The following is a 72,089-nucleotide window of genomic DNA, read 5'->3' as shown; positions in this document are numbered from 1 at the left end:
AGTGGCTGAATATGTGACATATATTATTATAACTCAGTCATATATGGTCAATTTCTGGACTTATTTGCCTATATTGGCACTTGGGATCATAGTCGTTCAAATTCAATTGAGCCACACATTCAATTCTGACACGCCCGCACTAATCACGTGACTGAGATCAAAATAGTATTAACATCTCTTTGTACGCCTGATGAAACTAATAACATGAGTCATTATAAAAGTAATGAGAACACGAGATGACCAATAGATCTTTTTAAGATAATGATAGCAGGATTACGTGATACACAAATAGTGAATTAGCATATGGCAGACTAGTTACAAGCTCAGGCTGAGTAGTCATGAATTCAGGACGAGACCCTCAATAGATGGATAGCTAGCTATGTCGAAAGCCTGAATATGATGTTTTCTGAAAGAACACCTAATGTGCCGCAGCAAAATGTGATTCAGCCAATTGTTGATATTAGCTCCGTCGAAAATTTGGCGTCAGTATCGCCACCACTGTAGTTACCTCTTCCATAACACAATATTCATCCTGCTTTAATCTAAGAGATACGAAAGACTCTGTTGTCCACTGAGTTTGGGCGATCAGAGTGGGAGGTCAGGAATGTTGTTCTTGAAGAAGGAAACCATGATATATTTGGAGGGCAACCCTTCCATGGAAATACAAAGTACCCTACAATTACTAAGGAGAATTAATAAACATTGCACCTTGATGGGCCCTCTTAGGGTTGGGTGTATTCAAGGCTTACATGCGTTGAGTTCCCTATCCTCGTATTTGAGGTCACGAGGCCTGAGAAACATTCAAAGAAACCTGAATTGGTGGTTGAGGTTGTTATATTGGATGGAAGATCCTCTCATCTCGTTATTTCTTAAAACACTACTTTAATATATAACCCGACCTTCCACAATAGCTGCAAAGCTTATCCTGACCTGAAGAATGAGTTGGGTGAGACATAAATTTCACCCTCTTCTCAGTCATATGAGATGCAAATGGTGTCGTCCTACCTTTACCTGCCGAACCTTGAATAGGAATGCACTTTTGGCAATACGCTTGAAATCTTTTTCTATTGGCATGGCTTTGTCTACGACACCACCGAAGTCAGCAAAATCGAAGGTGCACAATATTGACTAAATTTTAAGTCGAAGACCTTCCATGAACTTTTGTATTTTTTATTCCTCATCTTCAACGACCTTTGGCGCATATCATGACAACTCATCAAGGCGCGCTTCATATTGAGATACTGACAGGTTTCCCTGCTCCAACCTAAGGCACTCAACTACTTTCTCGTAACAATAGCATTAGGGAAAGTATTTTTCATTAAACTTTTTCTGAAACTCCATCCAGGTCCATTCATGATAAGTTGAAACTCTTCTTAACACGCTCTCCCACCAAATATTTGCCTCGCCTTCTAAGGCATAAGTGGCGAGAGTAACCTTGTAGGCGTCCGAATAACCCAGTGGTCTCATTATCTTGGCCATTCAATTCAGCTAGTGTTTTGCCAAGACTAGATCTGGCGCTCTTGGGAAGGTCGGTGGCCTCATCCTCTGAAATCTTTCAAACATATCAACCCCGCTAATCTCTTTAGACTTTGAGGCTGACACATGAACATTGCGTTGAAGAGCCTCTAACAGTGTAGTAATTGAAACTTGTTGTTATATAATGGTTGTCATCTGACTAATAACATCGTCAAGTGGGGCTTTATGCTATGCATTTAATGGAGGTGTGCCAACAAGACCCGCAGGCAGTTGAGATGGGGTAGTTCTTGATGCTGACTCTCTTTCAGGGTTACTTGGCTTAACTGTAGGTAGAAGAGTGTGCCCAGGACTTCTTTCCCTGACAACCTTGTCTGTTGGCGAAGTTAACAAATATGAAGTCTGCGATCTTGGGCAATAGGATCTTAGGGCCATAATACTGTGAAGAGAAAGGATTTCTCATGGTCCTATCCACATAGGTTTAAACAAGTCTTAACCTAATATCACGAAGCAGTTTATACAAATCGCATGATTGGAGTATCGTTAAAATTAATAGAAACTTGACAACTGCCTATCCTTTATGATTAGGTGCAACAAGGCTCCAAAGGTCCTAAGATGGCCAACTAAGTATCATTTTAACTGTTATGCGAACTATAACCCACATCTTCTAGTTTTCGACCTACTGTTAAGGTTCTACGAATATTCTAAGGTCATATTTGTGACCTGAGATAAATTTCAAGAGGTCTAAACCGGTGAGTCCTTGAATTTAACCAGACTTTCCACAACACCTACATTTTGTTTTTAAGTCCAATGACTATCCTAGAAATTTTCAAAGGATCCTAAAATTTTCGATTTCTAGATTCATGAAACACGCTAACGCTAAAGGAATTAGACCTAGATTCAAGTCTCTAATTTCATCAATGAAACTTTGGAGTATATGAATTCATATAAGTCATGTTTTTACCAAGGCTTAGTTTATCTAGACTCTGCTCTGATACCAACTTGTAATGCTCCGATTTTCGAAACTCGAGAATACTACTTCTTTTCCAAAAACTCGAGTGCTAGCCTTCAAAATTTTAGTCTAAATTCAAACCATCTTATCATCAATCAGAGTTAGCAGCAATTATACGTAGAGTAAACAATGCATTAAATAAAAACTTTCCATTCATAACCAAAGATCTAAATGTAGTGCCCATACAGGACTTATATAACCTAAATGCCAAAAGTTCATTAAACAAAAACCGAATCTATCATCTAATGACGGAGCTCAATATGGGCCACAAGAACCCCTTATAACCCCTCAGCTACCCGATCTGCTCCATCAACTAAATAAACAACATCGGCTCGCTCTGTATTTACATCAACCGATATGTTTTGATAATGTCAATGGCTATCACGGTGAGGAATACCCTCTAAAATTACACACTCATAATTCATAATCCAGTAAATATCACAGGTCATGAGAAGATATATATTAAACAGCGAAATTCAAAATCATAATCATATACTCAAAAATGAAGTCAATCAACATAATTTCATTATTACCAAAAATCGTATCGTACATGATACCTCAAGATGGCTAGAAAATCAATAAAGAAACTTCAACTCCACCCGAAAATCACCATATAATTGAAAACCGCAAGATGAAGAGAAAATCAATATTCAAATCTGTGGACCACCTGAAAATCATATCGTATGTGAACACCGCAAGATGGCTAGAAAATTGATAAACGAACTTTAGCTTCACCCGAAAATCACAATACGACTGAACACAGCAAGATGGCTAGAAAATCAACATGCAAACCTTTATTTCACTCGAAAATCATATCGTATGTGAATACCTTAAAATGACTAGAAAATCGATAAGCGAACTTCAGCTCCACCTGAAAATCATAATACAACTGAACTACACAAGATGAAGAAAAATCAACATTCGAACCTCTACTTCACCCAGAAATTACATCGTATGTGAACATCGTAAGATAGCTAGAAAATCAACATTCAAACCTCTATTTCACCCGAAAATCATATCATATGTGAATATTGTAAAATGGCTAGAAGATTGATAAGCGAACTTCAGCTCTACTTGAAATTCACAATACGACTGAACATCGTAAGATGAAGAGAAAATCAATAAGCGAACTTCACCTCCACCCGAAAATCACAATATGACTGAACACCGAAAGATAAAGAGAAAATCAATATTCAAACCTCTACTTCATCCAGAAATTATATTGTATGTGAACACCGCAAAATAATTAAAAAATTGATAAGTAAACTTCAGCTCCACCAAGAAATCACAATATGACTGAATACCGCAAGATAAAGAGAAAATCAACATTCAAACATTTACTTTACCCAGAAATTATATCGTATGTGAATACTGCAAGATGGTTAGAAAATCGATAAGCGAACTTCAGTTCTACCCAAAAATAATAATACGACTAAACACTGCAAGATGAAAAGAGAATCAACATTCAAGCCTCTACTTCATCCAAAAATTATATTGTATGTGAACACCGCAAGATGGCTAGAAAATCGATAAGCGAACTTCAACTCCATCCGAAAATCCTAATACGACTAAACACCACAAGATGAAGAGAGAATCAACATAAAAACTTCAATGTCATTAGGAAATCGTATGAACTCCTCATATGACCTGAAAATCTACGAGTTATGCGAATACAACCAACAAAGCCACGGAGGGCACCAATATTCTATTAAAGCTACGAAGGGCAAATATGCAATACAAGTCGCGTAAAGTAAATATACGGTCTAAGCCATATAAGGCAAATATGCGATCAAAGCCGCGTCGGTCAAATATGGACAACAAGATGCTAAGTCCACAACAAGTTCCATTCAATTTATCAAATAATCGCATGTAGCAAACATCTAATTAATTAACAAGTTATATAACTAGAAATAGCATGTGAACATCAAATCATTTATGCTTGCTAAAATTAAAGACATGTATATTATCTATTACAGGAATCGAGTACGCAACAGATTAGCATATTCGCTTAGTAAGATAAGTAACTCAATCAGGTAACTTATGAGATACTAAATGAGAGAAATCAAAGCATCATCTATGCCCAGATTGACGAATTTAAGTGGGAAGCTCAAAGGGTGAGTCCTCACCTTTGAGTAGAGGTTTTAAGATTCCAAGTGTTCAGAGAAAAATTCCAATCTCTCAAACGTGTTAATTCCCAATACAACTCGGCCCGATTATAAGATTCTAGAGTAGTGCTTGGAATCTACAATTCCTACATCCCACTTGAAGATTCAAGAATAGATTATTTTAATTCAAAATAATATGAGAACCCTAAAATGAATGAATTAAACATACCTTGCTAAACTGAGTTAAGTCAACTCGGTTTGCCTGTCTTGACTTGAACTAACTCAACCCGAACTAGGTCAATTTAGCTCCACACACATAGATCTGCCGAATTGGCCCGATAGCTCAACCTAGTTGACTTGGTAGGTGTAGCAACCACTCAAACCTCTCTTTCTATCTTCCCTCTTTTTTCCTTCTTCTTTCTCTCTTACTCTTTCTTTCTCCCTACTGGAATTCCAGCTAGGCCTAAACCAGGCCCAGACCCAACTCAACCCAACCGGACTCAGTTTCGACTGAGTCGACTCAGCTTCCTCTCTCTCTCCCTCTCTCTCTTCTCTCTTCTTCCTTTCTCCTTTCCTTCTTCTTCTTCAGCTACTCTTTTCCTTTCTCCTAATGATGGAACATCCAGCAACTCTCTAGACCTACCCCAAATCCAATAGCATGTCCGAATTGGCTAGTGGACCTGATTCGAACATGACTGTAGGTGCAGTGCTGCCAACACCCTTCTCTCTCTACCTCATCTCTACTTTCTCCCTGCTTCTTCCCTTTCTCTCCTCATCAACTGACCAGGACACAGCTGGACTCAACTCAAACTCGAGCCCAACTCAGACAGACCAAGATCGCCCCGTAGTGTAGCAGCGTGGCTCTGGTTGCAGCCTCTCCTCACTTCTCTCTCCTTCTTCTTCTTCTTCTTCTCTCTCTCTCTCTCTCTCTCTCTCTCTCTCTCTTTTTCTCTCATTTTATCTTCCTCTCTCTCCCTACCTATCTCTTCTTCTTCTTGCCCTTCTTTATGACCATAATGGGTCAGCAACCAAACTCAGACCAAGCTCGGTCCGAGTCTAGCTAATGCGACAGCGTCGTCTCTCACCTTCTCTCGTTTCTTTTTTTTTTTCCTTTTTTGGTTGGCTGCCTAAAATGGCTCTTTATAGGCCTTAATTGTCTTGTATTAATAGAGAAATCAGTTGTAATGCCCCAAAATTTTTAATACCCGAGTATTAAAAGTTCTCGAGCGTTACTTTAGGATTTAACTTATTATGTACATGGGTACAGTACCAATCTATCTAACCTAGCCTTACATCCTTGCCCTGACACTAACCTAACCATTGGAGATGATCCTCATTCATAGATCAAGCCATCTGACCATTGATTTTGTGACAAGACCATCCGTCGTGTAATTTGACATACGTACCTTCTTTTAAATGAATAGACGAATAACTCCTTTTCCATGAGGATTCAGATATAAGTTCTTTTATAAGAATTACTTAAAAACATGCCAGCAACCATATAAAACCCTTGGATTTTCCAAAACTCTCATATTAGTACTAATTATGAAGATGCCATTACACTAAACCCCTATATTCAAGATCACACGATTACCACTATCCTTTTTATGTGAAACCTTGTATGAAGCTCAAACGTCACAAATTAACCGTATGCAATGAAGTTCCCCTTAGATCATGGCAGAAGTGATTCAATGGACAGATTAGCCATGGATTGTCGGTTTTAGGAACCACCTGACCCTTAGATATGTCCAAACTTGGGTACAAGCCCTTAAATTAGATGGAAAAATGAATGTACGGTGTGGATTTCTCAGAATCGACACCATGGGCCCCACTTTCCACTCCGAGTGCACACAGGATAAGTGCACTGGCGGTAAACTGGATGAGGAGTTTGACCCGTAAAAATCTCGCCGAAGAAGGGATTCTTCCCTACTCGGTTCAGCGAATGGACGACGTTCGTCCGAGACTTGCGTTGGTGGGCCTCCATCACCATTCCTATGACCGATCTGAACCGTTCATCTGATACGGACGAGAATTTTGACTGTAAGACTTCGGATCTCACCGTCTATCAAAACGAAGGGCAACTCCGAGATGGGCACAAGACTCTGGGCAGGAAACAGACCACCGTCCGTTGGGGAGAATGGGGGGCCACCACGACCGTCCCTAGAGGTGATCCGAACCGTCCATCAGGAATACCGGACAAAACCGTCTGCCCAAGAAGTCTCATGTGAGACTGATCGCAGTTGTGCTCGCGAGCCCCGACCGAAAAAGGACCCCTGCACTGCGAAATTAACGGACAGAGCCCGTTTGAAGGCACTCGTGGACCACCATCGCGACGATAATCGATGATCTGAACTGTCCATCTTGTCAAAAGGGAGGATTCGACCATTGGCACGTTGAATTCAAAACAGAATCAACGCCGATCTGCAAGATAGCAGAGAGTTGGGTGCTCTGTTTTTCTCGGCTGTGAAAACAAACAGCGTAAGTCTTACGCTATTTTTATCACTGCATAAACCCACTTACGCAGAGAAACTTCTGGGCCTCGGTCAGGCTATAAATAGGCCTGCTGCCGTCCCATGAGAAAGGGAAAAAAAAACGAGAGAAAGAAACGTGGGCGAGAGAAAAATGGGAAAAGAGAGGACGTGCAGCCGAGCAATGGTTTTCCTCAATCAGGCCTGCTGCCGTCCAGCAGGGGAGGAAGAAAAGAAGGAAAAGGAGAAGGAAAGCAAAGAAAGAAACAAAGAAAGAGAAAGAAAGAAAAGAAGGAAAGAAAGAGAGGAAGAAAGAAAAGAAAAGAAAGAAAAAGAAAAGAGAAGAAAAGAAAGGAAGAAAGAAAAGAAAGGAAAAGAAAGAAAAGAAAAGAAAAGAGAGAGAGAGAGAGAGAGAGAGAGAGAGAGAGAGAGAGAGAGAGAGGAGGCCTTGTGTTGTGACTCATCGAGTCACAATTGAGTCCAACTGAGTCGACTCAGCAAAAAGATTGCTAAAGCCCCAGAAGATCTAAGCCGAAACAAAGTAAGCCGAAACAAAGTAAGGGGATATTTAGATATAAATACCTAGTATAGATTCATATTTTTGAATTAGGGAATCAATTCCTTAAAAACCTAACATTTAATCATAGTCGTACAATGTTGAAATCTAACCGCAGGAATTATTTTAAATAGGATAGAATTTGATCCTATGCCTTATATATACATCAAGTTCTTACAAATCTTAGAAAGCAATACAACTTTAAAGGTGAGGGTTTTATCCTTTAAGATTATAATGATTTGAGTTGATGGAAGTCATTTATTTATTTCTTTTTAAAGGAGCTTTCTCTCTATTTTACTTTAACTTAAGGCTTTAAGATTTATTCGTCTTCTACCTGGATTCTTATTATTTATTGGGCCTTTTTCATGCCTTTGACGTTATGGATTATCCTGTCGTTCATGATTACGTGTTTTCTGAGAATTATCCTATCAATTGATGTGGTTAATATCCTTACAACTATTGGCCCTTTGGGTTTATGACATGACGTCAAATACAAGAGATTTCTCTAAATTTATGTGAGGCCATGGATACAAGCCTTGCCTTTCAAATTGACTGAGTTGGCCCTACCACTCGTTTTGTTATTGAGTTGGCCCTTGCCACTATTCTATCTATTGAGTTAGCCAGTGCTACTATTCTTTTATTGAGTTGATCATTGTCACTCTTCTCTTATTATGTTGGCTATTGCTACTTTTATTGAGTTGACCATTGTCACTCTTTTTCTTATTATGTTGGCCTCATGCCGTCTATTTTTAAGGGCATGGGCATGTGTCTTGCTATTCCAGAACCTCCATGATTCAGTTTATATTCTTCATGATTCAGATTATACTCTTTATGATTCAGTTATATTCTTTATAAGTGCAAGTGATGTGTTAAGAGGTATCATAACTAGTGAATCGATTATCTTATCATGGACGTAATGTATTATGGGTAGTGGCCCTCTTTGTCGGCATGTAATTTCCTGAGTTAGTTGGCATTGCGCACAATCGATGTATATAAATCGACATACATGTTACATCAACTTTTTGTGATTGGATGTCGCAAATAGTCGCTTCATGAACACATCATGTTACGTAAATCCCCTAACCGCGTGTTGTGTTGCCTTGAGATGTTTTTCATAAATTCATGTTAGCATTAGCCATGCCGGTGAATATCCGTAGTTATAGGATGCGGGTCAAGCTGGATTTCCTATGAATTATATTCCATCTTGTGATGATTACTACGTATGATGAGCCGCACACACTATGCTAGGTATGCATCTCATGTAGGTTGTTTGTGCATACTGATATCTCATGTATTAGTGGAGTACGAGATGTATCAGAACCCTTACTTTACTTTATGAATCTCTTGAATTATTGTTAATCTTAAAGAATAACCATCACTATGAGTAGGACATTGACCATTTTCCAAATGTACAAATTATGCAGGTGACGTACATATTGAAGACTTAGATAACCACTTCCCTATAGAAGGTTATCTTGAAAGACTAAGAAGACAGTTCTAGTATTTAGTTCTTCCACTGTGAACTCTGATGTTGTAATAAACCTCCTATTATGAGGGCATTTGATTATTCTATTTACTCTGATGAAATATAATCAATATAGTTGATTTTATTCTTGTAAATATTATCTTCATGAATGTATTTGGATGTGACCCAAACGGAAAAAAATAGGGGTGCGATTTTCTAAAGCATCCAGTTGTACATCATTAACACTTGGTTTCCTTGGGCACGAGTATAAACTCTGGCCGTGAAAATTCGGGATGTTACAGTTAGTATCAGAGCGCGAGAATGAGATTAACTGGACCTGAGGGGAGTAGACCATCATAAGATTTACGTTACTAGGATTCGAATCGTGAATTAGACGCCTGTGGTTATGGTTAGTTCCCCATAGAAATTACGAAGTCAAGAAATTAGAAACTCATATTCAGGTTCCTCGTTGAGAATGTTGAGTTGGATGTGAAAATTTAAAGACTATGAATCTAGCTACCTCTAGGAAACAAATTTCTCAAATTTCCCAAATAAATTAGTTTTGAACTAAAATCATTCTTAAATAGGGCCTCAATCAAGAAGAAATAGATTTCCCTTATGGGAATAGAGATTTCCAAATTTTTCTAGGAATTTTGACTATATCGAAGAAATTTTGACATGTTGCGGAATCCCCACTAGATACAACAATTGGACATACCGAAAAAATTTAAAACTTTTCTAGTAGATCACTTAGATCTCCATCAACCTTCCTTTGAAATTTCATTTGGATTGGATTTGTACAAAATTCCCTTTAAAAAAAAAAAAATCTAAGAGTAGCGCAAATTAGTAAAAATTGTTGTTGGATAGCAAGCGGTTATACACCTCACAAGGGTGAAGCACCTCCCAAAACATTAGATCTCACCTCGTGCACTTTTCTGGAGCCTCAAGAACAAGTTAGGAGCTTAGGCTCCAAATTTCAAAGGAATTGGACGTATAGATCGGAAGTTAAAATTCTTGGAATGACAAATTGTCGGTATAAGATATTTTTTTTTTGGTATTCACGATGACGACACTGAAACCTTGTTCCAAGTAGTGAATGGATGATTTGGCCTACCCTTTATGTAAACTGATCTATTCATTTTCATCTAGTCCCATTAGGATATCTAGCTTTCACCCAGATGACCCAGGTTCAAGTCCAAACGACGGAACCATAATCAGGAAAGGCGTAAGGGGACTAATCCAAATTATGAAATCTGGGGGTCGATAGGCCTTAGGACCATTGTGGGACACTACAAACAAGTGGTGATTAGTATCTTACCTTAATGGGTTCATTTTTATCTCACGGCGATGGTGGGTGAGAAACTTAAGTCGTAGCTAGGGAAAGCCCTAGTTTAGAGGGCTCGATTTCACCAAATGGAGGGTTGAGATGCTGCAAGAGCCATATCGCACGTGGGTTGCCAGCTCGGGGCTTACAAAGTTTCCATTTTTGGTAAGGAGCCGAGCACACATCTCATCTTTCGCAAGCGCTCATGTGCACACGCGTGCGAGCCATGGGGTGAAATCACCGTGCTTTTGGTCAGTCGCCTGCTACTCACAAGATGGATGTTTGGATCATCCAGTTAGACAATCAAGGTGGGCCAGGATTCGACGTAAACAAACTATGTCTATTCGCTGTCTCCAGGGTGGGAGAAAATTTTCGAAAGGGGTCTGCTCAAACCTAATTGACTAGATTTTCCAAACCAGTGCACAGTGAGTGCACGCACTCCACATGCACATGGACTCCAACGTGAGGCCCACGATGATGTTTGGGTAGGTATACTCTATCCACCTTATTTTAGCAGTCCCTTTTTGGTTGTTGGACTAGAGATGAGGCAGATTCAAAGCTTAGGTGGGCTATACCAAGTGGATATCTGTTTTGACCATTGATCTCCACCGATCCGATGATTAGATTGATTCTAATTGTTCATTAAGAGTTTTGTGAGTCCAATGGCCCTCCATGTGGGCACTAATAGTAGGGTCTATAGCCTTTTTGACAATTCAATTCTAGATCTGATCCTGAGCGGTCCCTAGGGCCCGATTAACTATTCAGTTTATCTAATTAAGATGATCGAAATGGGTTTTCAAGATAATTTGATGATCCATTTTGGAAATCAGCGAATGGATGTCTTGTTTTTTTTTTTTATTATCAAGGAGATTAAAACCCTAAAAGTAGGTCCATCAGGTGGTGTGATGGTCCATCTCAAAAATTGACTAATGGATGCATTAATTGTGGTCCTAAATCACTCCCAATGGTCAAATTTAAGCTACAGTGTGTGAATGCTCTTGTGTTTATATTAAGTTAGACCTTATGGCAACACCCGAGTACTAAAAAGTATGGGGTGTTACACCTATATACTATAATTATATGGCCATTCTACAAGAAAGGTACACACAAATCGCACCCTAAAAATTCTACGTTCTACTAGATCCAGATTGCTTTGTTCTAACTTATGCATCGGAGGGTCCCCTTGCTAGAGCCAGGGTCTCCTTTGTCTTCTCCTTTGTGTACAGGTCTAAGGCAATCCAGTGGTCTAGCGAGGGTTAACCAAATTTCCACATCAACATATGCACTTATGAGGATGCCAAGGTAATGGGAGAGTGGGTTAATGGAATCTCCTACAACTAATGAGATAATTGGTTCCAATTGTAGATTAACCTAGATGGACATTCAAGAGGATGATAGACATCAGGATTTACTTATAACATTAGTGTCTAATCTCTCAAGAATGCAAGAGAACATGTGGTTTATTTTTTTTAATCTTTATGAATATGTTTTGTTAGCTCTATTGTGTTTTAACACGTGGTTTTGATATTTTCCTATGTAAATGGATATGGTGAATATTCTTTTGAAAAAATGAAAATGGTGAATTTTTTCCCTAGGTATTGTTGTTAGCAATTAAATTTGCATGATATATCCCAATTTTAAGACAACTTTGGATGTTCTTTATGTTATGAAGTAAAAATATTGCGATTCTCTTGGTAGTGATTCTATAAGTGATTTCTTAAAACCATTAGGTGGGAATATGTGATTTTCAGTACGATTAGTGAGAAAATAGTCAATTGCTCTTATTATTTTTCTATTTGCTGCAAAATCCTAGTTATCTCTTCTCTTCTTTTTTTTCACAATCCTAAATTCTTTCTTAAATAGAGTGGTCTCGCAAATTCTGAATTTGGAAGTGAGGTTTGAGGTCCTGAACGTCACCACAGATGTTTAGATTGGGAAGAGAGCTTTGCGTAATCTATTGAAGTATGTTTGCAACTCCATTGAGGTTGATATTCTCTTCACAATACAATCTATTCTCCTAAATTTATTTCATAGAGATTTTTATCATGCAACAATTAACTTAATTAAAGTACAATATACATTAAGTAAATAACATACTCAGCCAGCCATTCATTTATCTTGTTTGACTTACTTCTTAACATGTTTGTTCTCTTAAACTTGCAAATGGAGACTTTGACAGTGACCGTTATATATGGGTACCAATGCTGCTAGGTTGCGATGATGTATGGACAAAAAAGGCTAGATATAGTTAGTTGTATTGGCCAAGCTAGGAGTCGACCACATGGAGAATTTTTTTAAAATGTATTTGGGCATTTTTCAACTTATTTTTGTAAATATTATATATTTTTTATTATAAAGTCGTACAATATTTGTTTAATATTCATTTTTAATTGTACTGCAACATTCTTTGGGTTTCAAATATTTAAAAAATATATATACAGGTTCCAATCGGAATAAAAAAAAATTTACTGGCTTTTGCCCATGGTTGCACCGCTTTTACTAACCCTTGCTAAATTAGGGTTCAAAATTGTTCGTAAATCACTACTTTCTCCCAAATTTACGACGGTTTTCAACCGTCCCTAATTTTTATGGTTTTCTAAAATTGTTGACGGTTTTAAACCGTTCCTAATTTTTTGCGATGCCCCACTTATAAACGATTGAAAACCGTTCCTAAATAGGGATTTTGGTGGTAGTGCTAGTATATTAGTGTGTAAAGTAATCTTTTAATTTAGACCATTCATCAGGTATTTTAAATGCTTTCGATCAACTTTTGAGTTTTCAATTTGGATAATTGAATGTTTATAGCCGTTAACTTTTAGTTTATTTATTTATTTATTTTAAACCGTGGTTAACAGATATCTAATAATTAAGATTTATTAATCCAGTCTCTAGGCCAGTATATAATTTCTCAAGAGGATGTGGTATCGGGACGAACTTCCAGGCCGAAGCCAAAGCAGTAGTGGACAGGCTAAACCTTTGCCTAGACCAAGGATTCACCAAGGTGGAAGTGGAAAGCAGCTCATCAGCGGTAGTAGCCTTATTATCATCGGACGAGCGAATCCCATGGAATATCTACTACAAAAAAAAAGGTTCGACTATATTCGGGGCTTCGTCAACATCTCGATCGAGCACTTTCCGAAGGAGGCCAATAGAGTGGCGGACGGCCTGGCCCGCATGGGCAGCACCAATCAAATAGATAAGCTCTTCACAGAAATCTCTGACCTTCCACTCCTTTCCTAAGGGGAGCTCGTCCTAGACCGGACAGGGATAAGAACGGTTCGGGAGACTTAATCCAGTCTTTGTTTATTTAGAGAGAGGTCTTATGATCGGCAGGCACCGTTCCCCTTTTTGTAGTAATGGGCCTGCCTGAAATGTGTCTTGCCTGTATAGTCTCCTCTCGGATGATATAAAATATCGTTAAAAAAAAAAAAAGTATACAACTTCTCAATGATCATGAATAATGGAGGGATATGGATGATTAGGATACATGGACTAGAATATTAAACAACTTCGTTCACTTTAAATTATATTAAAGTTTCTGGCAAAAAACGAAGGAAAAAAAAATAATTAAAGTTTCTAGAATAATAGAGCACCATATTAAATGTACCTCCTCAAGACCTTTATGTTATTTTTATATACAACTATATTTCGTGAGGAAAAAGAAATCCTATTTTAAGGAGAGAGCGCTTTCACCAAAAGCAGAAAAAGCTCTCAATTGTATAAACCTCCCTTCCGACTGCACTGAGACAGAGAGATACAGCTTGCAGATGCTAAGGCGACACCTCGTGGACAACTCGGGTCAGTCGACGACGACGACGCCTGTTATGGTACAAGGTTGTCAGCTCTCTGTCACGTGAAAGAGAAATCTTATATTTCATTGGACTAAGGCTACCTTCGTTCAACGACATGTTTGGACAGGTGTCCAATCTGCCGCTAACCAGGTGCCGTTGACGTGTTATACACGTGGGGGCCGAAGAGAATTTTTACTAAGAAATCGGCAAACAAGAGCCATTCATCAGGTGGGGACCACAGTTAAGATGCCTTTGCCAGCATATCAAGTCGGTCCACTAATCATGTACGCCAACCAATAAATGGATGGCTAAAAAGTAATTGACACAGAAGTTTTTGTTCATCTTGCAAGTGTGGCCCACCAAATGATTCAACATGTCCGTTTTGAAATTTTGAGAGTATTATTTCAAACTTTTTGTGTCAACAATTTTACCCTTCTGATCTATGCATTTATTTATTTTTACCAACTCATTTTAAGGCATTAACTCAAAATTGAGGCAAAATATAAGTTCAAGTGGACCACATCACAGAAAATAGGAAAGATAATTATGTTCACCACGCTGTTGAAATTTAAAATAAGCCTGGCCCATAGGGATTCATAATGTCAAATATCAGCTTGATCCAAAAACTTCTTTGACTCCAATGGCAGATGTTAAATTCTCTGTTTTTTTTTTTTTTTTTTTCTTTTTCTTTTATTTTTTCAATAGTGTAGTTAACTTGAGGTTTGAATTCATCTTATTTTTGGGCTCATGCCTTAAAATAAGTAGGTAAAATGAATGGACGACATGGATTAAACATTTACATAAGGGTGAGCCCCATACATAGTCTATTATAGTCTAAAAATGAGTTAAATCCAAATCTCAGGTGAACAACAAAGTAGGCATTAAAATCCCAACATTTAAAACTTTTCTTGGGGGCAACAAAAGTTTTGGATCAAGCTGCTATTTGTTGTGTGGCTCATCAACAGGGTGGATAGCAAAGAAACATGACAGTGACCTTATTCTCTTGGGAGCGGATTGGATACTGAACGCTTCAGTAGCTTGTGGCTATTGAAGTTATGTGGCAAAATGGCATTGGTGGATACCAACCGGCGGTTTCTTTCTGTTAAATGCTCCTTCAAAGGAGATCCGTTAGCAGATTTTTCTCCGCTTAGGCTCTGAACACACTCGGCCAAGCACTCGGAATTGTTTACCCTAAGTACGCGGATTTAATGTGAAAGACTTTCGCATGAAGATCTTGGAACCCAAGTGGGCCTCCTGTGACGTTTGTTAGAAATCCTACTCGTTCATCCGTTTTTTGAGTTCAATTCAGGACATGAAGTAAAAAAATGAACCGTTTCTAGAGCTCAAGTGGGCTAAAAACGTGATAATTTAACGTCAACAGTTGAAATATTCGTGGGCCACTGACATTTTGAGTCATGCTAATATTTTTGATTTCAGCTCATCCCAGTAGGAATGAACTTATTAACAGTATGGATGGCTTGTAAACATCACTCTTGAACCCAGGTAGATTTTAACGATAGGAATTTCCCTAACCACATTTTCCTTTAGTCCGGGCCACTTGAGCTTTGGATACGGTTCATTTTTGGCATCATGCCCTGAAATGAACTCAAACAAAGGATGTAAAGGGAGGATTTCTCACAAACATCACAGTGGCCCCACCTGGTTACCAGCGCAGTAAGAAATCGGCCTCCAAGAAAAACGTACGTGGGATTACCGGTATGTGACCAAGGGAAGTAGATAGGGTACCGAGTAAACTCTGTGGGTCCACCGTGATTTCTGTCCATCTATTTTATAAGATAATTTTAAAGCCTTAACTCAAAACCTAAGTACATAAAAGGCTAAAATCAACCACACGAAAGGAAACAGTGTGAATTGAATTTATACCGTTGAAAAATTCTCGGGGCCACAAAAGTTTTGGATAAAGATTATATTTGGTTTTTTCTTTACCTTAATCTATGTTTTTTGATCCTTTGAACAATTTGAATGAAAAATAAACATCACTGTGGCGCCTAAAAAGGTTTCAACGGTGGAAATCATTATTTCCACTGTTTTTGTGATATGATTCACTTGAGATTTTTATAAGCTTCAATTTTGGGCTCAACACCTAAAATTAGATGAAAAAACAGATGGAAGGTGTGGATAAATCACATAAAATTACAGTGGGCCCAATTGAAGTTTCTTAGTATAACAATCCGATTTCGTGGCCGAGTGGGTAGGGGTTTACATCGGGCCGAACCGAGTCAAACTGGGCTCAACCCGGCCCGGTCCGCTCACCAGCCAAAGCAGCCCGAACCCGGCCCGGCCCGCTCATCGGGCCAACATATCCGGCTCGAACCCGGCCCGGTTAGCAATCGGGCGAGTTCGGGCCAGTTTCGGACCCACGATTTGGACGGCCTTGATTTTTTGACTCTGTTCCATCTACTCCATGAGAAGAGCTTAGGCAGGTAACTTGAATAACCTTGATTTTTGGGAAGAATTTTTTGTCATAGATTTTTAGGACTTTGCTCCATCTACAAAGGGATCCACGATTTGGATGGCCTGGATTGCTGTAAATGGTTAGGGTAACTGGGTAAGAATTTAGAAAAAATACACACACACACACATATAGAGTCATGCTCCCCTGCGCACCTACGCACGTGCGCACCTTTGTACACGTGCCATGGGTGTCTAATCTGAACGGTCCATGTGATGCGGAATCCCATAAAACCCCATGTAAAAAATTTCCACCCCGATCTAATATTCTGGTGGGCCATAGCAAAGAGAAATGAAAATCAAGGGAGGAAACTATTTTCATTTTTATGGCCCATCAAAGTTTTAGATCAAAGTAAAACTTAGGCCCGGGAGGTTTCAGGAGGTGCTGCTTCACATGCACGGTTCAGATTTTAAATCCACATCACGTATGATGGGTTCTCAAAAAAGTTCGTACGTAGTACGTACGAACTGGTTCACAGGTGAGCGTTTCCGTATATATATATATAGGCCGAGTCGGGCCGGGTCGGGCCGAGTCGGGTTTCAGGCCGAACTGGAACCTACTCGGCCCGAACTCGGTTTCGGGCCAAAGAAAATGGCCCGTCCTGACCCGAACTCAGTTCCGGGTCGGGCCAAGTCGAGCTTTTTTGGGCCGAGTTGAGCGAGCTAATCGGGCTAGTCCGGTTTGTGTACAGCCCTACGAGTGGGTGCACAGCGGAAATGGAGATAGATCCGTTAACGGATCTAACGGAGTACATTTATGGTAAGGGAACATACCATTGGTATCTAACAAATGGCGTTTTGCCCCATCACTTCAGTAGCCTTTTGGCTACTGAAGCGTTCAGTATCCAATCCTCTCCCAAAATACACTTTTTCATATAAAAGTTTGGAGGGCAATAATTGCCCTGTACATTATTTACAATAACATAAGCTATTTAAACCATGGAAGAGGATAATTTAATTCTTCAACCCCTGACCTAAAATGAGATGACTTCCAGACCTCAGCCTAACATGAGATGATGCACCTTAGTCTTCGTGTATTTTATTTAAATATCATAGTAGAGCACACCCAAGAAGACGACCTGTTTGGTCACATACCATACGCAACAGGCCATTTAAAAAAAAAAAAAAAAAAAAAATGTAACAAAAGGAAGTGAAATAAATGCCACACGACAAGGAGAAAAAAAAGAAAAAGAAAAAAGAAGAGGGGCTGCACAACGAGAAGTGAAAAAAATGAAACCAGTGTTTCTTTTCTTTTTTTTTTTTCCACCAGCAACACGTGCATGTAAAGTCCTTTACATCCAGTTGATTGTAAGACAATTTGGTACGTTACATGTGTGGGAGATTTGAGATTTCATAAGTTTGGAAATGATGCTTGGATTTATTATTATTCTTTTTTTCTACCCAACATGTCTTCCAATTTCACTTTTCAGGTGGGCCACAGCGCACGAAATTGAATTAACAGTTTTTTTTTAAAAAAATTAAATACTAGCCACTCCTTTGTTTTGATATGCTGTGGCCCACTTACACATTTCAAAGTGCCAGTCAAAAAGAAAATAATGACTTTTTCCAAAGTGATCTAAAATTGTAACTAAAAAGGAAGCAAAAAGAAAGTAATGCTAAAGAGGCTGGATGCAAGTGGTGATGTGGCCCATTTACACTTCTCAAATTCCAAGTCACAAAGAAATTAATGATTTTTCCCAAGGTGATCTAAAAATGCAGCTAAATAGGAAGAAAAGGGAGAGGTAAAGGGGTTGAATGCAAGTGGTTCTGTGGCCCACTTACACATCTCAAATTCCAAGTCACAAAGAAATTAATGAATTTTTCCAAGGTGATCTAAAAATGCGCAGCTAAAAAGAAGAGAAGGGAGGCATAAAGGGGTGTTGTGGCCCACTTACACATCTCAAATTTTGAGTAAGAAAGAAAATAATGATTTTTCCTAGGGTGATCTAAAAATGTAGCTAAAAAGGAAGAAAAGGGAAGTACTACTGAAGGGACTGAATGCATGGCCCATATGTGAGGGGACCCACTAAGATTTTAAATCGTTGACTTATGTTAGAGTATCTGTCACGCCCCAAATTTAGAACCCGGGCACTACTACTTCCCAAGTCCCGAACTCTAGTCGGAGCAACTTCCTCGCCACTTGCCGGACACGGTGAACGGTTAGCGAACTCCCCGACAGCAAACTCAACTCATGGCGGAATTATTTTTTTTTCAACAGTTAATCTGATTAGGCGGCTACATATTTTGTACATGATATCAACGCATGTCGAAGAGACGAACCTGTTCAACATGTCATACATAATATGGTGCACCAGCTCAACAATAATGAAGGAAACAGTAGCAAACTCCAACAGCTCTTGCATGCATCCTTAAAAAGTGTAAATCATCTATATAAGCAAACCATATCTCGTGACTCTACTGCGTTCCAAGAGAAAAACACGGCTTATTAGAGCGATCCGGTATAGACATCCAAAACAACCATAGGCATGTTATTAGTCGAGCATGTTATCATAGGTGAGCAAGTTATCGATCAAGTATGTCGTATAACTATATATGTTATCATGAACATGACATCAATGTTAGGCATGCCACATGACGAGCGACTATGAATAATGAGAATAGCCAATCATCATATACAAGATACTTAAATTCCATATTCTACTATGGGGCATACGATGGAAAGGCGATGTTAAAGCTGGCGTGTGGAGTTGGGATGATAGTACGTGGTATCACAAGCTGTGAGGTTCATCACAAGGGACTTCTATCCAAACTAGTCTCATACCTGATTTATATAGCTAGACTCGATGTGATAAACTCCTGATCTTAAGTTAGTCCCATACCTAACAGAAATCATGGCTATTACGAAGGTGCATATAATGATTTATTTGCGCACCACCAGCCCGAATGAATAGTGGATGAATGAATGCATGAGTCAAATATTGAACATCCCTCATTTCTGTGAGTATATCTCCACAACCATAATACATCTCCACCAGGAACCACGATCATACCACATAGGGGTAATCCATCATCCTCACATAAGAGTGGGACAATATCCGTCATTATTTGCTAGTACATCTCCACCAGAAATCACAAATATACCACACATGGGTAAACCATCATCCTCACATAAGAGTGGGACAACATCCGTCATCATCAAATCATGGCCATCATCCATCACTATCATACATGTCATAAGCATTAGTTGTCTGTTATGCATGAGGTTATCCTTATGTTGACAAACATCATTTATTTATCAACATCCATGCATTAAGTAAAACATGGTTATCTTATCTACGTGATCATCACGACAATCAATACGTACATCATTATCACTTAGATATCAAGCATAGTGGTCAACTAGCAGGTTTAGTCATCATGCATATATATATATATATATATATATATATATATATATATATATATATATATATATATATATATATATATAATATCATCATCATTACAATCAGGATTGTATTTTCATTTCATGATTAACATAAGAAATGTCATAAGTATCACAAATAATTACTCATCTATCATTAATGCATATGCCATAATTCACCATCCATTAAACTATATCTATCATTTCAACTAATAACTCACCATCATCATTATCATGTTATCACATATGTATCATCATCTCAACCATCACTAGGTGTGTCCCACCTAGTGTGAGTTCCGCATTGACCTTGGACTTCACACAAGGCAGGGGGTCGTATAGGTCAAGTGTGAGTCTCACTTGGTGAACCAGTAGGCCAACTCAAAGGTATAAACTTCCAACCATAAGGCTTTCAATGGCATAGATCTAATTCCACAATTATGTAGGCCCCACACATTCCACCATCAACTAGAAATAATACACAATCTCAAACATACGGACAACATGCTAACATCTTTCATGTCATACATCATATTGGGCCCACTAGTCACATACACGACGAACCAAGAAAAAGCTCAATTATCCAGTTTATGTATTCTAAAATAGGCCTAGCTAAGCGTGGTGCACTAGGTAGTAGGCTTGCCCAACTGGCTCAAGGAAGGTTACCATGGTGGGCTTCTCACTCCCCATCGATTTCTCTTATTGTTAGGCATACTTGGGCCTTAAGGTTGCCTCATTTAGAATTGCCCATGACCATCTATATCTTAAGACAACAACTAGGTAAGAAGATCAGTCCACTACACATTTTACAAGTTATATAACACCCATTTACAAAACATACTAGGTGGACTTCATTACATGAAAGGTAAGGCCCATACTAGATAGCTCACTTAAGGTTTTGAGTCCAACAACACCTGCGAGTTATTTTCAGAGTTTAGATGCTGCATTAAATTCTTTGGCAAGGTAGTGGACCCCACTGACATGGCCTCACATAAACTTTACGTCAAACATATTTTTATTATTTTTATTATTATTATTATTATTATTATTATTATTATTATTATTATTTTTTGTGTAATGTTGGTTTCTGGCCATCTTCAATTCATATTTATAATCATGTGGGACCTAGATCTTGTGAAGGGAAGGATCCATCTGGCAGCTCCATGTATGGGCTGTAAAAGGTATAAGGCGAGCCTCATTGGTTGGGTGTATACAATTTGCGCTAATGGACCAAGCATAGGTACTTGGGGAAAGTGTGCAGGAAACACAAAGCATAAGTAGATTTGGCCCAAGTTTGAGTATGTCCCATGATCACATGGGACCACCTTTTAGTGTATCATCAGGTGCCCTTGGTATTACTATATATGTACTTTAAAAAGTATAAGCTAAGACCAACTAGTTGTGTACACGTAATATTTGGTGTAGGGCCAAACCTAGGTATTTTAATTTTCTGCACAACCATGCCTGGCCCCAATTTTGGATCCACTCTTTGATCATGTGGGGTCTAATTTAGCCCAAGTAAAATATTATTTATTTATTCGTTGGTATAGGTTAAAGGTTAAAAGTGGCGGTCCACTCATATCTTTTGCATGTGGTTCACTATAGAGGCCCAAAGCTAGTACAAAACACATAATCAGACGGTTTTTAGCAATGGTATCTGTCACAACTTAAGCTTCAATTTCCCAACACTTGGGGATCATTCCTTGGGACATCCCAGCTCACTTATATAAGGATTAAACGCCTCACAAAGTGGGACCCTTAAATACAGAGCATGGGGCCCACCACAAGGTGACAAAGAGGCCTACATGCAATATAGTTAAGTACTAAGATAATTTTCAGTAAACAAAAAAAGTGCAAAGGAAAAGAAATAGATAGAATGGCAAGTGAGGCCCACACACTAGCAAAACATAGACAAGAAATATGCATCAATACACATGGCTGTTTATATTGAATAAACTAATAAAGTATATAAATCAAAAGTAGTCCCACTACCAAGTGGGTACATAATAAGAGGATGAATCTTGTAGACAACTACATACAATATACAAGTAGCACATAAAATGTCTTAATCAAATCTCTATGATCAGATTCTCTGTCGGGAAATCTGACCCAATGGATGGTTTGTGAATACATCATTTAGGTTGTATATAAGTTTTCAACCATACAGAGCCTTGGATCCATCTGGACCACACGTGGCAACTTAAGGTTTATCCTTACGAAAGTAGCTGTCGTTCCACAATTTTCTAAATTCTATCATGAAAGAATCTGATTATAGGGACCATATGTATGATTATTAACTACCTTAAGTATGTTAAGAAAAAATATTAAATACATCTGACTATTGGAATCACAGATATGGCCCAAACAAAATTGGTCACAACAAGCTCCCAGATATATTTTTGTACATGGCCAAGATCTCAGTCATCTGAACTTTGATTGATGCGGATTATATACCGTTGGAAAGCTACTTCGATTTTCTACGAAGCCAACAAAATATATCTATCTATTGGGTTTAATAAAGTGAGCAAAAATAGATCATCTTTTGAAAAATCAGAACCTTTTGTGTATTGCTGGACATTAGCCAAGTAAATTTAATGCCATGGATGATTGAACTGTTATATGGTGACGAAATTTGGCCAAGAGTTAGCTCATATTGTTGTTCACATTATTACAAAGTTTCTACTCAGATCTTAGCATGATTGATTTTATACGATTTTTACAAGTTGTTGTCCAGATATGAAAACGGAATTACATGTGAAGGGTGTGGCTATAATGTTCATCATGATGGACCATACTGATGTGAGCCACTTTGTTGACCACCATAGCTAGTAATGTATGAAACCATGGGGCTCCACACTAGTGGGTTTTGAGGGTCGAATATTACATATTAGACCCCAAGTATTAGCTGATTTTACGAACATGATACTATTTAACAGCCTGTTTTAATCGTGTTTGTGTTGTAAGGTATGTTTAGGAGCCTGGACTGAAAAAGCATGGATTTGATGCTCTGAAGTTACCAAGGTAAGGGATGTACCCCAGAAGACTGAGATCGAAAAATTTACACGCCAAAGATCGCCACTCACATTAAACGGGCCCAAAAATCATCAAGAATGCAAGATTACAGGGTTCTCACTATCCGTTCGGTTCGAAACTTTATATCTGGCCTGAGGACCATAAATTAACCGCACATGTCAAAATTTAGCCCTTGGATCAATGTATAAGTGACCCAATGGGAAAGATCAGACAATAATCATTAAGAAAACATCTTGGACATCCTTAGGAGATCGGGACCCAAACTGGACTGATGGAAAGAGCATGAAAAACGAGGGATACTCGCCAAATTTCAGAGAATTTGGACAATACACTCTGACATAACAAACGTCGGAAGGTGATCGAGGAATTGATGGCAAATATGTAAATAGAGGTATAACATGCATGCCTATGTTAAACAAATTCAACGGTGAGTGTCAATTTCCACTCCTTTAGCAAGTGCAGCCTACCTGATTTATGAAACTTCCTCATCTTTTACCTTATGTCCTAACATAGTGGGACAAATACGGTGAACGGAGTGATTGCTCATCAAACATCACAGTGGACCCCACACAATACCACAACCAATCAAGTCAATCACGTAATAGATTTTCAATAACGTTTGAAACGCCTGCTAATTATCACATGTGTTGTGGCCCATCCAAAGCACGGATTTGCCTCATAATTGGATCCATGGGCCAGCACAACATACAGGAGCCAATGAACGGAGTGGATTTCCCATAAGGTTATCATAAGAGGACTCCACACACAAAGGAAAAAATTCACACTTTAGGCAATTTACGTAACCACTCTCGTTACATGAGTCTTGGTCTTGAACAGTGTGTGTCACCCACATACTTCCTGAATGTGTGGCCCACCAGAGACTTGGAATTACTTCATCTTTTGGTTTGATGCCTAATATGACCCCACAAAACCTATGGATGGAGTGGATCTTTTAAAAACACATCATAGTGGACCCTACCTATCGCGTGTAGCAAAGCCAAGGAAATACAAAATATCTGCTCGTCGTAACAGCATTCGGATGACGCACGAAAGCACCCTCGTACACGTGATCGGACAGCTCCGTTGGGAATTGTTGTGGTCCACCCCTGTGATTGGTCAGCATGATCCAGACCGTCCATCTTATAGGCCATCCAAAACTGTCCGAAGGGACGTTATCTTTTTGGAAAGGAAGAAAGCTAGGAGATTTGCATTCTTGAGTTTTCACCTAAGTTTCATGCGAATTGCGAAAGGTGTGCGTAAAGAGCCTAAGCACGTTCTCCACTCCAACCGACTCCAAGCTCTTATAAAGGAGAGGGAGAATGGGATGTGAGGATCCATCTTTCAGGGGGTGATCTCATCTGATCTGAGGCTGGCTAGACATGGAGTAGAGAGACAGAGAGAGTAGAGTTGTTTTCTTTTCTTTTTTTTCCTTTTTCTTTTTGTTTATTTTATTTTTGTTTAAGAGATTTAGCCTAATCATGTTGCTAGGCTAAACCTCTTAGCTGGGGCTAAGAGGTGAAGCTTGTAAGGTAATTAGGAAGGTGACTTTGCTTTAATTCATGGTTATTGAACTCTTATAAATTTTAGTTTGATTATTAAAGAATACTTTTAGTTTTTAATGGTTTATTGTGACTCAAATTACGGTAGATCTGCAATAATTTTGAGTATGTTCTTTTCATTATGAGATTGTGAACTTAGGAACCCTATTATTTACCATCGTCTCATGGGCATGGTTGGGTGACGGAATCCTTCCTAACTTTTACAATTCTGTCATGATTGGTTGTAAGATTGGTAAATTGTTGTTGTTTGCCATAGTCTCCTGGGCATGGTTAGGTGATAGAATCGCTTCCAAATCTTCACCAATCTTATCTGTTGATGATTAGATCCATGAGAAGTTCAGAGATCTGACAAATCTCTTCCTACCAATTGGATAAGATATGACTCTGATTTCAGTTGTGTCCTTGAATCAATACAAGGTAACTTCCTAATTGCTACAAGTGGATCCTTGGCACCCTAGTTTCCTACCTCTGATCTCTCTAAATTTTAGATAAATATTTCACCATTATTTCTTAAATTTATTTGATTTAGATTTCGTCTTAGTCTAGTTCTAGTTCTACTTAGTTTCAGATGACGTACAGGTTTCAGTCCCTTGGGATTCGACCGCGGTCTCACCGAGTTTATTACTACATCACAACCCTATACTTGGGGAGGGAACAAGTTTTTGGCACCGTTGTCGGGGATTGACGGTTACGTTTTTCTGAAATTGACTAGTTTTAGAATTAGGTTAAGATTATGATTTTTTATCTTTAGGTTTAGATTTTTCTGATTTCTAAAAACTAATCTGTTTTCCAGTTTTGTAGGACCTTGACATACACATTCTAAATTGGTAATGTCTTTCTAATTTTCTAGTTTTTCTGTTTTCTATTTTAGACTAGGTTTTATCTTTAGAAACTTTTTAATTCTAGGATTTCTTCTAATTTAGAAACTAACTTTCTTTCAATTTTAGGTTTAGAATTTTCATAATTTATTTTTAGAAACTTTCTATTTTCTATTTTAGAAATTTCTCCTTTTTTAGAAACTAGTTTACTTTTTATTTTAAGATCTCCTGCTATTTCTAGACTTTCTATCTGTAGAAACTAACTTGGTTTGTTTTGTTTTGCAGATTCTTAATTTAGAACTTCTGTTTTGGTAACTTCCTTCCAACTCTTTTCTCTTATTTTCTAGATTTGTATTTCTTCCTTTCTCTTAGGTTTAGGTTTAGAATTTGAATTAAGTGCTGCTAGTGTTTCATGCCCAAGTGGGTTCGTGACAACACTCTACGTCTTAAGGAGGATTGGTTGAGGGGTTGTCTATCTATCGTAGAATTAGACACCACTTGAGATCCTCAAGTTAATTGAGGTTATGGCTGTAAATCAACCTCTTCTACCCTAGCCTAGGGTGGAGGACATTCAGGATTTGAATGAGGTGCATCAAGCACCCCCGCCTCATACTTTATGAGATTATTTACAACAGGCGGGTGTGAGTATGTCCTCATGCATAGTTTTAACAGAAAATATAGGACACATGAATATCAAGATAGGGGTGATCCAACTCCTTCCAAAGTTTTATGGGTTTGAATCTGAAAATTCGTATCTACACTTGAAAGAGTTTTATGAAATTATAGCCATTTTATACTTTCCTAACGAATCTGAGGACACAGTCAGGCTGAAACTCTTTCCATTTTCTTTGAAAGAGAAAGCTAAGACGTGGTTATATTCACTATGTCTCCGATCTATTGGCACATGGAATGACATGACAAGGGAGTTCATAAAGAAATTTTTTTCACATCACAAAATGAACACCCTTAGAAAGTCAATCATTAACTTCGCCCAAAAGGAGAGGATGAAACATTCTTCCAATGTTGGGAGCGGTTCAAGGATCTTGTCAGCTCATGCCCACAACATGAATTTGAAACGTGGTGCATTACACACTTTTTCTATAATGGACTGATATCTTTCATGCGCCAATTGATCGAGACAATGTGCAATGGAAAATTTATGAATAAAAATGTCGATGATGTGTGGGATTACTTAGATAGACTTGCTGAAAACACACAAGCATGGGACACATACCCAAAATCAAATACCACTTCTAAGCCCACTCAATCAAAGGAAATGGGCGGAGTATACTTTCTGAAAGAGGATGATGATCTCAATTCTAAAGTGACTAATCTCATAAAGGAATTCGAGGCCATGGAATCAATGAAGGACAAGAGTAAGGAAGTTGTTTGCGGTATTTGTGGTTGTAATAGTCACACAACTGAAAATTGTCCAACTATATTTGCCTTTTAAGAGGTACTGACTAAGCAATCCAATGCTGTAAATAATTACCAAAGGCCTTTCAATGGACCCACCTCTAACACATACAATCCTAGTTGGAGAAATCATCTAAACTTCAATTGGAGAAATGAACAAACTACTACTCCTCAAAGTTTCTTTAATCAAATTCTAAATCAAGTGAAACCTCAATAGGATCCAGTTCTAAAATACATTCAAGACTAAGAGCTACTTAATCAGAATACGGCACAAGTAATCTAGGAAATCAGGTCAGCAATTGGAACGCTTGTTTCGTCTGTCCAAAGGATGGAGTCACAATTAGCAATTGTGGCAAAGGGGATGCTTCCTGCTCAACCTCTCCCCAATCCCAAACCGCAATATGAAATAAGTGATACTAGCTCTTTAAATCAGATGGAACAAGCTAAATCCATCACCACTCTTAGGAGTGGGAAGATCATTGACAAAACCATTCCGGTTAGTGTAAGCCCCGTATCCTAGACCGTACCGTTCCATAGGCTTCCGCGGTCTTCCCGGTCGAATTCCGGCAACCTTCGACCCTTAACCGGTATTTGCACGCGACCTGGATTCTCGTGCCGACAACCCGAGTCAATTCAACTCAGGACTTATACCTTAGCGACCGCATTGTCGCCGCGGTTCCGATGCCGCGACTCGCGCGCTGATGCGATGCTCTGGTCGGGAGTTGTAGGACAGCGTTCGGTGCGAGAAAACGCTGCGCGTGCGAATCCCGAGAGAATCTCTACGAGGTGTCACATCAATCAATCAATCCCATCAATCCCATCATGTCAAGTACACATCAACTTTCACCCTTTCCCAAGCAACCCCCAAAGTCAATAAAGCTCTTACACAACCATAACTCCTCTTACACCTTTTGCCAAAAAGTCAAAAAAAGCTTCTTACACCCATCCCTCTCTCCCATCCATCACTCCATCACCCATCATTCTCTCTCTCTCTCTCTCTCCCTTACAAGTCTCTCTCTCATTCAAACTCTCTCATAGCAAATTCATACGTATGGTCCTCTCATGGTGAGAAAATTTCATTTGTGAGGCCCACCTTTCCTACCCCTTCATCTCTCATCTCAACCATCCATTTTTCATCTTCCTCCATCAAAGAGGAGCACTAGGAGCTAAGGAAGCCAAGGGAGCAAGAAGATCAAGTGGTGGGTGCCTTGATAGGGTAGATTTTCATATTTTTAAGATGGGCCAAGTGAGGCCAACCGATCAATGGTTTGGATCTCACTTTGGACCCTAAGATGTGGCCGATGGCCCACTTGGATCATCATGATCATTCCATGATGGGGCCATTCTCCATGGACCCCATCATGATGTTTATTTCCTTGCATGCTTAGGGTCATCTAGACCGTCTATCTTAGTGGAGAAGGGATCTCCACCGTTGAATTTCGATTTCATGGATCCACATGTAATGGGACCCACTTGATGTATGATTTAGTGCAAGGGAGGGCCCATAGTGTCGGGTCCCTCCATCACGCGGTCCCACTATATCTCTCTCTATCTCTCTCCTTTTTATATTTTATTTTATTTTATTTTTTTTGTGATGATAATGAGATTGTATGGCCCACTTGAATGGACCCCACCACAGGGTATGTATTTCATCCAAATCACCTACAAGTGGGGCCCACGTTGTGTGTAGTATCCACACCATTCTCCATGAGGTGGCCCACCTAAGCAGGGCCCACCTCTAATATATTTGCAAGGGTCCAGCGTCCAGAGACGCTGGACGTTTTTGAAAAATGCAAATTTTAGCTTTGCAAGGGGGGTGGTCCACTTGTGTAGGCTCCATCTTGATGCATGTCTTCAATCCATGCCGCCCATTCCGTTCCCGTCCTTCTTTTAGGCGTTGAACCAAAGGATGGTGTCAACCCGAGGTCTTGGCAGGCCATACCATAGTAAATGGTGGTTTTCACCATTGGAATCTTCCTTGATTGTGTGTATGCTGAAATATGCCCGATATTGGGCTTGTTTTGCCTGTCGTGAGGCATGGGGAGCTATTTGACGGAGTAGATCTGCAAGAGGTGGACCCCACCTGCAAAATCCATGGGAAATCAAAAATCAAAAAAAAAATATAAACAGCAGCAGTGCTGCCTGCGCACGCCAGCGTCCGGGCGGACGGACGTACCAGCAGCCAAGCACGGCCCTAGCCGTGGGCCCCACCTTGATGTTTATATGCTATCTAAACCGTTCATCGGGTGGGCCACTACCTGACGTGGGCCCACCCCAAAAATCAACTTGATCCAAGACTCGGGTGGCCCACATCAAAGGAAACAGTAGGATTGGACTTCTACCTTTGAAATCCCCTTGGGGTCCACAGAAGTTTTGGATCAGGGTGAAATTTCTTTTCACCCTTCACCTAGGCCCATGTGGCCTTATCAACGGGTTGGATGGCATATCGACATTACAGTGGGCCCCACATGGAGCCCACATGGATGTATGTGTTTCATTACACCGTCCGCCTGGACGGTGGAGCCCCCTGTGATGATTGTGTGGGGCCACTGTGATGTTGGGGCCCTGATGCGTGCGTGTGTGGGTGTGTACGTGTGTGTGTGTATATATATATATATATCTATATATATATATATCTATATATATGGATATATCTAATATTATATTATATATATAATATTTTATGTACTATATATATATATATTATATATTATTTTATGTATATTTTGTTGATGATGGGAGGCCCATCTCAGTACTTGTGGCCCATGGTTGAGACCCACTTTGATTTATATGCGAGGCCCATGGGTCGAGGCCCATAGATGTATTAGGGGCCCATTGGTTATGGCCCATTAAAAATATTTTGGGGCCTATGGGTTTAGGCCCATTTGATGTACATATGGGGCCCAATTGGCGAGGCCCATTTGATACTCATAAGGCCCATGAGATTAGGCCCATTTGATGCACTCTAAGGCCCATAGGTTGTAGCCCATTGTAATGAACATAAGGCCCATTGGTGCGGCCCATTGATGTGGCCCACTTAATGAATATAAGGCCCACATGATTTGGCCCATTTGATGTATTTAAAGCCCAATGGGATGTACCTAAGGTTCATTGCAATGTGCAGTCCCAACATGATTTATGTAATGACGTTTACGTCAGGGCTATGCCTTGGGAGCAATGGTGGTTTGACGTCCACATTGCAGGTATAGTGTGGTTAAATGTCCGCATTATGACTTTCCCTAAGGCCCATTGTTAGGCTCGTGCATGTTATGTGTAGACCGTCTAGGCCCATCTTTGTTATGCACATCATCCATCCTATATAACATGTTTAATTCCATGATTCATAATCATATGCATCATACGTATGCTTGATATGAGAAATGCCTGATCATTGCATATGCCTTCGGGCAGATGGTTTAGGGGCTCCCGTACAAGGGGTGTTGCCCTACATGAGCGCACGATACGCGCAGGATTGCTGCATGACTGGATAGTGTGATTCATGCATTCGCATTGTGTGATATGGTTACTGTATGCCCTAGCGACATCAGGGCCGTAGCCTCCACAGACGTATCGTGGTTGGCAGGATTGGATACCGGAAATACTGTTCTACATGGGGTGCGATAGATATCCCTGGGTGAAAGTCCCTAAACCCTTATGGTACCAGGAGGTTGCTCCAACGTCTAGACCGAGTGGATGCATGAGCGCTGAGTGCCGATTACCAGACGGTTGCGCTTTCCACTGTGTCGTGGTCGGTTGGAAGGGGGTGCGGCCTTACCCGCCCGAGAGTAGGGGGCAATGCTAGGCTGAGTCTGACCAGCTCGAGGAATGGGTCCGCTATTGACGAGCCGAGTCCGATTTTGGCAGGCGGATAGTGAGGTCTTTTCCACTCACCTTATTGCGCGCGATGGGGCGGCAATCTGGCTTGGAGTGTACTAGACCCCGATGATATTCCAGATTTGAGTCGTATTGACATGTGGACTTAGATGAGGATTTGTATGCTTGACTTGCATTTCGCATTGCATGGCCTTGGTATGGCCGACATCATTCTTTGCACCGCATGGCCTTGGTACGGCTAGTGGGATTCTTAGCATTCATCAGCATGTTCCGCATTACTCTGATACTGCATAGCTACATTACCACCTTGAGCATACACTTTCACCACCCTCTAAGCTTTCTATAAGCTTATGCACGACCGTTGCGTTGGATCGCAGCAGCGCTGAGGCTTGGGCGCGTGGCTGATCTTTTTGGAGCTTTTGGTCTATCATCATTGTATTTCCCTTATGCTCATTGTACTTGTAAAGTTTTTTATTATAGTGGAAATGTGATGGAGTTTTTGGTTGTTGTTTGTGGGTTATGCCTTTGGTTATGCTTGTTACGAATCAAACTAATGTTGAAAATCCTCCTTGTAGCATCCCAGGATCGGAACCTGGCGAATGGGCGCTGGGAGCCGAGAATGGGGTTCTACGGAGGCTGTCGGCGCCGGATTCGGCGATCGGGAATTTTGTGAGCCCAGTTTCCGAGTTTGGGGCGTGACAGTTAGGGCTGAATATCCTAAGGATCTAGAAGAGGACAACGATGATAGACCTAGTATTGCTCCACATGAATTAGAACCGAAACCTCAAGGGAAGCCGATTGTTCCATTCCCCCAACTTGATTGCACTAAAACCACTCTCTAACTCTCAGGATATGCTAGAGGTGTTGAAACAAGTGAAGGTCAACATTCCTTTACTTGATGTCATAAAACAAATACCTTCATATGCCAAATTTCTGAAGGACTTGTGCACAACTAAAAGATGGTAGAATATTCAAAAGAAAATCTTCTTGATTGAGATAGTGAGTGTCATCCTAAAGTAAGATGTGCCATAGAAATTCAAAGATTCCGGTAGCCCAACCATATCATGTGTAATCGGGGACTATCGAATTGATCACGCACTTCTTGACTTAGGAGTGAGCGTCAATCTGATTCCCTACTCGGTAAATAAACAGTTAGGCTTGGGTGAATTAAAACTCACCCTAACTACACTACAACTTTCTGATCGCTCTGTTTGTGTACTAAGAGGGATAATTGAGGATGTGTTGGTTCAGGTCGACAGATTTTACTACCTTGTAGATTTTATCATCCTGGATCCCAAACCCATCAGTAAAATGAGCACTCAGATTCCCGTCATTCTTGGTCACCCATTCCTTACCACTTCAAATTCAATTATCAATTGCAGGAATGGTGTCATGACTATGTCTTTCGGGAATATGACATTGGAGTCAAATATATTTTTTAATACAGGCAGACGGTTAGAGGATGATGACGATTTCCACGAGATTAACATGATTGACTCTTTCATGGAAGATAAGACACCTCTGACCTTATCCTCTAACCTTCTAAAGATGTGCCTGGCTCACTCCCATGATTTTAATGATGACATGATTAGGGAGATGGGTGTCATGTTTGATACCACGCCGGTACTTGAAGTTAACCGATGGAGGCCATAATTTGAAGTATTGCCCCAAACCGATGCAGTGCATCTACCATCTAACCTCAAAGTACCAAAGCTTGACCTAAAACATTTACTCTCTGATTTGGAATATGCCTATTTAGGTCAAGAAGAGACATATTTAGTGGTGATTTCATCCCACTATGAGAATAAACAAGATAGTATGCTCATTTCTACTCTCAAAGAAGATAAAGGAGTTATTGGACATATCATCACAGATCTCGATAGGATGAATGAACTCCTTTCCACTGAATATTTTGACTCTTTGGATGATTGCTTGGCACACTCTGCAAATTTAAATGATCCCATGATATAAGAAATAGTGGATGTCTCGTAAGACAATATCTCAATAGTTGTCACGGATCGAGAGAACCCTTATTCTGAAGTACTTCCTCCCTTAGATCCTGAATGTTTACCATCAAAGGAGGAGCTGAGAATTGAATTGAAGATTAAAACTTTGGTGTGTGTGGAGATTCCACCACCTACTATGATTTTTTTTTATAAATTTCATCTACTTATAGTCTCTGATTCATCATGGTATACTAACTTTGAAATTTTTTTTGCCACAGGTGAATCGTATATACTTTAGACACTTCAGAAGATTAAAGGGAAACTTTATGCTAAGGTCCATCAATTTCTCTGGACATTCATGCTCCAGGACATCCAAGCCTACTATAAAATGGGCTTTTGGATGATCTTATTGAGAAACCTTCTGAGAAATTTATTAAGATACTAGCTAAAGGAAGAACCGGGATGCATGACGGAGTATTTTTCCTGTGCTTTCATAGTTGAGGATTAGAATTTGCTGCTTTCATAAGACTAGGATAGTTTACTTGATGTCATTCTAGGTTAGTTGGTTTTATGCCATTAGGTTAGTTTATTTTCCCATTGTTTTAGGATAGTTTGTTTTACTCTTATACTGACCCGCTCTCACGCTGCGATCTCTTTAGTAAAAGCTTCTTAATGCCTTCGTTCAGGTACTATCTTCCCATCACCTCTCATCTACTTTCCTTATCTCATGTGCATTACATGCTCATATCTTTTACATTGAGGACAATGTAAATTTTCGGTTGGGGCTGGGAGATTAGGTAACCTAATCAGTGTTTGCTTAGTCTTGAACAAAATTTGTGAATTTTTTTTAAAATTTTCTAGACTTTTGATGTTTTATTTAAACCAACACGATTTAAATGATTTTTAAACTCGCAAGTATACGAATCAGATGCAGATACGGTACGTATTACGAGATCGTTCCCACGAGGACTGGTCGTCACAATTCAAATCTATGATTCTCCTTAACTAATCCAACAAATAATGGAATGAATTACTAAGCACAATTTTATGAAAAATAATTAATTAAGAACAGGGAAGAAAATTCAATCAGAGAGAGAGCACTAGGACTTTCGAATCCACCCCTAATTATCCTAACCCTTGTTTTGTCTGTTGATTCACCTTGATCTAGATTGATACCACTTAAATAGAGAAAGCACAATCTGTGTCCTTAATCGGGCATACAGACTGTCTAATTCCTTTAAGCAATGCCATGAATGACATATCCCATATCCTTGGTCGGGCATAAGGGATGTACAATTCATTAAAGCATCCTGTTTCTTCCTCTATAGGAAACCTGTTCCTGATCAGAAACAAGCACCTATAATAAGCATCCAAACAACATCCATATATATACTTTGGTCAAGTTCATAGATGGAGAAGTATAGAATTTAAACTCATAAAGCCCACTTAAAGAAAGAAACAAATTAATTGACATTCAAAGTAAATCAACCAATACAAGAGCTAATCAAATAAGGGCTTCATCTCAGCCCTAGCTGAGAGATTAGTGACCCATAAAATCCATGAAAAATATTAAATAAAATTCATAAAAATTAAACACCAAACCAATCGATCTCTCTCTTCTTTCTTCTCTTTCTTCTCTTTCTTCTCTTCCTTGCTCCAGATCTGGAATCCCCTGGTTCTGAATGCCTTTCCCACGTCCAAAACTCCCCTTTTATAGCTGCTGGATGGCTGAGGTCGGTGGCAGAGTCGTAGAAGGACTCGAAGTGCAATTTTTCGCAGCCGTGATCGGTGGGCCCCACAGAGGTATTTTCTGGAAAATCTACCACGTCCATTGGATTCAGGACGAAATTTCAGTCAAGAATGGGTGATTTTGAAGGTCCATTAGCGCGACCCACAGAAGAAATCTCAACAAAATCAGTTTTGGACGTCACAAGACGGCCTGTTTGTGGCCTCTGTATCACGCACGTGTGCACGCATGAGAGAAGAATGTCAACATGGTTTTGAAGCTCTCGAAGCCCTCTACACGATGGACGGATCAGATCGGCCGTACGTGCTACCGGTGGGGTTCACAAACTCCCGCAAAACCCGGATTTCGCAGACGCGAACAGAGCAGCGGATTGCTTCCGCTGTGACAACGGTGAGGCCCATTTGGATTTTATATTGAAAGATCCAATCCGTTCACCGAATTCATCTCGGAATTTCGGTCGAAAACCCACGGTTTTTCTTCATTTTGGTGTGGTACACAGAATGTTTCTGTTCCACCGTTCAACCTGCGTTTGAAGGGTAAAAAAAACCAATATTTACTGTCTTCTCAAATACCTCCACCTAGGCTATGGTACTAGGGACACTGGAATTCTGGTGGACGGCTTGGATTGTCCGTTTGGACAATGTATGGGCCCCACAACCGACGACAGCGGTCGGCCTGCGGAGACGCTGCAGCGGCGAGAGAGAGAGAGACGGGTCAGCGCTGGTGCTGACCGTCCCAGCGGTGCGGTGCGCAGCCGGCGCACGTGTCTTTAATACACACGCCACCCATGCGGGGTCCACTACGATGATTTTGAGAAATCCAATCCGTCCATCCTATTCCTCACCTTATTTAAACCGTCTGGGCCAATTTTGAAGTATATCCAAATTGTAGGTGGGCCTAAAATTGAAGATTAATGGGCTGATCTGTCCGTTGGCCCACTTCTCGAGATATCCAATGGTTGAAATTTATTATGTACAGTTTATTTATGGCGTCCAGGCCATATATGGAGTTTCGAGCCAATTGGATGGTGAGAACCATGTGATCTTGCATTTTGGACCCGTTTCGGGCCTCTTTATCGTGCTTTCCTCAGATCTCAGGCGTGTAAAATCTTCACTATTGGTTTTCTGGAGTCCATCCCGTGCTCTGGTAATTTTGGAGCACCAAATCCATGTTCTTAACATCATCTTTCAGTACACACTCCTGATTTCATCCTGTAATAAAAATAGGATTAAAATATGGCATTAAACCTTATCATGTACGTAAAATCAGGCAATTACTGGGGTCTGATATGCAATATTTGACCCTGATCACAACCCCCAACCAGCATTTTGCTAGTCCCGAGCAAAGTATGCGAAAAATAATTTTAGAAATAAAAGATGATTCCTGTAAACTCAAGTGACTTGAGAACAGATAGCTGAGATGTGAAAATTCTAAGATTCATGAATGGTAAGTAGAATTTTCTCCTGAAATCAAGCTCTCAACAGATTTCATAATTAATTTCAAACTATTAATCCATTAATTGGAACAATTCTGAACATCGAGCTCCATGAATGTAAAGTGTAATCTCGACTTACAAACATTAAGAGATCCAATTTTCAATCTCATGATATCATTGGTAATTCGTGACAACCAAGCTTGAAACCAACACTTATCTCACAGATTAACTTTTCATTTTACCAGCCTTTGATTTTCTTTTTGAGCAGTAACGCAAATGAGGGGAATCAAATTTATACCTATAGGGAGCAAACCTATGGCGAAAACTCATCGCCTCATTTTTTTTTTTTAAAGTCAACTATGGAGAATCAAATCTACACCTATAGGGAGCAAACCTATGGTGAAGATTATGTGACTTAGCCTTTTAATTCTTCTTTTTACCAAGTTAATCATTCAGTTATCGAACCGAAAACTTAATGTGTAAGCGAGATGTGATATGTGAAATCATGACTCAATCAATGTTTACAACCTCTAATCATGGATTAACAATTCAAAATGGACTGTGAAATCAAGCAGATGGCCGAATCCAAGAGTCATTAGTTACCAACATCATGTATCTTATAATGGTAAAATCACAACTATCCTTCAAAATCACTTTGAGTTCAATAGAAATTCCAGAAAAAATTTTAAAATTTTCAAAAATTTTGCTCAAAACCAAGAAAATACTGATTAGGTAACCTAATCTTCCACCCCTAACCTAAAATCTACATTGTCCTCAATGTAAAAGAAATAATCATGCGATGCACATGGGACAACGAATAATAAAAGAGGAATGAGGGAAAGATAGTACCTGGACGGAGAATCAAGAAGCTTTCTCAAAGTTTGCGAAGAATTTCAACTGAAAAATGAGTTAGCGCAAGAGAGAAATCAACAGAAGAAAAAAATAACAAAAAGAAAAATAAAAGAAGAGCCTACCTATACCACTTTCGCAGGTGCTCTCGATTGCATTTAGCGCATGCAACAAGCCTTTAAACCCCTAGGTTACCCCTAGTGGACGAGTTGTAGTCTCGTGAGGGTTTGCAGTAATGTTACCCACAAACATTGAAGTAACTAACTAAGAAAATAATGAAAATAAATGAAATAACAAGCAATACAATAAAGCAAAAGGCTGGGTTGCCTCCCATGAGCGCTAAGTTTAACGTCTTCAGCCAGACAAGAACGGACCATGAATGAAATAATCTTTATAACCAGGGTCCGCCAAAGAAATTACCTCAACATCTTGATTAACCAATCCCAGACAAGTGATGTGAGTTCTCATGAACTGTGCCATCTGAAATGAGGTAACTGACACTGTCGTCAAATAATTTAAGGACTTCTGCTCGAACGACTTCTTCCATGTTAGGATCACGCTTCCTTTGCATTTCACGCGACATTTCCACAGCATGATCCATACATATCGTGGGGCATACTCCCTGTATTTCCATTATCTTCCGTTCAATTGCTGCCTTATATGCTCTGAGAACATTAAGCAGCCTGCTCGCCTTTGTCTTCTCAGAGTTACAAACTGTGCTGTTAGGAAGAATCTCAGAGGGATGAAGAGGTTCCACTTTCGCTCTCCATTTTTCAGTCTCCAATATAGGAGTAGAGTCGAGCAATGCATTGACTTCATGGATGGGACTATCAATGTCAAAATCCATGCCCGATTGTGCTAAGCAGGTCTCAAGAGGATCTTCAAAAGATGTACGGAAGGAGTCCTGCACAAGGCTCTCGATTATGTCCACTTCAAATATGTCATCCAAATCTGAGGGTTGTTGTCCTGCATTAAAAACATTGAGTTTAATATTCATGTTACCAAAGGACAATTTCATAACTCCATTCCTGCAATTGATAATAGCATTAGATGTGGCCAAAAATGGACGACCCAAAATGACTGGGATCTGACTATGAAGATTCTGAACAGGCTGAGTATCTATAACTATGAAATCCACTGGAAAATAAAATTTATCAACCTGGATTAGCACATCTTCAATAACACCCCGGGGCACCTTGACAGATCTATCGGCTAGTTGTAATGTTACCTTAGTCGGTTTCAACTCACCAAGTCCTAGCTGCTCATAAACCGAATATGGTAACAAATTGACACTCGCCCCTAAATCAAGTAATGCCTTCCCGATCTTATGATCTCCTATGCCGCAAGAAATGGTGGGAGCTCCTGGATCCCTAAATTTAGGAGGGGTGTTATGTTGAATCATAGAGCTGAGCTGCTCTGCAAGGAAGACTTTCTTATGAACATTCTGCTTACGCTTTTGAGTGCATAAATCTTTAAGAAACTTAGCGTAAGCAGGGACTTGCTTGATAGCGTCAAGCAACGGGATGTTGACTTGCACTTTTTGAAACACATCCAAGATTTCATCAAAGTTATTTCTTTTCTTTATTGGTGCCAGACGTTGAGGAAAGGGTGCTTTGGGCACATAAGGTGGCACATTAGTGGCTCTTGGAGAGTCAGAGAGCTTTTGGACTTTGGATGCATTGGTACGGCTCTCTGCTTCATCTTGATCTTCTGTTTTAGAATTTGATTCATCCCCAGGCATCTCTATTCTGTTATCAATCTGCTTGCCTGACCTAAGGGTAGTGATCGATTTGGCCTGTTCATGATATTGCCCTTGGTTGGAATTAGAGCCAATCTCATCTTGTCCCTTTGGATTAGCCTCGGGTTGGCTAGGGAACTTACCCTTCTCTCTCTCACTCAATGTGGCGCTAGTTGACCCATTTGTACTTCCAGCTTGGCAATGGATGTGCATTTGCATGTAAGCTTTCCTGGTTGGCCAATAAGGTTTGTTGGGTGTCTTTTTGGAATTGGAGAGAACTCGCATGAAAAGATGGAGTGTATCCTCAAGAGATGGTTTCCTTGATTGTGTAGGCAGCTTGTTGATATTGTGGAAACCGTTGAGGTTGTTGACTCTGCCAACTTGGGAGTAAGGTTGCAAAGGAGGATTTCCAGATGGTCCTCCTTGTTGTGGTCCTTTTGCCCAAGAGAAATTTGGATGTCTAGCCCACCCTGGATTATAGGTGTTTGAGTAAGGATCATTCCCAGATTTTTGAAAAGTGTTCATAGCATGAACTTGTTCAGAGAGAAGTTCTGGGAATGCTGCACCAGATGGACAAGACTGCATAGGATGGGTATGACTAGAACATGTGGCATATGCCTCGACTTGAGCTGTTTGTGGTGGTCCATTATTTAATACCAGAGCATCAACTTTCTTTGTCAGGTTATCAAGCTTGGCGCTCAGCTCTGGCATGACTCCTATCTCATATATACCACCTCTCTTTTGTGGTTGGGGACTTCTGTCACCTCTATTTGAATAATCCCATTGCTGGGAATTTTCGCACAAGGTTTCAAAGAAGTTCCACGCTTCGACATCACTTTTGGTCATGAATGACCCTCCACTGGTGGCATCAACCATGCGACGGTTCTGTGGTGTCAGACCGTCATAGAAGTATTGAACTTGTTCTCACTTCTCAAAACCATGGTGAGGACATTTAAGAAGCAAGTCCTTCCATCTTTCCCAACATTCATGAAAGTGCTCGCCCTCTTTTTGTGTGAAGTTAGTAATTTCTCTACGGAGGGCATTGGTTTTGTGAACGGGAAAGAACTTGTTTAAGAACTTCTTAGACAGTTGGTCCCATGTAGTGATAGATCCAACTTCTAGAGAATTCAACCATGCTTTCGCCTTATCCTTCAAAGAAAAAGGAAACAGGCGTAGGCGGATCGAATCGTCTGAGAAGTTTTGGAACTTAAAGGTGGAGCAAATGTTTAAGAATTCTTTCACATAATGATATGGGTCCTCCTTGTCCAATCCATAAAAGGATGGCAACAATTGTATGACTCCAGGTTTAAGTAAAGTGTGCTGCCGTAGTGGTTGGCAACACTATGCATGAAGGCGCATTAAATTGGACAGGAGCTGAATAATCTTTGAGAGCTTTAACTTCAGTCTCATTCGCCATTTCAACAGGATTATTTCTCAATCTTTCACGAATTGTTCTTTCAATCTCCGGATCAAACGGTGCTAGTTCTAAATTCAGAGATCTACGTCCTAGCATAAACTATTTTATTGCAATGTAAGAAAGAAAACTAAACTAAGAAGCAACCTAAGAGAAATAAAACTAGACCTAGAAACTATGAGATTCTAAAACAAGTTAAAACTATGTAATTAAGAATGGGAAGAAAGAACCCGGAAAAGGAGATGATTGATGTCTGAAGAATAGAGAGCTCCTCCTTTTGAAGTCAATGTTATTTAGCAGCTTCCTTCCTTAATTCCTGTAAACAAAAAGAAAACAAAAATAAATTAAATTTACTAAAATAATGCTAGAAAAAAAAATCCTAAGCAACGGTTAATTTCTAAAAAAGAAAGTTTGTAATCTTAGAAATAAAAGCTAAGTTAGTTTCTAAAAAGGGAAAATTTCTAAAAAAATAGGAAATTAGAAAATAAGAGAGAAACTTTCTAAAAAATAAAAAATAAAACCTAAAGACTCTTCTAAAAATAATAAAACCTAAACTAGAAAATAGAAAGTTACTTGAAAGAAGAATCAGAATCTAGAATTAGAAAATAGGAAATTTCTAAAAATAAAAAAAATAAAAAATAAAAAATAAAATAGCCTAGAAATAGAAACTTTCTAAAAAAATAAAAATAAAAAAAATAAAAAAATAAAACCTTAATTCTAAAAATAGAAATTAGAAAAAAAAAATAGAAAATTTGGAAGGAGATTACCAAATTAGTAGTTTATGTCAGGTCCCTACAAAACAGGAAATAGGTTAGTTTCAAAAAAATTTAACCTAGAGTTAGTAAAAAACCTAAGACTATGAATTATGATAAGAGAGAATCCTAAATCCAATTGGAACAAAACAGTCCCCGGCAACGGCGCCAAAAACTTGATGTTTTATTTAAACCAACACGATTTAAATGATTTTTAAACTCGCAAGTATACGAATCAGATGCAGATACGGTACGTATTACGAGATCGTTCCCACGAGGACTGGTCGTCACAATTCAAATCTATGATTCTCCTTAACTAATCCAACAAATAATGGAATGAATTACTAAGCACAATTTTATGAAAAATAATTAATTAAGAACAGGGAAGAAAATTCAATCAGAGAGAGAGCACTAGGACTTTCGAATCCACCCCTAATTATCCTAACCCTTGTTTTGTCTGTTGATTCACCTTGATCTAGATTGATGCTACTTAAATAGAGAAAGCACAATCTGTGTCCTTAATCGGGCATACAGACTGTCTAATTCCTTTAAGCAATGCCATGAATGACATATCCCATATCCTTGGTCGGGCATAAGGGATGTACAATTCATTAAAGCATCCTGTTTCTTCCTCTATAGGAAACTTGTTCTTGATCCAGACACAAGCACCTATAATAAGCATCCAAACAACATCCATATATATACTTTGGTCAAGTTCATAGATGGAGAAGTATAGAATTTAAACCCATAAAGCCCACTTAAAGAAAGAAACAAATTAATTGAAATTCAAAGTAAATCAACCAATACAAGAGCTAATCAAATTAGGGGCTTCATCTCAGCCCTAGCTGAGAGATTAGTGACCCATAAAATCCATGAAAAATATTAAATAAAATTCATAAAAATTAAACACCAAACCAATCGATCTCTCTCTTCTTTCTTCTCTTTCTTCTCTTTCTTCTCTTCCTTGCTCCAGATCTGGAATCCCCTGGTTCTCAATGGTTCTGAATGGTTCTGAATGCCTTTCCCACGTCCAAAACTCCCCTTTTATAGCTGCTGGATGGCTGAGGTCGGTGGCAGAGTCGTAGAAGGACTCGAAGTGCAATTTTTCGCAGCCGTGATCGGTGGGCCCCACAGAGGTATTTTCTGGAAAATCTACCACGTCCATTGGATTCAGGACGAAATTTCAGTCAAGAATGGGTGATTTTGAAGGTCCATTAGCGCGACCCACAGAAGAAATCTCAACAAAATCAGTTTTGGACGTCACAAGACGGCCTGTTTGTGGCCTCTGTATCACGCACGTGTGCACGCATGAGAGAAGAATGTCAACATGGTTTTGAAGCTCTCGAAGCCCTCTACACGATGGACGGATCAGATCGGCCGTACGTGCTACCGGTGGGGTTCACAAACTCCCGCAAAACCCGGATTTCGCAGACGCGAACAGAGCAGCGGATTGCTTCCGCTGTGACAACGGTGAGGCCCATTTGAATTTTATATTGAAAGATCCAATCCGTTCACCGAATTCATCTCGGAATTTCGGTCGAAAACCCACGGTTTTTCTTCATTTTGGTGTGGTACACAGAATGTTTCTGTTCCACCGTTCAACCTGCGTTTGAAGGGTAAAAAAAACCAATATTTACTGTCTTCTCAAATACCTCCACCTAGGCTATGGTACTAGGGACACTGGAATTCCGGTGGACGGCTTGGATTGTCCGTTTGGACAATGTATGGGCCCCACAACCGACGACAGCGGTCGGCCTGCGGAGACGCTGCAGCGGCGAGAGAGAGAGAGACGGGTCAGCGCTGGTGCTGACCGTCCCAGCGGTGCGGTGCGCAGCCGGCGCACGTGTCTTTAATACACACGCCACCCATGCGGGGTCCACTACGATGATTTCGAGAAATCCAATCCGTCCATCCTATTCCTCACCTTATTTAAACCGTCTGGGCCAATTTTGAAGTATATCCAAATTGTAGGTGGGCCTAAAATTGAAGATTAATGGGCTGATCTGTCCGTTGGCCCACTTCTCGAGATATCCAATGGTTGAAATTTATTATGTACAGTTTATTTATGGCGTCCAGGCCATATATGGAGTTTCGAGCCAATTGGATGGTGAGAACCATGTGATCTTGCATTTTGGACCCGTTTCGGGCCTCTTTATCGTGCTTTCCTCAGATCTCAGGCGTGTAAAATCTTCACTATTGGTTTTCTGGAGTCCATCCCGTGCTCTGGTAATTTTGGAGCACCAAATCCATGTTCTTAACATCATCTTTCAGTACACACTCCTGATTTCATCCTGTAATAAAAACAGGATTAAAATATGGCATTAAACCTTATCATGTACGTAAAATCAGGCAATTACTGGGGTCTGATATGCAATATTTGACCCTGATCAACTTTCTTGTGAATTTGAAGTGATTTTGAAGGATAGTCGTGATTTAAAAAGTATAAGATACGAAATGTTGGTGATTTACTACTCTTGGATTTAGTTATCTGTTAGATTTCACAGTTACATTCGAATTATTAATCCGTGATTAGAAGTTGTAAACATTAATTGAGTCATGATTTCACATGTCACATCTCGCTTACACATTGAGGTTTCAGTTCGATAGTGAAGGATGAACTTGGTAATCACTAAGCTTGAGAGGAACCAGCCTGAGAAAGTTGTCCAACATGCTAGAATTGAAGAGAAATAAAATAAATAAATAAATAAATAAAAATAGCAGCCTTTAGAAAAGGTTGGGCGAATGGTCTTCACCATAGGTTTGCTCCCTATAGGTGAGGATTCGATTCCCCAAGATTAACATTTGGAAAGGGTTGGACGACTGGTTTTCACCATAGGTTTGCTCCCTATAGGTGAGGAATTGATTCCCTTCCTAGGCATTACTTTTCATGGAAAAATTAAAAGTTGGAAGGAGTAGGATGATCTATGAGGCAGGTTTTGGTTGTCATGAATGCTCTTGTTGGTTACCAATGATATCATGAAATAACAAATTGAATCTTAATGTTGATAAGCCGAGATTACACTATACACCCATGGAACTCAATGTTTAGAATTTTTTTCTAATTGATGGATTAATACTTTGAATTTGATTATGAAGTTTACCATGCGCTTGAGAATTGGAGAAAGTAATGCCCCACATGCATCAATTTTAGAATTCTATTGACTGAATTATTTTTCAAATATCACTCGGTTTCACAGGAATTGTCCCGTAATTCTTAAATTATTTTTCGCATACTTTGCTCGGGATTAGCAAAATGCTGGTTGGGGGTTGTGTTGAGGGTCGAATATTGCATATTAGATCCCAGGTATTACCTGATTTTACGAACATAATACTATTTAACGGCCTGTTTTAATCATGTTTATGTTGCAAGGTATATTTAGGATCTAAGTTCATAACCAAACCCTAGAGAGAAAATCCTAAAGTTACATCAAAACTCTAAAAACAAGTAATCCAAACCCTGGGCTATACTAATCTTAGCCATAAACACTTTGTAGAGACCTGATCTCACGTACGACTTCCCAATCCTCGGTAGGACTCAAATCTAAGGATGTGCACGCTTCCTAACAACATCATTTGGCAATCCAAAGTATAATGTGATGATTCTTCCCCTTGAGCTTTTCATCTTTCCATTAGCTTAAGTTATAGTTTTTATTTAAATTTATAATTGATATCTCTATCTCATAGTCACATGTGTTAATTATTGGAATTGAATTGCTATATTGTCTGCTTAATGTTTATCCTGCATATTTATTCATGCTTGTGAATTATTTGCAGATTTCTTATGGAACTTAAATTGGTACACCAGCGGGAAACCCCCACCTATATGTGTACACCCATACTTGGGATGTAACTCGACTGGTTGTGATCGTAACGGACCTCCGGCTTAGTGGGTATTGAATGGTGGTTTAAATTAACCAGTGATGTGGGCCTACCATCCAGGGTTGCTGTGTCCAATGGTTTTCAAGGATGGCCTTTTATCGCATGATTTTGATACTCGCCCTATGTGGCTTATTTTGATGTTTGTCTTATGTGTCTTGCTTTGATGTCGCCTTATGTGTCCTTGTCCTGGTATTTTTCCTATAAGGGCTCGATGTTTTATACTGTGCAACCATGCGATGATATGCCCCATATGTTGTAATATGATTAACCACTAGTCGACGGTTTTCCATTAAACATCTTAAGGTGGTAGTCTCATGAGCCAAGGATGGTGGTAATGAGACCCTATGCCTGAGCTGTCGACCTACGCTGGGCTCTGAGCTCTCCGTAGTGACCTTGAGCTTACCTAAATTGGCTGATTATAACTGGACTAATAACGGTTTCACTAATGATACATCCATAGCACGTGCCCTAGAGTTGTTGGGGTATCGTTTCGCTAGCTCCCAAACCACCGACTATTAGCCCCTGTCCAACTGGATGATTTTCCCAGGTCGATGATTGCATGGGTGACGAGCCCAAGTTCGGCTGGATGTGCATCCTAGGCCGATGTGCATTTATGCATCCATGCATTTAAAAAGACTGCATTATGTATTATTTTGGTTGCCTTGTTGTTTTATAACTATGCTTATCTAATGCGGCGGTGTGTAATCTTAAGGAGAATTCACACTGAGCTGGCCACTCATCCATCAAATATACAACCGTACAGGTAGAACAGATGGCCCAGGCGATATATAAATCAGACTTGATGAGGAGCTGTGCAGGTGCCATGGATGCACGGCTGTATTGCTAAGAGGAGCTGCGTGGTCATGTGGCTTACATTTATATGCTTTCTGTTATTTCTTATGTATGTAAATTTTGTAATCATTGATGTTGAGACATTAGTTTATATAAGTCATTATGGGCAACCACCTGTATATTCTAAATGAAATGAAAATTTTTCTTTATGTTGATTTGTCCATTTTACGCTCATCTGCTTACTCTGATAGTTAAAAAAATACACTCGAATTTGACCATCATTTAAGGTTAACACTCGGGTTTTTGGGAAACGAGTCATATACTCGGGTCCTGAAAACACGAGGCATTACATTAAATGAGGATTGATGTGCTTGAATTGCATCTCGTATCCTATGGTCTTGGTATGGCCAACATCATTCATGTCTTGCATCGCATAGCCTTTGCACGGCTAATAGTGTTCATGAATTTTTTAGCATATTTTACATTACTCTGATACTACATAATTGTATTACTACTTGCATACACACTTTCACCACCCGCTAAGCTTTCCATAAGCTTATCCACGACCGTTGTGTGCAGGTGACGTTGGACAACAGCAGTGCTGAGGTAGGAGGGCTTAGTAGATCATCTTGGAGCTTTTTGTCCATTGTCATTGTATTTCCCTTTCTACTCATTGTACTTATAAATTTTTTTTCATAGTGGAAATGTGATGAAGTTTTTGGTTGTTGTTTATGGGTTATGCCTTGTTTATGCTTATTACGAATCAAACTGATGTTAAAAATCCTCCTTGTAGCATCTCAGGATCGGAACCTAGCGAATGGGCATTGGGAGCTAAGAATGGGGTACTATGGAGGCTGTCGGTGCCGGATTCGGAGATCAAAAATTTTATGAGCCCGGTTTCCAAGTTTGGGGCGTGATAGGAAGTTGGTATGAGAGCATAACTTGGGAATAACTGAGAACAACATTGCATGTCTGCTATGAGTTTAGAATGACTGAGTCCCGAAGTTTGGATAGCTTAGCGATCTTCCATTATAGGCCTTTAATGTGCGTGCCTTCGAGAGTTTTCAAAGTTGATAGGTGCCTTCGCTCTTTCCTGTAGAACATGCCGCGCAGGAGAGTGACCCGATCGACTCCCGCTCCACCACCTGAGACTCCCGTTCTACCACCTATGACTCCTGCCTTACCACCTACGATCCTCACTCTACCACCAGAAATTCTGACTCCCCAGCCTGAGGATGTCATTCCTCTACCAGAGACCGATGTGGATCCGACCGTACCCGTGAGTGCCTCCTAGTTACAGCAGATGTTGTAAGCTATGACGGCTGCGCTTTAGGAATAGGGCAGGCACCCCGTTGTTTCACTAGACCAGGCAGAGTAGGAGCGCGCGAGCGCCCTTCTTCGAGAGTTCTAACGGCTCGATCCCCCACGTTTTCAGGGCGAGCCAGACTCGAAAGCAGCTGAGAGATGACACTTCGATGTGGAGAAGATATTTAATACGATGGGATGTACGACCCAACGACGAGTTTGATTAGCAGTATTTCTTCTCCATGGTGAGGCTGAGCACTGGTGGACATCAGTCTCCTGAGCAGCAGGCACCGATTTTATGTGGACCTAGGAAGATTTTATGGATCGGTTTGACCGAAAGTACTTTCTTAATCACATCCAACGACAGCGAGCATTGGAGTTTAGGCCTTATTGTAGGGTGATATGACGGTAGCTCAGTATGTAGCTCATTTTATAGCACTGTCCAGATTTGCACCATATCTTATAGATGATGAGGAGCAGAGAGCCCGTCGATTCGAGGACGACTTACGTTACGGTCTTCAAGGTTATGTTATTGGGCATGAGCTCCCGACTTTTAAGGAGGTGGTGCAGAAGGCCCAGATTTTTTAGGCTAAGTGGGCTGGTTCTCAGAGTGATCGCGGTCAGAGGAGGGACCGGAAGAGGCAAGCTTCTTCCAGTGACTCCTAGCAGCGTCGACCACAGCAGAGACACATGAGTCGCCCAGCCTTCCGAGCGCCAGCAGCACCTCTAGCACCACCTCCGAGGCAGTTCACCGATACCTGTTGTGGGTGCGGTGTGACGGGTCACCATCTGTGGGAGTGTCCCCGCCCCCACCAACAGTAGTAGAGAGGTCCATAGCAGCCTCCACGACAGCAGTAGCGATAGCAGCCCCCACCACCAAGGCCACCTCAACAACAACATCAGCACCAGCCTCCGAGGCCGCCGCAGCAGAGGCAGCAGTTTCGACCGCCTCAGCGACAGCAGGAGCAGCAGTACGCTCAGAGGGGACAGGAACCTCCCCATCCGGCTTAGGCTAAGTTCTACGCAGCTCAGTAGGATCCACAGTCATCTGGAGGGGTCGTCATGGGTATACTTTTAGTCTCTACATGTATTGCACTTGTGTTGTTTGATTCTGGTGCATCTCATTCTTTTGTGGCTGAGAGTTTCTACCGATCGACTAGTTTACCGTTGGAGTTTGCTCATGAGGATTTGTCAGTATCGATTCATTTGGGGAAGACTGTAGTGTTGGGCTAATTTTGCTCGTCTTGTCCCGTTCTGGTTGGGGATATGTTTTTACCGGCATATCTGTTTGCATTGCCGATGTCTGAGTTCGATGTCATCCTGAGCATGGATTGGCTTGCCGAGTACCACGCCATACTGGACTGCTCCGCGAGGACAGTCACGTTTTGTATACCAGGCTTACCGTAGTTTCAGTTCGTTGCAGAGCCTCGGGGAGAGCCATTATCTTGCTTGATGTCCTATGCCGTTGAGGAGCATGTTGCCGTTTATATTGATCAGTTGCCTGTGGTTTGTAATTTTTTCGATGTGTTCCAGGAGATTCCAGGATTACCACCTCGCCAACACACCGAGTTTCAGATTGATCTTGTGCCCGGTATCGTGCCTATTTCGAAGGCCCCGTATCGTATGACACCGTTAGAGTTATGAGAACTGCAGAAGCAGTTAGACGAGTTGCGCGAGTTAGGCTTTATCCGTCTGAGCAGTTCGTCGTGGGGAGCGCCGATACTCTTCGTAAAGAAGAAGGATGGCTCATTGAGGCTATATATGGATTATCGCAAGCTCAACAAAGTCACGATCAAGAACAGTATCCGCTCCCGACGATCGATGATTTATTTGATCAGCTGTAGGGTACATAGTTCTTTTTGAAGATTGACCTGTGCTCCGGTTATCATCAAATTCGGGTCCGAGAGGAGGACATCCCGAAGACGGCTTTTAGGACGCGTTATGGTCATTTTGAGTTTCAGGTCATGTCCTTCGGACTAACCAATGCACCCACGGTCTTCATGCAGTTGATGAACGAGGTCTTCCGTCCATATCTTGATCAGTTTGTTGTAGTCTTCATCGACGACATTCTGATCTATTCAAGGACCCATGAGGAGCACGAGCAGCATTTGGAGGTTGCATTGCAGACCCTCCGGGCACACCAACTGTATGCGAAGCTGGAGAAGTGTGAGTTCTGGTAGGATGAGGTGAAGTTCCTCGGTCACGTGGTGACGAGGGAGGGTGTCGCAGTGGACCCATCGAAGGTTGAAGTAGTGCGTCAGTGGGGCCAGCCCACGAACATGTCCGAGATCCACAGTTTTCTTGGTTTAGCGGACTACTACCGGCGTTTCATTGAAGGCTTCTCTCATATTGCAGCCTCGCTAACCAGGTTGACTCAAAAAGCCGCAAAGTTTATTTGGAGCAACGCCTGCCAGCGAGCATTTATGGAGTTAAAAGACTGTCTCACGTCCACTCCTGTCCTTACTCTTCCCTCTGGGAGTGATGAATTTATTGTATTTACTGATGCCTCGCATATTGGTTTAGGTATTGTCCTAATGCAGCACGGGAGACCAGTGGCCTTCGCGTCTCGTCAGCTCAAGGTCCATGAGCTGAACTACCCCACGCATGATTTAGAGCTGGCTGTAGTTGTCTTTGCACTGAAGGTATGGAGGCACTATCTCTATGGGGTTAGGTTCAAGCTCTTTTCTGACCACAAGGGCTTGAAGTACCTCTTTTCGTAATCTGAGTTGAACATGAGGCAGAGGTGCTGGATGGAGCTCCTAAGGACTATGATTTCAATCTTCAGTACCACCTAGGCAAAGCGAACGTGGTGGCAGATGCCCTCAGCCGTCAGCCATGAGGCCTGATGGCACATATGTAAGACCCGTGTCCTAATCCGTACCATTCCGTTGGCTTCTGTGGTCCTTCTGGTCAAATTCCGGCAACCTTCGCACCGTATCTGACATTTACGCACGATCCTAAGCCAGGTCCCGCACACCGACGTCGGCTCGATCCGAAACTTGTATCATAGCGACCGCGTCGTCGCCGCGGTTCCAACGTCATGACTTGCACACCGAACCGATACCCAGGTTAGAAGATGTCGACCTGCGTTTATTCTGAAGAAACACCGCGCGTTGCAGATTTTGAGGGAATCTCTACAATTAGTTCCATCAATCAACCATAAATGCATCCCTTACCCCAAGTACAACATCTCATTCCCTCCTTTTCCAAAAGTCCACTCTCTTTCCACCTTACCATTCCTCTTTTTTCAAATTTCAACTACAACCATACCACTTTTACAAAATTTTCAACCCAACTCATCACCCATCACACCTCACCCATTCATATCTTCTCTCTCCCTCATTCTCCAAAAAAAAAAAAATCTGTCCAAGCAACTAAGAACCCCAAAACGTCCAAGTCTCTCTCTCTCCCAAAATACAAGTGTGGCCCACCCTCTCATCTTTCATCTCAACCATCCAAACCCCATCATCCACCATCCAAGGTAATTGAGGCCAAGGGAGCAAGAAGGAGGCCAACGAGGTGGGTGATCCACAGTTGAAATATTATCTTTAGGGCCCACTTGTTGTGGGACCCATTTTGTTATGTGTGATTTCATCAAGAGGGGCCCATAGTGGCGGGGTCCCTCTGTCTCACCGTATCTCTCTCTCTCTCTCTCTTTGAATGGTAATGATGATGAAGGGATGAGTGTGGCCCACTATGAATCATATAGTTCATGTGGGACCCATTGGATGAATGTGTTGGCTCTATGCCATCCAACCCATTAGCGGGCCGAGATGAAGGAAGAACACAAATATCAGCTTAATGCAATCAGGTGGGCCACGTTCACGTGGGACCCACCTTGATGTGTGGGACACGTTGGTATGAGACCCACCACAATGATGTGTAACAGGCCGTCCAGCGTCCAGAGACACTGGACGCCTGGCTAACATGGAGTGCTTATTAACATGGGTGTGTACTGACAAGCTAAAAAAAAAAACTTTAACTTTTAGGGTGGGCTGCTCCTGCGGGCCCCACCTTAATATATGAATCTGATCCACGCCGTCCATTCTACTCTTCAGCTCATTTTAGACGTTGAGCCGAAAAATGAGGCTGATCCCATTTTCTGGCGGGCCATACCATAGGAACTAGCGGTATTACCCTTAAAATCCACTGTGACCCTTTTATTCACCAAAAACGGGGCGCATATTGGACTCTTTTGGTCGGTCTTGGACCAAGGAATCCAATGGCTGGTATGAATCTTGCTGATGCGGGCCCCGTCTGTGAAAAACCGCAGAAAAATGATTTTTTTTTTTTTAAAAAACAACTCAATAGCAGTGCTGCTGCTGCTGCTACTGACAGCAGGCAGCGCCTACGCTGGCCACTGACGGACGAATGGGCTGGGGCTCACGGCCCCAGCTGTGGGCCCCACCTTGATGCGTTTTGCCCATCAGCACCGTGCATTTGATGGGTCCCCACGGACCAGCCGTCCATCCCAAAAATCAGCCGTATACGGAACTCAGGTGGGCCACACCATCTAAAATCGTGTGAAGACCTGCCTAAACATATAAAAATACTTGGTGGGGCCTACCTGAAATTTGGATGCCACTGAAACTTGGTCTGAACCTTCAGCCAAGTGGGACACACATAATGGGTGGGCTGGATTTGGGAACCACATTTGGTGGGCCCATTTTTCCCAGGTCCACGTGACCTTTTAAATATGTTGGATGCAAATAAACATTACAGTGGGCCCCTCCCTGACCGCGTGGCCCTCTGAATGGGTTGGGTGGAAATAAACATTTCCAGTGGGCCCCAGTCCAGTGGTTCCTACCGCAAGTCCACGTGACCCTTTGAAGGGGTGGTGTGGCAAATAAATATTACAATGGGCCCTATCTAGTCCAAGTGACCTTATGAATGGTTGGATGGCAATTAAACATTACATTGGGCTCAGGTTGGGTGGAAAATAAACATTATGGTAGGCCCCACTTGGGACCCACTTAAGTATATATTGTGATCCACACCCTCCATTAGTGTGGGTCCTACCATGATGCATATGTTTTATCCAATTGTCCACTCAGTTTGGAAAAATATTTTAAGGCCGTGTGATAAGGCCCATCTTGGTGTGTTTGTGGGCGGTTTGTTGAGGCCCATGGTGGTCCTTGTTGAGGCCCACTTTGATTTGTATAAGGCCCATATTATGGGGCCCATTGTGATGCATGCAAAGCCCATGTTGATGCATTTGTGGCCCGTCATTGAGGCCCACCTTGATATGTATATATGAGACCCATGTATGGGGCCCATTTGTGGTACTGGAGGCCCATGGGTCAAGGCCCAATAGGACATACATAAGGCCCAATATAGTGTAATTCCACCATGGTATAAGTGTTGATTTTGTAGTGGGCTACGCCTTAGGAGCAATGATGGTTTGACGTCCACATTGAATGGATAATGTTGGTTAAATGTCCACATTATAACTCTCCCTAAGGCCCACGGATAGGCCCATATTTGCGGTAAGTAGGCCGTCTAGGCCCATCTTCATTTTGATCAGAGCCCATCACCACATAACATGTAGAGCATAGATCCATGATTCATGATCATACGCATCATATGTACTCCTGATATGAGAGGTGATTGAACATAGCATATGCCTTCAGGCAGATCGTTTATGGGCTCCCGGATAGGCGGAGTCGCCCCACATGAGCGCTCGGTACGCGCAGGATTGTTGCATGCTTGGTAGGGTGATTCATGCACTTGCATTTGTGTGATCATGATCATTGTATGCCCTAGCAACATCAGGGCCATAGCCTCCACAGACACATCGTGGGTGGCTGGGTTGGATATTGAAAATGCTTGGTTCTAGCATACGGGCGCCATATATGTCCCTGGGTGAAAATCGCTAAACCCGATGGTACCAGAGGATGACTTCAATGTCGAGATCGAGTGGATATATGAGCGCACGAGGGCCGAATACCAGAAGGCCGCGTCTCCCACTGTGTCGTGGTCGGTTGGAAATAAGTGTGGCCTTACTCGCCCGAGGGTAGGGGGCAATACTAGGCTGAGTTTGACCAGCTCGTGAATGGGTCCGCTATCGACGTGCTGGATAGGTATTGGCAGACTATTAGTCAGGCGGATAGTGAGGTTTCTTACGCTCACTTGGACTGTGTGGCTAGGAGAGCGACAGTGCCATTTGGAGTGTATTAAACCCCGGTGATTATCCAGAATGAGAACTGTACTGATACATGTTGAGGATTGGCATGCTTGAGTTACATCGCATCGCATGGCCGTGTTATGGCTGATGGCATTCATATCTTACACCGCATAGCCTTGGTACGGCTGATTGCATTTATGTACTCATCACCATGATTCTGTATTACTCTGACCTTACATTTTGAGCACGCTTATATTGCGCACATACTTACACCACCCTCTAAGCTTTCTATAAGCTTATGCACGATTGATGCGTGCAGATGACGCCAGGACGCAGTCGCAGCCATAGTCTCGCCATAGTTGGAGCGTGCAGCTGAGCTTCTGGAGTTTTGTTTCTTTCGTTACATTGTATTTTCCCTTTCAGACGCATTGTACTCAAAAGTTTTTTATCATAGTGGATTTTGTGGTGGTATTCTTGTGGTTATTATTCGTGGGTTATGCTTTTGGTTATGCTCATTATGAATCAGACTGATGATTATAATCTTCCTTGTAGTATCCCAGGATTGGAACCTGGTGAATGGGTGCCGGGATCCGAGAATGGGGTTCTACGGAGGTTGTCGGCTCCGGATTCGGCGATCGAGAATTTTATGAGCCCGGTTTTCGAGTTCGGGGCGTGACAACATATGATGATCTGAAAGTGGAAGATGCTCGAGGATATAGCAGAGTATGATTTTGAGTTTGGCCTGCAATCTTCTATCATGCAGTTATCGAGCTTGTCGATTCAACCCTCTCTTATCGCAAGAGTGATCGAGGCTCTACAGGCTGATGAGTCGTTGCAGAGTTATATGACTGAGGTGGCATCCGAGAGTCAGGCAGATTGGCAGATTGGTTCAGACAGTGGACTTCGCTTCAGAGGCTGATTTGTGTCCCGGATATTCCCGAGTTACGCAGAGATCTTATGACCGAGGCGTATCAATCGCGATTTTCTATCCACACTGGCTCGATGAAGATGTACCGTGATATGAGGCGACAGTATTTTTGGGCGAGGATGAAGCGCCAGATCGCCAGTTTTATAGCCAAGTGTGACATGTGCTAGCGTATCAAGGCTAATCATCAGAGACCCCCTAGTCTATTGCAACCGTTGAGTGTCCCGATGTGGAACTGGGAGCACATGTCGATAAATTTTATTATGGGCTTACCGAGGACTCAGCGTGGTCATGATGCCATCTGTGTTGTTGTAGATCGTCTGACGAAGTCGGCATATTTTCTTGCTATGCGTGCGATTTGGTCTATGGACCGGCTCGGGAGGTTATTTATCGAGGAGATTGTGAGACTGCATGGCGTTCCGGTCTCGATCGTTTCTGATCGAGACCTGAGGTTCACATCTCAGTTTTGGAGGAGCTTCCAGAGAGCGATAGGGACTGATTTGTAGCTCAGCACCACGTACCATCCGCTGACCGATGACCAGACCGAGAGAGTCAACCGGATCCTTGAGGATATGCTTTGAGCCTTCGTGATTGATTTCGGGGGTAGCTGGGATGAGTATTTGCGATTGGCTGAGTTCGCATACGCAACAGCTATCAGGCAACCATCAGCATGGTTTCTTTTGAGGCACTATATGGCAGACCATGCAGATCATCGAGTTGTTGAACCGAGGTTGGAGAGCGCTGTCTCCTAGGTCCCGAGCTTGTGCAGCAAATGTCAGAGGCTATTGATATCATCAGGCAAAGGATGCGCACAGCTCAGAGCCGGCAGAAGAGTTTTTCTGATCGTCGGTGTCGTCCCTTAGAGTTTGATTTAGGGGACCATATGTATCTCAAGGTCTCGCCCATGAAGGGCATAATTCGATTTGGAGTGAAGGGCAAGCTTGCCCTGAGATTTATAGGACCTTTTGAGATCACTGGGCGCGTTAGCGTCATGGCTTATCGGCTTACCTTGCCATCTCAGTTGTCCAGCGTTCACAACATTTTCCATGTCTCTATGTTAAAGAAGTATGGATCAGACATCGTTCCTTTATTGATTGGCATCCGTTAGAGGTTCGAGAGGATGCTTCTTACATTGAGCAGCCAATTCGCATCATTAATCAAAAGGAGCAGGTCCTCCAAACCAAGGTCATTCTATTGGTGAAGGTTCAGTGGGGTCACCATTCTGTTAAGGAGGCTTCTTAGGAGCACGAGGCCGAGATTCGAGAGCGTTATCCCCATCACTTTGATGATTGATTAAGTCTTGTATTTTGTATATCACCTCTGATTTTATATGGTGATGTTATATTTCTTCTTCCTTGTGAGTTATGTCTAGTTGGTTTGATTGTGTAAATTTCGAGGACAAAATTTTTATTTGGAGGAGAGAGTTGTAGGCCCCGTATCTTGGACCGTACCATTCCGTAGGCTTCCAATGTCTTCCCGGTAGAATTTCAGTAACCTTTGACATTTATCTGACGTTTGTGCGTGACCCTGAAATGCATGCCATCAACCAGAGTCGGCTCAACCTGAGACTTGTACCCTAGCGACCGCACCGTCACCACGGTTCCAATACTGCATCTCGCGCGCCGAGGCGATACCCGGGCCAGGAGATGTGGACCCACGTTCAGTTCGAGGAAAACATCGTGTGTTGTAAAACCAAAGAGAATCTCTACCAAATGTCACATCCATCAATTAATCAATCTCATCAAGGGTCAAGTACATGTCAAGTACACATCACCTCACACCCATCCCCAAGCAACCCCTAAAGTCAAAAGTTCTTACACAAGCCTATACTCCTTCTTACATAATCTACCCCAAAGTCAACAAATCTCTTACACACCCATCACTCACACATCCATCACATCTCTCTCTCTCTCTCTCTCTCTCTCTCTCTCTCTCTACAACACACTCTCTCTCTCATTCTCAAACCACTTTCCAAGCAACTCAAAAAATTTCCATACGTCCAAGCCTCTCCAAGCTCTCTTAAGAAATAAGTGTGGCCCACTTTCCCATTCTCTCATCTCCCATCTCAACCATTAAACTCCATCTCTTTCATTGGGATCGAAGCTAAGGAGCAAAGAAAGCTAAGGGAGCAAGAAGAAGGCGATGGATGATCTTGAATTTTGTCTTTCATTCATTTCTATTGAGTTAAGGGTCCATATATGTGCGACCCACTTTGATGTATGCTTGTATCTAAGAGGGGCCCATAGTGGCGGGGCCCCTCTGTTATCTCTGATCTCTCTTCCTGTCTCTCTCTCTCTCTCTCTCTCTCTATGATCATGGTCCACTTATGATGTGTGTATTTTACCCATGCCATCCAACTAGTGGGCCATCTTGATCCCTATTTGGGGCCTGCATGATCGGACAGTCACACATGCCCGGATGAAGGGAAAAATACATATCAGGTTGATCCAATCTGTGATGTTTGAGTGCCATCCAGCACCTTCCAGCTTGCTGGACAGTGGGCTGGACACACTGGATATATTATATATTATATAAATACGTGCATATATAAGGCATGTATATATTATAATATTATATTATATGATATAATATTATATGTACTTATATATATTTGGACGTGTGGTCCCCATGTGGGACCCACCCTTTTAACGGTTGGCCGATGTAACGCTGGTCAGCAGCCAGCCGAGTTGGGTGCCATGTACGGCCCACCTTGATGCTTTAGATCTACACCACCCATCTGTCAGGTGGTGGGGCCCACTGCCCTTTTCACATCAGCAGTTCTGTGGGTCCCACGTGTGATGCAGAGCGTCCAGATAGTAGGACCCAGATCCATAGCTCAAATCCTCGTTTCAACGCTGGGGCTTAGACCCTAGCTCCAGTGGTAGGCGGGGTGAAAGATACATCCTTTCAATGCTTGAGGTCTTGGCATTGATTGCCTAGTGGAGGTGGCTAACAGTGAAGTCTGACCTGACCGTGGGTCCGTGGGACCCACCCACGCCGTCCATTCATGTTGATGGGCCACACTGTGGTGCGTGTGCGACATCCACCGTCCCTGGACGGTGGGACCCACCCCACGTGTGGGGCCTCCCTTGATGTATGTGAACGTGTGACGCATGCTTATTAATATAATATCAATATATTATATTATATTATAATATTATATAATATCAGATATTAACTGAGAAGGGTGGGCCCTACGTGGGACCCACCTCTGCCCCCTTTAATGCATAAAGCTGCACTAGCAGCAATAGCTATATATTTTTATTAAATATATTATATTACATATTATATATATATAATGGTGGGCCCTACATGGGACCCACCTTTGCCTCTTTCAGGCAGCAGCAGCTGCCCTATTGTTGTTGTGCACGGCAGCAGGTGGACCCCACCGCCAGCTGTTGTACACAGCATCAAGTTCCGTGGGTCCCACCTGTTCCATCCACGCCATATATCTATGGGACCGACCATGATGCATGTGTTGTATACAAACCGTCCAACTATTTGAGATATCATTTTATGGCATGAGCAAGAGAATGGACCAGATCTAAAGCTCAAGCGGACCCCACCAATGAAAATTTATGAGGACAGGGACATCCACCGTTCAAACTTCTAAGGGTCACAGTAGTTTCCAATGAAGCTAATATTTGTTTTCACTCTATTATAACTTATGAATAGGTCGGACCTCGAATACATAAGGGTGGGCCCGATTTGATATGCACTTAGCCCATTTGATTTGGCCCATTTGATTAGGCCGATGTCATATACAAAGCCCATTGTTGAGGCCCACCTTAATATATATGAGGCTCATATGATTAGGCCCATCATGATGTAGTTATGGCCCATCCATTGAGGCTCACTTGATATACATGAGGCTCATGTTATGCAGCCCATTTGATGTATTTAAAGCCCATGGGTCGAGGCCAAATAGGATATACACAAGTCCATTATAATGTGTGACTCTACTATAGTTTGAGTAATAATGTTTATAGCGGTCGTGCCTTGGGAGCAATGTTGGTTTGACATCCACATTGTAAACATAATGTTGGTTAACTGTCTGCATTATAATTCTCCTTAGGGCCCATTGTTAGGCCCATACTTGCAGGCCGTCTAGGCCCATCTTCGTTATGAACAGAATCCATCTCCATAACATGTTTAGTATAGTTTCATGATTTATGATCATACGCATTATATGTATGCTTGATATAAGGAAGTGATTGATCATAGCAAATGTCTTCGAGCAGATTGTTTATGGGCCCCCGGATAGGCGGTATTGCCCTACATGAGCGCACGATACGCGTAGGATTATTGCATGATTGGATAGTGTAATTCATGCATTTCGCATTGTGTGACATGGTTACTGTACTCCCTAGCGACATTAGGGTTGTAGCCTCCACAGGCATATCATGGTTGGTAGGATTGGATACCGAAAATCTTATTTTACATGGTGTACTATAGAAATCCCTGTATGAAAGTCCCTAAACCCTTATGGTACCAGGAGGTTGCTCCAACGTCTAGACCGAGTGGGTGCATAAGCGCTGAGTGTTAATTACTAGAAGGCTGCACTTTCCACTGAGGGCCCCCGGATAGTGAGGTCTCTTCCACTTACCTTATTGCGTGCGATGGGACGGCAATCTGGTTGGAGTGTACTACACCCCGCTGATATTTCAGAGTTGAGCTGTATTGACATGTGGACTTATAGATGAGGATTGGTGTACTTGAATTGCATCTCGTATCGCATGGCCTTGGTATGGCTGACATCATTCATGCCTTGTATCGCATAGCCTTAGTATGGCTAATAGTGTTCATGGATTCATTAGCATATTCCGCATTACTCTAATATTGTATAATTGTATTACTACCTTGTGTATACACTTTCACCACCTTTTAAGCTTTCCATAAGCTTATGCACGACCGTTGCGTGCAGGTGACGTTGGACCGCAGCAGCACTAAGGTAGGACTGCTTAGCAGATCATCTTGGAGCTTTTTATCCATTATCATTATATTTTCCTAGTTTTTTATCATAGTGAAAATGTGATGGAGTTTTTGGTTGTTGTTTATGGGTTATGCCTTGGTTATGCTTATTACAAATCAAACTAATGTTGAAAATCCTCCTCGTAGCATCCCAGGATCAGAACCTAACAAATGGGTGCTGGGAGCTAAGAATGGGGTACTATGGAGGTTGTCGACGCTGGATTCGACGATCAAAAATTTTGTGAGCCCGATTTTCGAGTTTGGGGCGTGACAATATGACCCAGTAAAGTAGAGACCGTGTTTCACACGAGTAGTAAAAGAGTGCTTAACATCTTCCTTTTCCATAATCGAAACCCTTACCCAGCATTCACGGCGCAGAGCTATCTAAGAGTCATCTGAATCGAGAATTCTTCAGTTATCTTGATCTCATAGGGATTCCACGGATTCTAGCCAACTGTATATATTTGGCGCCTTATTTTGACTAGTGGTGACTCTTACAACGCTAACAAGTCATTTTGTCAACTTTGTAAAATGTAGTACAAAATCAAACTAAGTTTACAAATCAGTCACACCCGAGGGGGGGGGGGGGGGGGGGCTTCACATGCTATTGCCCATATCCACTGAGTATACAATATTTTTTAGATTTACGAAAAACGTATGCTCTGTAGCCTGTTAAGTATCCGAATTCCACCACATCATAAATCTAAGTAAATTCTAGTTTTATATCTATCACCACACACACACACATCCATTGTTTGACTCATATAACCATTAGATAGTCTGATCTGAACGTCTAGTGGGCCACTTGGGGAAATTTCTCCATAAGCATCCACAGACCCAAAGGAGGATCACCTTACTTTCAGATGTTAGATAGGCAAGCATTGCCCTGGGTTGCTTTTATCTTTTGTGCTTGGACAAGTATATGTGTCCCTAGTTGAGTAAACTCCTACGTGTATGTTAGATGATTGTATGGTTTGTTTTAGACACATTATTGCTTTCACACTACCAAGTACTAAATAAACAGTATGTTTGGCTTATTTATTTACTATTATATTGAATACGAAGTAATTGTGTCATAAACTAAACTGTCGCATTAAAATAATATTCAAAATATCAAGAATAAAGCATATACTCATCCCTTGGGGGGTGTTTGGCGCATGGTACCGGGAAGGATCAGGTGGGATGGGATTAAAAAAATGTAATTATTACGTATGGCAGGAATTGTCCCCGGTTACCATGGGATAAGCTTAATTCCATGATATGTTTGTAATACGGTGGTACATTGAATGGATATACCTACCATTATTTGAAACTATTGAGAATAACACATGTGTTATATTCAAGCCGTTCATCTGTTTTGCAACCTCATTTTATGGCATAGGCCTAAAAATGAGGCAGATCCAAAACTTGTGGACCCAAAGAAGTTTTCAACGGTAGGTATTCAATCCCGCTGCTTTCTATGAGGGGGTCCACTTGAGCTTTAGATGTACCTGATTTTTTGGCCCATGCTCTAAAATGATCTCGAAAAATGGGTGGACGGTGGGGATATAGCCCACACATCATGGTGGGACCTACACAACTTGCTAATATTGAGTGGAATTGCCACGGGACCCCACGCAATTCCATCTAATCTAAATCCATGCTTTTCCATTCTTCCCAAACATTGAGTGTAATTGGACCGGATGCAATTCCATCCCACCTAATCCCATCCGATACCATGGGCCAAACGCCCCCTTGGGTGTTATATAGCTTCCCACGAACACCACAGTGGCCCCACACACACTACCCAATACGCTGATTCGCTAATTACCACAGGGCCGTTTTCGTAAAAATATATTTTTAATTAAAATTTTCTCATATAACGTCATCACTACTGACGTGCGCCAACGAAAAGGCATTTGTATTTATTTGCGCAAGTATAACGCAGCCTACATAAAGACAAGAGTAGAAGACAGCCGCTGCATACAATCCACAAGAGATGCAACAGCCAGTCCAAAAAGAAATCATAAAACCAGAGAAACAAACATCAAACGTTGCTGATCAAAATCCCCATGCCCAGGAGCCGCCGAACCAACAAATTCCACCAGCTCTTCAATATCAGAGCCTAGCAGCTGCCCTGCATATGACTGGAGTGCCCCCACAAAGGCCATGATGGACAAGACAAAGGAGACACTGACATAAAAACACACTATATATACATGAAGCAGAAAAAAGGAAATACACACAGCAATCAAAGATGAAGGAAAGGAAATACTCATAGCAATCAAACATAAGGATAACAAAAGAAGCGCCGGTGTCGTCGAAGTCCGACTAAAAGGTGAACCAGTCCAGAAGCTACCAAAACCAGCTTCTTTGCGACATTGACGGATACGGGCGCCCACAGAAGTAGGATGTAGTGTAAACTAACCACCATCGTGAAAAATAAGATGGAGTGTGAACTAACCACAATCGTAAGTAAAATGACAAGAACATAGGAAATAGATAGGAATTTGTGGTGCGGTAGGCTTAGATCTGCAAAAATCCCCAAGCCAGGACACCTTGAACATCTTCCAGACCACAGAAGATACCCCATACAGTAGCAAAGTTGTTTAGAACATAGGCAGCCAAATATGCAACAATCCTAAAGATAGCGCCGATAACAAGGACTAACCCCTTCAACATCTTCTTCATTTTAGACATCATATGAGCCAAAATGATGTATGTTATTTCTCCAACCAGCTTCTTTGCCACGTCTGATATGGTCTCCTGAGGAAATATGAAGGAGAGGAAAAGAAGCAGAATCCCAAATGTAAAAATGGTGTAGTTGGCCATGGAGGGGAATTGGTGAAGAAGGACGCCGCCAGGGAGATCCGCGACAAACTGATTGGCAGAAAATAGAATAAGAAGAACAGCCGCATCGCGGATGTCCTGATTCACGGCTGGTAATACTCCAGGTATCATTGTTTTTGTTGGAAAAAATCCTGAGAAAAACCTCAAAAATATCAGAGTGGAGTATTTGTTCCAATTCAGCAAAACAGTAAAATACTGGAAAAAAAAAATGAAAAAATGTAAAAGAAAAAGAAAAAGAAGGAAGCTTTGTATAACAGGAACGAGTATAAAAAAATTGAGATTCAAAACCAGATATGCAAACACTAGATCTTAGACTCAAAAGTGTGGATCAACAAAAAAATATCACAAATATTGAAAATTTCATTTGAAGAAAACGATACAACGTGCAAGTTTGGACTGGAAAAGCGAAAAATAAAATAAAAAACAAACGCATCCATAGCAAACATTATTACTTTTAGATTTTAAATAAGAACAGTATCTTTCCCAAAATCATAGAAATGCAAAGAAGACCAACTCAAAGTCCTGGATGCCATTAAAAAAAAACAAAAACAAATCCATGCAGAAAAAAACGACTACGCACACCCACACACGCACATGTACACAAACTCACGCGCACATGTGCCCTCGCACGTGCACGCCAACAGTGTACACACGCACACCCGCACCTGCACAAGCGCACGCGCACACCTACACCCGGAAGCGTATTGGCTGGTGTACCACACATCATCTATAGAGCTGGTGTAGTTAGGCCCACTACGCTGTTTGTGAGAAATCCAACCCGTCCATCCGTTTTCTGATCTCATTTTAGAGTATGTGACCAAAAATAAGGTGGATCCAAAACTCAAATGGGCCACACGAGAGGAAACACTGAGGATTTAGTGACCACCGTTGAAATATTTATATGACCATAAAAGTTTGTATGGTCCAAGCTTCTGGTGTTTTCACTTCATCCCACTAAAAATATCTTATAAACGGTCTGGATGGCATATAAACATCAAGGCGGAGCTAGGAAGGCTTTAACTGTAGGAATTCCTTTACCCACTGTTTCATCATATACGGCCCAGTTTTTTGGTGGCATGTTATTTCCCATCCAATCCGTTAATAAGGTCACAAATAAAAGGATGAAGAGGAAAAACAAAAAAAGAAAATAAAAATTCATATTGATCCGAAACTTCCGTGACCACCAAAAGGATTTCAATGGTAGATGTTCAATCCCTCACTGCTTTTTGCATTGTGGTACAATTGATATTTAGATCTGTCATATTTTTCGGCTCAAGCCTTCAGACGAACTCGCCAAATGTATGAACGGTTTGGATATAACACATACCTGATGATGGGACCCATAGAACTTGCTGACGTCAATACTCCCGCCAATCCGCTTTCCCTACACCCACACATGCATGCACACACACAGGCGAACGCACCCACAAGGCACCCGCCAATGCTCCACGCACATACCCACGCGCGTTTCCATGCACAAGCCCCACGCATATGCATACGCTCAACGCAAACCCACACCCACGCATGCCTACGCCCACACCCACACACATGTGTACATAGCCGTGGCACACGGACCCACACTCCGCACGCCCACACGCCCCCGCACATGCCCACAACCACACCCGCGCCTGCACCCACAAAAGATTACCAAAAGATCGAAATCATGTAAAAGAAAATCCCTGGATCAGTTCTTATAGGAGCAGATCGCAAAGAAAAGCAGAAAACTCGCTCTGAGATTTCCAGGAAACGAAAATCCGCGGTAAAAACGAAGGGGGGAACGAGAACGGGAAAAAGCGAGTCAGCTCAAGGCAGGAAGTAGACCCGGAAAATTCGAAAATGGAATATCCAAAGAAAGTAACTTTAATAAAGAGAAAAGAGTAAGATGGCTTCTACCCAGAGAGAGATTTAAATAGAAGAGGGGCTCACAAAAGAAGGGACTACGTGAATTTATAGGGACGCGGATTGCGTCCTACCCGACCCGCACGGTTATCTGTCCGGGCAGGGATATGTGGGGTCCATTGTGATTTAAGTGTTTTATCCACGCCGTTAATCTATTTTTTCATATCATTTTAAGATCTAATGCTAAAAATGAAGCAGAACACAGCTCCAATGGACCACACCAAAGGAAGCTGCAGTGATAATGACAACCACCGTTGAAACCTTTCTAAGGGCCACCGTGATGTAGTTTTACCATCCAACCTATTCATAAGGTCATGTAGACGTGGATGAAGTGAAAAAACTATATCAACTTGATCCGAAACTTCTCCAGCTCTCAAGAAATTTTTAATGGTGAAGGTTTAATCGCCACTTTGTGATCCACCTAAGTATTGTACCTGTCTCATTTTTTGGGTCATTCCTTAAAATGATCTGATAAAAGCGATGAACCGCTTGGATAAAACAATTACATCAATTTGGGCCCCACCGTACCCTGCCCGGACGGATTACTGTCCGGGCGGGGTAGGACACAATCCGCGTCCAATTTATGGAGGAATGGGATTGCGTCTGACCCGCTTGTATCATACTCCGTCCATATAGGGACTACCGTGGGGTCACTGTTATGTATCTGTTTATCCACTCCGTCCATCCATTTTCTCTGAATTTTAAGGGATGAGCCCAAAAATAAGAAAGATGACTATTGAATTTAATACTTTGTACATTTAAGCAACCCAAGCTCACCATTTGGCGTGGTCCACTTAAGCATTTTATCTTACTCATTTTTGGCATAATAGGTTAAAATGATCTTCCAATATAGATGGACAGTGTGGATAAACAGATACATGAAGTCTGACCCACAGTAACCACGTATGAACGGCAAATTATCGACGCAATGGCGGGCACAATCACCGTGATGTACGTGTTTTATCCACTCCCTCCAATTATTAATTTTAGATTATTTTAATGCATGAGCTCAAAAGTGAGACATATCCAAAGATGGACTGGACCGCACTCCAATAAATAGTGGGAATAGAATATGGAAAACTTTTGAGGCCCACAAAACTTCTATATCGACCTGATATTTGTGTCTTTACATTCATTCATGTCCGTGTCACCTTATCAGTGATAGATTGGATGACAAAGGAAGGTTTCAACGATGGAGATCATTCTCCTCCTGTGGTGTGGTCCAGTTGAGCTTTGGATCTGCTTTTTTCTTTCTTTTTTTTCTTTTTTTCCTCATTCCTTAAAAGTAAACTAGAAAAACATATGAACTGCGTGGATGAAATAGATACAACATGGTAGGGTCCCCGTTAATGAGGGGCTTGGATCTCTCTCACACTCGTTTGGCAGTGCGGATTTCAAATTCTATAGAATCAAGTACATTGTTAGTTAAACAACTAAGGAAGCGGATTGCTTCCTACCCCCGCCGTCCGGACATGGCTATGTGGGGTCCACTGTGATGTAAATTTTTTATCCACCTCGTCCATCCATATTTAAAGATCATTTTAGTGTATTAAACCAAAAATGAGGTGGAACCAAGGCTTAAGTGGACCACAAAGTGAAGATTGAACTTCCACCATTAAAAACTTATTAGGAGATGAAGAAGTTTATGATCAAGTTGATATTTTTGTTTTCACTTCAGCAAGGTCTACATGAGCTTTTAAATAGGTTGGATGGTAAAAAAAACATCACGGTGGCCCTTAGAAAGGTTTCAATGGTGAGTGTCATTATCACCGCAGCTTCCTTTGGTGTGGCCCACTGGAGCTGTGAACCTGCCTAATGTTCAATACATACTGTAAATTGATCTTAGAAAAGAAATTGAACGGTGTAGATAAAACCTTTAAACCACGGTGGCTCCATGTACCCCTGCTCGGGCGGATTACGGTAGCACGCAATCGGCTTCCCCCAAATAGGTCAAAGTTTTTTTTTTTCCTCGACTCCAAGTGGGAAGCCTATAATATTTTAAACAGTGATTATTACAATGACCAGTTGGCCCAACTTGATGAATGTTTTGTATATATATGCCGACCATCCATTTTTATATATTATTTTAGAACGACGTTTCCAAAAGTATGCGGACTTAGAACTCATGTGGGCCACACCAAAGTAAACAGAGGTGATTGAATGCCCACATTTAAAAACTATCTGGGGCCCACCTACCTGTTGATAAGGTTAAACAGACCTTGATGAAGTTAAAATACAAAGACCAACTTGATCCAAAACATTTACAGCTCGCTAAGTTTGTAACCGTCAATCACCATTGTTTTCTAGTGATGTGGTCCACCTGAGATTTGGATCTGCTTTTTAAAAAAATTTTAAAAAAATAAAAATTTAAAGATAAATAATGAAATGAGATGGAAAATTGGATGGTCAACGTGGATGTACAACACGTTCATCAAGGTGGGCCCATCAACACTCACTAGCATTTAACCCCGGTAACACCCGATCTGCTCTAGTGGAGCACAGGTTTTCAATTGACTTCAACAGTGTAGTCGTCTAATAAGTGGACGCGGATTGCGTGCTACCCCGCCCGGACGGTAATCTGTCCGGTCATGGATCTGTGGGGCCTACCGTGAGGTAAGTGTTTTATCCACGCTGTTTACCTCATTTCTCATATCATTTTAAGCTATGATGCTAAAACTGAGGCAGGTCCACAGCTCTAGTGGACCGCACGAAAGGAAGATGCAGTCATAATGACACCCACCGTTGAAACCTTTCTAAGGGCCACTGTGATGTTTGTTTACCATCCAACCTATTAATAAGGTCATGTAGATGTAGATGAAGTGAAAACAAAAATATAAGCTTGATCCGAAACTTCTCCAACTTCAATAAGTTTTTAATGGTGGAAATTCAATCCACACTTTGTAGTTCACTTAAGACTTTCACATGACTATTTTTATTTTTTAATACCTTAAAATAATTTAAGAAAAACGATGAACGGCGTAGATAAAACACTTACATCACTGTAGGCCCCACAGAGCCCTGCCCGGACGGATTACCGTCCGGGCGGGTAATCCTTTTTATCCACTGTTGGATCGTGCAATGATGGCCCACATGTAGGCTGTGGAATGCAAGTGCATTAGGCCATTGCACACGACGAGGATTGGAAACGTGCTTCTTGCGACACGTGTACGGCACTTGGCCAATGATCAGGCAGGCCCACCTTGAATACTCCTTGGCTCTAATAAATTAGGACCGTCGATCCGCTCAACAGGAATAGGCCATATGCGTATGCTGAAAATAATTCAGTTTTCACGTGGGGCCCCTCTTCTGGTCAAGAGAATATTATTGGCGGTGGGACCCACCTGATGAACTCCCTGGATGTCTGACACGTGGGCCATGCTGGTACGTATCCTGCCAATGCCCTCTTTGATCTCTCGCTGCTTGACATGTGTTAGCACTCCTTTGTAAAGTATAACAGAATTGCACTTTTGGTGCAAAAGCGAAAAAGGCACCCAAATTGGGCCCGGACATGCATCCAAGATCAGGATTCCAAATCCAATTTCGAAATGACGGGTGGGACCCACCCAGCATCCATGAATTTTTTAGGTTTACCGCTCACCTTCTTTTAATGACCATTATAGCATAGTCCATGATATATATATATAGTTCTTATCATTTTGGACCACTTAGCATGTGGGTCCCATTGAATTGAAATAATCGAGAAAAATTGCATCGGCTCCAAAGACCAAATTCTCTAGAAAGGTTGCATCCAAAACGACCTAGAAAATGCGTAATCAAACGTCCAGCTTGATTGTATAAATGGTCCTTACTTTTTTAGCCAGACTGCTTTCAACCGTCCATTTCCACCTAACATTGGACCTGAACAGGAGAGGGGGAACTTATTTCCTGTTGATAATTTGACACAGCCACTTCTATTATTTATTTTTTTATATAGTAGTTGGACGGATAGTAACCGCCGTACTTTTAGATTGGTACGACTGGGGCTAGTGTTTCAATGATCCAGGCCGTTGATTTTGTGGGGTGGGCCTCATTTTATATAGGATCATGGCTTTAAGTATCTTTTCTTTTTTCCTTTTTTTTTTAATTGTTATTGGGATACTTGGGAGATTTTAGCCACGGATGAACATGGATGCTTGGTGCATGTATATCTATTTTCTAATCCCGACAGGGTTGTTAGGCTGTCGCATCAATGGTGGGGCCGGGCAAAAATCCACTAACCAAAAACCTACTACAGTAGAGAAATGCACGTGCAGAGGATTCTGCCTATTTGAAGCTCTAGAACCGTCTTAATAGAAATGGTCAAAGCTCTCCTCTAAATCAGAAGCATTCAAAGCTCCCGTTTAAATCCTCAGAAAAAACCTAAAAACACCCGAGGACGGTAGAGATATCCATGTATTGAGGATCACGCCTGTTTGAATCTGTTGACCCATCCATGTATTGTGGGAGCTCACTGTCATGTATCTGTTTATCCACGCCGTCCACCGCTTTTCTAATATCATGCCAAGGAATGGACTCAAAAATGAGGTGGATCCAACACTCTAATGGACCACACCGAACTAAACTCATGTTACATTAAATGCACAAATCATTAAATGCAACAGTCACCTCCAGTGGTGTTGTCCACTAGAACTTTGGATCTGCCTATTTTTGGGACAACACTTTAAAATGATCTTAGAAAAAGGATGGATGGTGTGGATAAACAGAAACATCACAGTGGACCCATACAAATATGAACGGTTTGACCAGGGGGTAGGAGGCAATCCGCGTTCCCTTTAAAGCATTCTAAAACTCTGGTATAAATCTTCACAAGGAAGCAGTGCAGGCCCACTTTGATGTATGTGTTTTATCCACACCTTCCATCCAATTTGGCAGATTATTTGAGGGCATGAGCCAAAAAAGGAAGTAGATCAGTAGCTCTAGTGGAATATACTACCGAAAGCAGTGGGGATTGAATTCCTACGGTTGAAAAGTCCTTGGGCCACATAAGTTTTGGATTAAGCTAATATTTATTTATTTTTCTTCGTCTAGATTTATGTGGCCTTAAGAATAGGTTGAATGGCAAATAAACACCATGATGGACCCTCAGAAGGTCTCAATGGTGGGTGTTAGTATGATCCACTTGAGCCTTTTATTGCCTTCTTTTTGAGTTCATGCCCTAAAATGATCTATCTAATGGCCAAATGTTGCAAGTAAAACTCATATGATAGTGGCCTGATACAATCTCTAACGACTCATGATTTTAATTGGGTGCGTGTTACCTGTATGTGAGTATGTACAATAGTATTTATTCGATTGTATGTATACGTATATAGATTGACCGACTTTAACCATTCATCTAGGGTCTAGCTTGAATTTAAAATATATGGAGTAATCCTCATTCATAGATCAAGTCATTCAATCATTAATTCTTAAAATGAACCATCTCATATTCCAATATTTTCACCCGTTCATCAAATCTAACAATTGATATAACCTACCACCATCGGCTAAAGATATTTGAATGTCTACTTTGATTTTAGACCACCATATTATAATAAAATAAGTACCTGATCTTCATATCAACTCATACGCATATCGTATTGAGATTTCAATCCACTCATCTTGTTCGTCACCTATAAGCATGCTTACTTTGCAGTAAAATCTAGAATCTAAATAACTTTTATATTTGAAGAAATCACTTGAATCGTATGGTGTACATTCTTAACATAGACCTCTTTTAAGAATCAGCCTTTATGTATCCGTTTAGTATGTATCTGTTTACAAAACACATCGTAGAATAACTTGTATACATAATTAAATAACTAGCCATGTAATTTCTTTAATTTTAACCCTTCATCTGACTGTCTATTATAATTGTATCTACTAAACCTGCTATCTAAACATCAAATTAAATTGTTCATTAGGAATATCATAAGGTATACATCAAAACTAACAGTTAGTTTTCATATAAGATATTGATACACATTGTTTTGAATTATAAATAAGTATAAGCCATTAAATAAATAACTTAGTCATCCCTGAGAGATCAAGTCCAAACTCTATTGATAGGGCACACAAAATGGTAGGCATTGATGAAGTTTCTCTCCGAACTAATGGTCTAAATAAACGTTATACACGTTTAAAGATTTTCGTTAGAAAAGTGGGACTAGAGACTTCAGGCATCAGTATTATATCAAGATATCCAACACACACATATAGGAGAGACGTCTCATTGAGAAACGGCTTTTCCGTTTCATCCGTGCACACACGCGTCCTTCACATGGGTTTCATCTGTGCACGCACGCACGTCCTTCACACGATAGTAGATTAGGTTTTTTTTTTTTTCTTTTTAAAGAATATAATAGAAAAGAAAAGAAACGAAGAAAGTTTAAACGGTTGGTTTACTTAAGTCCTTGATCATCTACTCTGTTTTGGGGCCGTGTTTAAACAAGTTTTGGATAAGCTAATGTGTGGAGTGGATTTTTCAACACACAACACGCTAGACCCCACATGATCAAACAGCCCAAAGCAGTGAGACAAGCCAACGATGTACTAAATAAAAATTTTGTACCTCTCTAAAATGGAAATATCCATTCTTGGTCCATGAGGATTCTTTCTTAAATCCCGGAGAAGATTTCTCCTATAAATCAAACCATTCATGCTTATCTCTGTTGTGGATCAAGATTCACATGGATTTTGAATCCACCGCCTTCAGTCATCTCTACCATTGAAACAAATGGTCTCTAGGCTTCCTCTAGAGCATCTAAATCATTCACTATAATCAGTTCAACGAGATTTATGACCTGCACAAAACTGCCATTAACGGTGCTTGTCTGCTCCATCAAACTACTCCAGTCATTGATCTTGAATTATTCCCGATCGACTTCCAAGTCTAATCGGGTCATTGTGTATCCCGCTTGAATTAGGTCATTTGAAATATTGCAAATTGAAGAAAGAAACAACAAACCTCTCTATATCCCTCTTTTATCTCTTATCCTTCGTATCTCTCAAACAACCAACCCCATTACTAAGAACCTTAGGATCACTTTGCCATTTTTCTCTCATCAGGTTAGCCTCTGTTACATTTATTTTATTTTATTTTATTATTGCAGTTTAGTTAATTGCTGTCTGATCAACACAATGGACGGTTCGGATTTGATCATCTCACTGATCTTAACATAAACCCTCTTTTCATAGGAAGTTATAAAGGATCATTTGGATGTGGCAGATTTGATCTGAATGGATCACGAGATTGCTGAGGCTGAAATACATTAGAGCCCCAAATCTCATATTAATCTCACCATCTGATGAGTCACCATGATCAGGAGAATTTATAGATGTTGATTTGTATAATATATTGATCCTATAATGGTCATCTGATGCAACGGGTCCAATCCAGGCCAGCCATATTCATCTTGGGATTGAAGTAAATTGACACCTAAAAAATGGTTTGGATCTGATTGATTGGTGGGTCACGTGGATTAAAAGATGAATTATTGGTTAAATATATAATATGAAGAATCCAAACTATTGGATGGTACAGATCTAAACAGCCATTGGAATCTCATAAACTGACCTTTTAGAAGCCAATGGATGGCTTGGATCTAATTCAAAGAAGTAAGCGACCTTTGAATATAAGAATAAAGAAAAAACACTAAAAGTAAAGTATCAGGATTAGATTAAACGGAGCTTTTACACCATCTGTCGATCAAACGAAAGGGCAATTTGATCGATCGAAGGTAGACCAAAAATATCCAATAACCAAAGTCTGAAATTTGAAACGAGATTGACCGATTGACAAGTTAGTATGATAGGTCAAACAAGCATTTTCGATTGATAGAATGAGACAAAAAGTATCCAGAGAGTTGTGTTGGAAATTCGAATTAATTTCTATCAATGGAAATAGATTTCGATCAAATCACGATCGATCAATGTAAGCGTTGATCAACCTCGATCGATCGACAATTCGCAGTAATATTTTGTTTGAATTGGAAATCTAATATTTTAATTATACCATATGAAGTAATTATAATCCTAGATCGTCTTGAGACAATGGAATTGTCAAAGCACTTTGGTTAATCAAATGGATCACAAGTTGAAAGATAACTATCTATATGTGTTGTGGGTGAGCTTTAAGAGGATTCAAAGATGACAGTTGGATTCTTCGTGTGGGCAGCCTTGAATTAGGATTTGATCATTTCGATGTAAATAATGTGCTAATTGAGCTATGTAATAAAGTAGTTGTCAATTAATAGGATGTGGGATGACACCTCAAAAATCACATCACCAAAATAGAGGTGAGTGATCCCAACATGTTTCCTATTGGTTGTGATTAAAGTATTCATTTGATTGTCGTGTTCACTGTATTTACTTGTAAAATTATTTTGATGAATCTATCTATATTAAAATGCTATTATTTAAATATTATATATGTCATATGTGATAAATTATTAATATGATAGATCAATCATTTCCATTCATGCATGTCATTTATAGTGTTCGTACGTTGTTTCACTGGGGGGATCTTCCTAAAATACCTGTAAGTACTTACAATATCAGGTGACCTATGAAATTATCCATGGATGCCCACAATATGTGTAAGTATAGTAAGATGGTAGAAGCCTATCTTAGAAGGAGAGATATGGGTTGATAGAATTCAATTCAAGCAAGTGGACTGATCAACCCACTTGATGCATTCACGTATCATGCATCCTATAACATTTGTGCATTTCTTACTTTATTTATGATGTGCATGAAACATGATGGGTGCACACATTGGGCTTGGCTAGCTAACATT

General features: G+C 41.0%; 2 non-coding genes across 2 annotated transcripts; one reads left to right on the top strand and one right to left on the bottom strand.

Moving 5' to 3' along the window:
• Positions 1–26,420: 26,420 nt before the first annotated feature.
• LOC131222100 (small nucleolar RNA R71) lies at positions 26,421–26,529 on the bottom strand. The gene has a single exon (XR_009159808.1). It is a non-coding gene; the product is annotated as a small nucleolar RNA R71 (small nucleolar RNA).
• A 12,828-nt stretch (positions 26,530–39,357) lies between these two features.
• LOC131221997 (small nucleolar RNA R71) lies at positions 39,358–39,464 on the top strand. Its single transcript, XR_009159708.1, has one exon. It is a non-coding gene; the product is annotated as a small nucleolar RNA R71 (small nucleolar RNA).
• Positions 39,465–72,089: the final 32,625 nt, after the last annotated feature.

Source organism: Magnolia sinica, chromosome 12, assembly GCF_029962835.1.
Source record: "Magnolia sinica isolate HGM2019 chromosome 12, MsV1, whole genome shotgun sequence".
Taxonomy (NCBI): Eukaryota; Viridiplantae; Streptophyta; class Magnoliopsida; order Magnoliales; family Magnoliaceae; genus Magnolia; species Magnolia sinica.
This window is presented reverse-complemented; position numbering and strand designations above follow the sequence as displayed.